Below are 63,263 nucleotides of genomic sequence, written 5' to 3'. Positions count from 1 at the left end.
TCCTCCGAGAGGTTTTTCCCAGGCGGTCCTGTCCTCAGGACCCTTCCTGGGGAGGGGTCCTTCCTGAGGGCCTTGGGCAGCAGAGGACTATGGCAAACTCACACCGTCCATTGTCACAGCTTCATCCCCTACTGCTCCAGCGATGTCTGGAGTGGGGCTTCGTCCAAGTCTGAGAAGAGTGAGTCCCTTGCTGTAACTTCTGTTCTCTGCCCCGAAGGACACGGCAGGGAGGACAGGGCCCCTGTTTTGTAACTCCTTCTAATCCTCTGACCATGTGTCCCGGGACGCCTGCCCCAAGCACCCACTGCCTGTTGTCCAGGCCTGGCTTGGCCCCTTCGGAGGTCCTCACTCCTGCGTGTCCCCTGGGGAGGGGCCCCATCCCTCACGCACCTGACAACCTCCCTTCAGTTCACCTCAGCCCCTGACCCTATCCCCCGGGAGGACCTCCAGACCCCCAGCTAGAATTCTTCCTCCTTCCAACCTGGAGCTGGAAGGCCTTGCTCCTGTCCAGGCCCCCCGTTGAAGCCACGGTCCTCCTCCTTGCAGACGAGTACGCCTTCATGGGTGCCCTCATCATCCAGGAGGTGGTCCGAGAGCTCTTGGGCAAAGGGCTGAGCGGGGCCAAGGTGCTGCTGCTGGCAGGGAGCAGGTGGGCCAGGCAGGGCGGGGGCCTGTGTGTGCAGGGGGGGTGGCGGGATTAGAGGGGTGGAGGGCGAGGAGGGGCCGCGCCTTGGGCTCCAGGGAGCTCACGCCTCTCCAGGCCTGGGAGGGCACCTAGGAGGGTCTGTGTTACTGGAGCGTCACAGGGGTTCCGCTCCACAGTGCTGTGTAGCTGGAAGCTGTCCGGAGGATGCTTCTGGACTCTGAGGTTGCTGGATGCCAGGGAAGCCTTGGATGACGGTGGCCTAGGTAGTTGGTTAGGGGCTAGCTGTGGGCCGGTGTACCTTCTCCAAGGCCTGGGGTCCCTGCAAGCAGGATCACGCCTGGTGGCTGCACCGCTGCAGGCATGCAGGGCCCCGAGGACATCGGTAGAATACCTGAGGGGGTCTGAGGCCACGTTTTGTCTTCGTTTTCAGATAAGGAAACCGAGTCAGAGACAGAGGAAGGGAGAGAGGAGGGGGAGGAAGTGGGTGACCTGCCACTTAGCTCAGTGTGGGGAGCTCTGCCAGCCCCTCCTGTGCCTCCGTGACCCCCAAAGGCCTGTGGGTCTTGCACACGAATGTGGAACACGGAGCATGTTGGCAGCTCAGGACGCGTCAGGATCCCGGCCCCTTCTCGGGCCTAGGCTGGGGCAGGGCGGGCTCCGGGGAGGCGAGCGCCCCACCGCGGCCACCCCGCCTCACGTACTGCCTCCTCCCCAGCGCGGGGGGCACGGGGGTGCTGCTGAACGTGGACCGCGTGGCCGAGCAGCTGGAGGAGCTGGGCTACCCGGCCATCCAGGTGCGGGGCCTGGCTGATTCGGGCTGGTTCCTGGACAACAAGCAGTACCGCCGAACCGACTGCGTCGACACCGTCACGTGCGCGCCCACGGAGGCCATACGCCGCGGCATCAGGTGCCAGACCCGGGGGTGCCTCCTGGGCTCGCCGGCTCAGGGGCGGAGGGCCTGGGGCGGGGCTGCGGGGGGGGGGGGGAGGGGCCGGGGCGGGGCGGGGGGGGGAGGGGCCGGGGCGGGGCGGGGGGGGGAGGGGCCGGGGCGGGGCGGGGCGGGGCGGGGCTGCCTGACCCCCAGCCCTGGCGCAGGTACTGGAACGGGGTGGTCCCGGAGCGCTGTCGGCACCAGTTCAAGGACGGCGAGGAGTGGAACTGCTTCTTTGGCTACAAAGTCTACCCGACCCTGCGCTGTGAGGGGCCGGCTGCGGGCGGGGCACGCGGGGCAGGGTGGGGAGCAGGGGGTGTGGGTCTAGGCTTCCTCCAGCCTGGAGTCTAGAGCTGGGTGCAGAGACCGCAGGCCACCCACGTGGGGGCGGGGGAACTGAGCCGTCCAGGTTTGCCTGGGACTTGCCTGGTCTCAGCACTGAAAGTGCACTCGCTCCCAGGCCGACCAGGACAGTGGGTCACCCTGTCCACAGTCACAGTTAGGAATGTGCTTGGCAGCTGAATCCTAGTGCCGCCCTCCGTGGGCCTCGGCCGTCCCTCCTCAGTCCCACACTTGAAGGGACACCACCACCAAGTTGTGGTCACAGTGCACACCCTGGGAGCCAGGCCAAGGTTGGTGGGGGAGGTAACAAGGTACTTCTTCAGACAAGCACACCGTGAGGGGGCCGGTAGCCAGCACTCCAAGGGCCTGTGAGCCTGCCGTGGAGCTGGCTGGACCTCAGCGGCCCTTAGCCCGGGGTGGAGGGCAGAGTGTCGAGGCAAGGCCCAGCTGAGCTGTGCCCCCCAGGCCCCGTGTTCGTGGTGCAGTGGCTGTTTGATGAGGCCCAGCTGACTGTGGACAACGTGCATCTCACGGGACAGCCGGTGCAGGAGGGCCAGTGGCTGTACATCCAGAACCTGGGCCGCGAGCTTCGCAACACGCTCAAGGATGTGCCGTGAGTGTCCTGCCCACCCCACCCCACCCCCGCCCCTCTAGGTAGGCGGTAAACCATTTGACGTAAAGATAGCGGCCTCACAGATGGCAAAACAGGAAGCGGCCTTGCGCGCAGGGGTATTGCCCAGCGCTGAACAGGAATGAGCTTCTGAACCCTGAAAAGACGTGGAGGAAACGTAAACGCACGTAGCCAAGAGAAGGAAGCCAGTCCGAGAAAGGCCACGTAGCGTGTGATTCCAACTCTGTGACATCCCAGAAAAGGCAGAAGTGCGGGGTCCGTAAAAAGCTCATTCGGCACCAAGGACGGAGTTGGGAAAAGGGGGAGGGGTGCACAGACACAGAGGATTCCTAGGACAGTGAGACTACTCGGTGTGAGACCGTAACATGGACACACGTCAGCATCCGTTTGTGCAAACCCTTACGACGTCCAGCACGAGAGTGCACCGTGACTCTGGACTCTGGCGATAGCTGTGTGTCACTGAAGGTTCCTCAGTTGTGACGGACACGCCATCTGGTGGGGGATGCTGATAATGGGGGAGGCTGTAGGTGTGGGGGCAGGGGGGGTGTGAGAAATCTCCATACCTTCCACTCAGTTTTAACGTGAACCTAGAGGGGCGCCTGGGTGGCTCAGTCGGTTAAGCGTCCAACTTCAGCTCAGGTCACGATCTCGCAGTCCATGAGTTCGAGCCCCGCGTCGGGCTCTGTGCTGACAGCTCCCAGCCTGGAGCCTGCTTCCGATTCTGTGTCTCCCTCTCTCTCTGGCCCTCCCCCGTTCATGCTCTGTCTCTCTCTGTCTCAGAAATAAATAAACGTTAAAAAAAAAATTTAATGTGAATCTAGAAATGAAGCCTATTAAACAAACAAACAGCAAAATATTCACCTGTCCGGGTCAGCATCCCACCATGGCCCAGGTGGCCGTGCCTGGAAGGGGTGGACTCTGTGCCGGGTTTGGAGGCAGAAAGAGACAAGGGTTTGTAGGGGAGCCCATGGGTTGGTGGGGACAAGGCCTGGTCCAGAGCAGTAGGTACAGGAAGGAGGTGGGAGCCAGAGAGAGGTGCCCAGGGGGGTGGGCTGGAGCGTCAGGACCTGTGGGCACCGGGGTGGGGAAGATGCTGGAGGTGCTCTCTGTGAGCTGACTGTCTGCTTCCCCAACAGGGCCAGCTTCGCCCCTGCCTGCCTCTCCCACGAGATCATCATCCGAAGGTCAGTGTCCCCATGCCCCGGATAGATCGCATCCCTGGCTCTCGCTCCAAACGTCCACAGCCCCACCCCCCCACCTGGCCGCCACCTGCCTTCTCTGGCTCTGTATGAAGGGCTTCTGTCTCGGGCTTCCGATGCCGCTTACACAACCAGCTGTGTGGCAAGAATTCAGAGTCAGCCCGCCTCCGGTGGTAGCAATGCCGAGCGAGCCCCACCTGGATTTCTGTCTGCAGCCACTGGACGGACGTCCAGGTGAAGGGGACCTCGCTGCCGCGGGCGCTGCACTGCTGGGACAGAAGCCTGCACGACAACCACAAGGCCGGCAAAGCCCCCCTGAAGGGCTGCCCCGTCCACCTGGTGGACAGCTGCCCCTGGCCCCACTGCAACCCCTCCTGCCCCACCATCCGGGACCAGTTCACGGGGCAGGAGATGAACGTGGCCCAGTTCCTCATGCACATGGGCTTTGACGTGCAGACCGTGGCGCAGCAGCAGGGCCTGGAGCCCAGTAAACTGCTGGGGATGCTGAGCAGCGGCAGCTAGGGGTCCCGCCCCGGGAGCTGGCACTGAGGGCCGGCCGCCGCCACGGGCTCCCCACCCCAGGGCCACCTGCCCGGCCTCTTCTGCCCCTGCTAGGACAGACAGGGCCCTGGCCATCCTCCCAGCAGCCTTCGCTGCCCCTCTACCACTGCCTTGGGGGGTGGGGGGACCCAGCCGGGGGAGACCGTGGACCTGCCCTCCAGCCCCAGCCCTGCCTCCCGCCCCGCCCTCGCTGGGGAGCCCGAGGCGCCGGGTTCCAGCCCGCTGGCCCAGCCCCAGCCTCAGCCTCTCCTGGCCTTTTGTATTATTTTATAAAATGACTTTTTTATTACTTTAATTTTTTAAAAAAGGAAAATAAGAAATATATGATTAATGATATTGTTTTGTAACATATTTTTTTTAAATAATGAAAAAAAAAAAGACAACAAAAGAGCCTCCCCCTGCAGGCGTGTTTATTTGAATGGGCACTTTGCCCGTTTCACACCCCCTCCCCCATCCCCAGGGCAGCAGGGATACTGGGGGCGGGGGCCATAGGGAGCGCTGACCTCCGACCCCCTGGTGGGGGGCACGGACCCCACCTCGTGTCCTGTTCGTCCACTCAGCAAATACCAGTCACGGGCACAGCACACGTGAGACTCCAACATGGCGATCACAGCTCCCATGTCTCTGTTTTCCCGTCTGGGGACGTTCACACGGCGCGCACCGAGGCCACTCAGAGTGCTTGGCGGGGCACCTGCCCCTTCGGCAACACACCACCCCCAGCAATCTCATTTCCAAACTGTCTCACCCCGGAAAAACACTCCTTATCCAGCTAAAGCGTTCTTAAAAGCTTGCACTGCTTTATTGGTTCTTATGAGGTCACCCGTGCACACGCCAAGATGCAGATTCCCCGGGCGGAACCCGCTGGGCCCAGCCCCCACCCTGCCTCCCAGAACACAGGGGTAGTCTTCCCGTGGGTCGTCCCGGGGACCCTGCACCCCAGCAAACGCACGCACGCACACCCTCTGTTGTGGCCTCTGTTTTCACCACGCATCGTGTCTGAGGCCCACAGAGCTGTGAGTGGTGTTCCTGTCGCCTGGGGCTGGACGACAGACATCACCTCCTGCGGGGGCGGGGGGAGGGGGTGCAAAGAGCCCGGAGGGCTTACTGAGGGGAGCTGGGCACTCCCTGCTTCGGGCACCCCAGCATACCTGCATGGTGACAACCCCCCCCCCCCCACCGCCCCAGCTGCCCTCATGTATTACAAGCCCCAAGTGACAGATGAAGGAATTGAGGCCCGGAGAGGCCACCCCTGTGACAGAGGGAGGGTCCCTGCTAGGCAGCATGGGCTCCACACCCACCACACACATGTCAGGAGCCCAGACCTGTTCCCAGGAGAATCTCAGAGGCCCGGCACCCTCTGGCCCAGCAAGGTCGGGGGCCGTGCCCCGGGGTCTGGCTAGCTCTGCCAACGCATCAGGGCCACCGTGGGGCGGAGAGGGATCGGGGCAGAACCCGAGGGCCTGTGTCATCTGCCGAGCAGCGCCGCGGCCCCTCCCAGCCCACCTTGGGCCCGCTCATCACCAATGTTGGCTTCCCCAGGTGGCGCTGAGCGGCCCACCTGGGGTCTCCAGAGACCGCGGCCCCATGGTCTTCTGTGGGAACCCATGCGGTCCCAAGGGCAAAGGAGACAGTGAGCTCAGGGATGAGGTGGGCAAGGGCTGTAGACGGAAGAAGGGGAATCCAGGGGGGACTGTTGGCTCGGGGAAGCGGCCCTTCCTCAGGCTCCCCGTGGATGGGGGGCTCCCGGTGGGAGAGGGGGCTGGGAGGGCCCAACAGGGGGGGCTTCACTGGAAGGGGCCACAGTCAAGCTGGGCAGGGGACTCGAGCGGCGCCGTCTAAACCCCAGTTTTTTGTGCAGAGAAGAGCGGGGGCGGCAACATCAGCACCATCGGACAGATATCCGAGGCGGGCTGGGGGGTGAGCAGGCAGCTCCCCGGATGCGCTGTGCACCTTTGAACGTCATACCTGTGGCTTATACCCGACGGGATTTCTGTCACCAAATGAACAAACCCTTCTCCACGCGTTCCCGACAAGGAAGAAGAGAGAGATGAGACCTACCACCGGCCTAGTGGCCTGTCCGGGCTGTGCTTCACTGCCGGACCAGTGACAACACGAGCCCAGGACACTCAAGGACCGTGGGGCTGCCAAACCTCAGTACTCAGCAAGTGACACGCAGCACCCTCCACACTGAGTTCTTGGCTTTTCTAGAAATGGTGCTGCTTTTTCTCTCCCATGGGAACAAAAATGCTCAGGACATACTTTAAAGACAGGGGGGTTGGGGGCTCCTGGCTGGCTCAGTCGATAGATCACACGACTGACTCTTGACGTCAGGGTTGTGAGTTCAAGCCCCGCATTGGGTGTGGAGCCTACCTAAAAAAAAAAAAAAAAAAGACCAGGGGCGCCTGGGGGGCTCATTCGGTTGAGCATCCAATTCTTGAATAACCTGTGGTCCATCCAAACGACAGACTATTACTCAGCACTAAAAAGCAATGTGCAACCGAGCCAGGAAAAGACCTAGAGGAACCTTAAATGCTGAGGAACCTTATCACCGAGTGAAAGAAGCTGGTCTGCAAAGGCTCCAGGCTGCGTGACTCCAAGTGCCAGGCACCCTGGGAAAAGGCAGAGCTGTGGGGACAGGACAAGGACCCAGGGCTGCCGGGGTGGGGGAGGGACGAGCAGGCGAAACGTCCCCGCACGAGGCTTCCGACAGCACCGTGGCGGGTGCGTGGGCAGGCTGTGCGCGAGGGGCGGGCACGCGGGCAAGCTCTGGACCTTCCCGGCAGTTTTGCTGCGATCCTGCAACTGCTCTAAGATGTAAAAAGTTGATTAAAAAAGTGCTCAGAACGTTCACTCCAAACCCATGGCCCAGCTTTCCGGTACGTGATGACCAGAGCATAAGCTTTGCTGCCCGGGACCTGAAGCCTGGAGCTTCAACTCCGCACTTCAAAAAAAGGCCAAAAGATCCGGGGCGCCTGGGTGGCTCAGCTGGTGAAGCGTCCGACTTCGGCTCAGGTCACGATCTCACAGTTCGTGGGTTCAAGTCCCATGTGGGGCTCTGAGCTTCAGACTCTCTGTCTCCCTCTCTCTGCCCCTCCCCCGCTCACGCTCTGTCTCTGTCTCTCTTTCACAAATAAATAGAAATGTGTAAAAAAAAAAAAAAAAAAGCCAAAATATCCGACAGCACGGGCAAGATGTGCACACGGATGCTCCCCGTGGCTGCCATCAGAGTGGCTGGGACCTCCAGAGCCTCCCTCCCAGCTGTCCTGCCCCCACCACCGGCCCTCGTGCCCAAATTCCAGCTACCAAGCCCCCGCGTCCCCTGAGCACACACAGCAGCCACCCCTGCCTTTCTGTCACGTGGACACGTGCCGGTGGCATCACTCAGCTCACAGCCTAGTTGTCCCCTCTTCAGAGGGGCCTTCACTGACCCCCCAAAAAAGGCTAAATTCACTGAACATTTAGTCGCTATTTCCGCACTACAAGAAGCTAGATTCTCAGTGGTTTTTTTTTTTTAAGTTTATTTATTTTTGAGAGATAGAGACAGAGCATGAGCAGGAAAGGGGCGGAGAGAGAGGGAGACACAGAGTGTGAAGCAGGTTCCAGGCTCTGAGCTGTCAGCACGGACCCTGACTCGGGGCTCAAACTCATGAACCACGAGATCATGACCTGAGCTGAAGTCAGATACTCAACCGACTGAGCCACCCAGGCGCCCTCTCGGTGTTTTTTTAATTGTGACAAGTGAGTGGAGGCTTGAGAACAGCAGACGTCACCACCGAGCAGCCTTGCACCAGGCAGTTGGGGAGTCTGTGTCTGGAATTTGGAACGTGTCCCATGTCAGGCTCCCAGGGGTCCCGGCTACCGTCCCAGCCACGAAGCAGCCGCCCAGCCTGGCCTCTGTTCCCCAGCGTGGCCACGCGGCCCGAGTCTCCCGCTGTGGGCAGCAGAGCCCGCCCGCAAAGCAAAGGGAGCCGATTTTGCTGTGATCTCTCCAGCTCTGTAGGCCCCTCCGGGCGGGGAGCGGTTAAGAACTGGCAAGGGGAGGCTTGCAGGGCCCAGGCACGGGGGCTGCCCCTGAGCAGACCCCCCACCCCGCTTCTTCTGCCTCTGCCTGTGCTTCAGGTCCGCCTGCACAGAGAACTCAGGGCCGGGCTCCACCCGCAGGGAGCTAGGGAAACGGGGGACTTAGTGGCCAGAAGGGGCTTCACCCAGGCTCCGACGCAGCGCCTGCAGCTCTGTCCGGGCCCCTGGCCGGGCCACACCGGCCACAGCTCTCTCCCGGGCAGGGCCACTGAGGCCCCCCGTGCTCCGCAGGGCCAGGGGGCCGCAGGGGCGGGGGGACGTGGGACAGCCATGGACGCTGGCCCTGGGATGCTGCCCTACTTGGACTCCATGGCCACTATCAGGCCATGTCCCAGCCTGCCGGGACACTCTCGCTGCTGCCATGCCTGTCCCTCTCCAGCATCTCTCGTTGCATTTTGGCCTGATTTCCAGGCATCTCCGTGCTGGCAGCTGGAAACCCCAGCGAGGTCTGTGCGGTGTCCGGTCTTCAGGAAGGGAGTCGACTTCTGCCGAAGCCCACAGCGGTGCCCCCTCACTCACCGCACCTGCCACAGGCTGCCTGGGAGGCTGCCTGCCGCCCGCACAGGTGTGCTGGCCGTCCCTGAGCGCCCAGGGCCGCCCCGCGGCGCTGGCCACGCCGAACCTGGTCTTCCCAAAATGCTCAGGGTTTCGCGTGCGACAAGCTGGACCCCTTCGGTTAGGGTGCGGGGGGTTGTGCCCCAGCCACCGGTTGAGCGGTTGAGGAACGCGGCTTGGTTCACTGTTACCACTTGCTGAGCCATGAACTTTGGCTAAAGCATGGTCCGCTTGTGGTAAATGAAACTGTTCCGAGCAGAGGATTTCCTTCCAGCTCCCTGGGGTCGCAGGGCGGTGGGAGCTGACCCATCTTCCCTGCACCCCCAAGCCGGAGGCCCATGTCCCCTTGCTCCCTGGTCCAGGGTCAGCAGACCACGTGGCAGACACCTGGGAGGGACGAAGCAGAACCCTTCCCAAGGGCGCACGCGGGGTCGCCTTCCTCCTGAGTGTCAGTGGACTGGAAGGTTTACCTTGCGAGGCCTTCCTCCCCCAGCCTGCAGCATCCAGACACCATCTCGGAGGACTCACGACCTGCAAACCAACACGAATGCTTTCTTTCATGATTATATTAACTCTTCCAGAAAAATCATAAACAGGCACATCAGGTCAGAGGACCGCTACGAGTCTACTTGTAAAGAGGGTGTGTGTTCACGGAGAACGCTGCCCACGAGAGACTCCAGAGGCTGCTGAGAGCCTGGGAGGACTGCGGGGGCCACGGAGACCCATGCTGGGGACACCACCCCAGCGACAGCCAGGCCTCCCGCTCTGGACCATTCTCTCGACAGGCACCCTGAGGCCACGCGCGTCTCCCTGTGGTTTTCCTGACAAGAGCATTTAGCAGAATCTATAACCGCGAGGAAACAGCCAATACACGTTGAAAGACAGTCTATAAAACCACTGGCCCGGGGGCGCCTGGGTGGCGCAGTCGGTTAAGCGTCCAACTCTTGATTTCGGCTCGGGTCGTGATCTCACGGTTCGTGGGTTTGAGCCCTGAGTCAGGCTCTGGGCTGACAGTGCGGAGCCTGCTTGGGATTCTCTCTCTCTCCCTCTGTCTCTGCCCCTCCCCAACTCACTCTCTATTTCTCTTTCATCAAAAAAAAAATTTTTTTGGGGGGCGCCTGGGTGGCGCAGTCGGTTAAGCGTCCGACTTCAGCCAGGTCACGATCTCGCGGTCCGGGAGTTCGAGCCCCGCGTCGGGCTCTGGGCTGATGATGGCTCAGAGCCTGGAGCCTGTTTCCGATTCTGTGTCTCCCTCTCTCTCTGCCCCTCCCCCGTTCATGCTCTGTCTCTCTCTGTCCCAAAAATAAATAAACGTTGAAAAAAAAAATTTAAAAAAAAATTTTTTTTGAACAATAAAAAGTACGTAAATAAAGAAATAATAAAATGTGGGGGTGGGGCGGGAAATGGACACTATTCCAGAATAACTGGGAGACACGAGAGACCACTGCAATGCATAATCCCCATCAGATCCTGGTGCAAATGTTTTAAAAGATTTTAAGTGTATTTTGGGATACGGGGGGAAAATGAAATAAGGACCGTGTGTGAAGTGATCATTCTTAAATCCCCTTGTGTTCAGGTCCTATGGGAGAATGGCCTTGTTCATAGGAGATGCCCATGGAAGTGTCTGGGGCAAATTGTCATATCTGCAGAATTAGTCAATATCATTAATTATTACTGGTGTGGGGAAAGAGAACAAATAGGGCAAAATATTAACAATTTTTGAATCTAGGTGTCTGAGTGTTCATTGTGTTGTCTTGCAATTCTTCCATAAATTTGAAATTTTTTTAGTGTTTTTATTTATTTTTGAGAGAGAGAGAGAGAGAGAGAGAGAGAGAGACAGAGCATGAGCGGAGGAGGGGCAGAGAGAGAGGGAGACACACAGTCCGAAGCAGGCTCCAGCCTGTGAGCTGTCTGCCCAGAACCTGATGCGGGGCTCGAACTTGTGAACCGCAAGATCGTGACCTGACCGGAAGTCGGACGCTCTACCAACTGAGCCACCCAGACGCCCCAAGTTTTTAATTTATTTTTGAGAGAGAGAGAGAGCATGGGAAGGGGGGGAGGGGGCAGAGAGAGAGGGAGGCACAGAATCTGAAGCAGCCTCCAGGCAACTAGCTGTCAGCATAGTCCGATGCGGGGCTCGAACCCACGAACCGCAAGATCGTGACCTGAGCGGAAGTCGGACGCTCAACTGACTGAGTCCCCCAGGCGCCCCAAATTTTATAATTTTCTAAATGAAAAGTCAAGAGAAGCAGGCACACATACAGGAGACGTTCATGGTCAGGCAACAGAATTACGGGCAATTTTTCCTTGTCTTTTCCTGTATTGACTGGGCCTGCAAGCTACTGCTTCTACAGTTGGAAAGTTGTGTTCCATCTTCAAAAGCATTTCACACATTATGAATACTTCTGCCCCAAAATGGGAGAGCCGAGTTTTCTCTAGTTTACAGGTTGAGGAAGGACAAGCGAGGAGGTCCGTGATGAACCCCCAAATATAACTAAAACTCTGCGCCAGGGTCAGCCCCAGCACCTCCAGGAGATCAGGCTGAGTAGGAGCCCAGGGACACTCTCAGCAGGGTCTGCCCTGACACCACCTCAGCTCTGAGCCAAGCCTCCCTCCAGGGGGACGCGGGGGGGGGGGGGGGGGGCAGCCCGCGGAGCCCCCGCCCCCAACCCCCCTCCCCCGCCCCTCCTCCTCTGCGTTGCGGTCCCGCCTCCCGCCTCCCGGAGATCCTCCCCAGCAGGTGGTCCGGGAGGCTTCCAAGCCCACCTCCGCTCTGGGCTCTGCCCTCCTCCCTCCCCTCCTCCCTCCCCTCCCCCGCGGGCCCTGGAGCCAGCTGACCGACAGACAGACGCAGGTGCTCCGGAGGCGGGGCAGCGCCAGCAGCCAAGGAGTTAACGGACGGTGCTAGCGGGGGCTTGGCGGGGACGCAGGGGTCAGATGACCCTCTGGGATGGGGACGGGCGCGCCCGGGCTGCTATTCCGGGGCTCAAATCGTGACCACCTATTTATAGTGCTGGGGGGGGGGGCGGGGGGGAGCCTTGGCCCGCCCCACACGGGCAGCAGCGAGGCTGTCCTGCGGCAATGTCAAGGCGGCCGCGGCGGCGGCGGCAGCGGCGGCGTCACGGCTGCTGCAGGCTGCCGGCACCTGTCACGGCTGCCGGAGGAGACAGAGGGGCCGCAGCCCCGCAGGGACCCCAGCGCCAGCGGGCACTGTGCGAGGCGAGGACGACGTGGCCGGCCAGATGGGCAGCACCATGGAGCCCCCCGGGGGCGGGTACCTGCACCTCGGCGCTGTGACGTCCCCCGTGGGCACGGCCCGTGTACTGCAGCTGGCCTTTGGCTGCACCACCTTCAGCTTGGTGGCCCACCGGGGCGGCTTCGCGGGCGTCCAGGGCACCTTCTGCGTGGCCGCTTGGGGCTTCTGCTTTGCCCTCTCGGGCCTCGTGGTGGCCTGTGAGTTCACCCGGCTCCACAGCTGCCTGCACCTCTCCTGGGGCAACTTCACGGCGGCCTTCGCCATGCTGGCCACGCTGCTGTCGGCCACGGCCGCCGTCATCTACCCGCTGTACTTCACCCGGCTGGAGTGCCCGCCCGAGCCCGCGGGCTGCGCCGCCCGGGACTTCCGCCTGGCAGCCAGCGTCTTCGCCGGGCTCCTCTTCCTGGCCTACGCCGCGGAGGTAGCCCTGACCCGGGCCCGGCCGGGCCAGGTGGCCAGCTACATGGCCACGGTGTCAGGGCTCCTCAAGATCGTCCAGGCCTTCGTGGCCTGCATCATCTTTGGGGCACTGGTCTACGACAGCCGCTACGGGCGCTACGTGGCCACCCAGTGGTGCGTGGCCGTCTACAGCCTGTGCTTCCTGGCCACGGTGGCCGTGGTGGTCCTGAGCGTGACGGGCCACACGGGGGGCCTGGGCTGCCCCTTCGACCGTCTGGTGGTGGTCTACACCTTCCTGGCCGTGCTCCTCTACCTCAGTGCCGCGGTCATCTGGCCCGTCTTCTGTTTCGACCCCAAGTACGGTGAGCCCGGACGGCCCCCTGACTGCCCCAGAGGCGGCTGCTTCTGGGACAGCCAGCTGGTGGTGGCCACCTTCACCTACGTCAACCTGCTCCTCTACGTCGCCGACCTCGCCTACTCCCAGAGGATCCGCTTCGTGCCCCCCCTGTAGCCCTGTGGGCAGCAGTCCACCCACCTGTGCTCCCCAGGGACTCCCGGCACCTCGGGGGGGTGGCCCGGGTGAACCCAGACCCCCAAGGAGCAGGCTGGAGGGAGGCAGGCAGGACAGGTGCTCCTGGACCTCGGGCAGTGCTCCGCAGCTAGGCTTGGGGAGGAGGAGGGAGGGAAGACAGACGGGCTGGCAGCCCTGAGCAGGACATAGGCGAGGATCCTCCCCGAGATAGCTCCCAGCCCTCTCTGTCTCTTTCTATCTCCATCTCTCTCCCTGTCTCCCTCTCTCCATTTCCTGGCTTTCCCTGGCTCAGTGCTACCCACTGTAACACAAGAAGCCTTTGAAGTAGGCGCTGTGGTGACCCACTTTAGAGATGGGGACACTGAGGCTAGGATTTTGGAGGCAGCCTCACGTGCACGTCAGCGTCTGGAGATCACACTCAGGCTGTGTGACCTAAGCAGAGTTGGAAAGGGGACAATTCCTGCAGGTCTGGGAAGGGGATGGAAAGGAGCCCAGGAGAGGGTCAGAGCTGGACCAGCAGAGGGACAAGGGGACCTGGCTCCTGTAGACTTGAGGGAAGGGTCCCCAGAGCCCTGGAAGGAGGCTGTCTCAGCAGGGCCCTGCTGGGGAGTCAGTGTGCGCCAGCTCAAAGAGAAGGAGCCAGGACTTGGGGCCCCACCTTGCCCACCTCCACGCGGTCATAACAAGGACAAGGGCCACGGTGTGGTCACACAAGGCAGCCTCAGAGGCACCACAATGAGCACAGAATGCTGGGGGGCGGGGGGCGGGGAGGTGGGTCCCCACCCAGGGAGGGAGTGCCCGCCGGGCGCTCACCATCAGCCCCGGGAATCAGTTTCTGCAGAGCTTGCGGGGGGGGGGGGGGTTGGGGGAGCCCAGGGAGGCTAGTCTGGAACCGCTGGGGGAGGGCCCAGCCCCGCGGCCACAGCGCCTGGGCCCCAGGTCCCTCCCTGGTACTCCCAGGCCCATGACCTCCACTCAAGTATCCGTTCACCTGGCCGCTGACCACCAGAGCCCATCGGGACTGTCACCCTCCACGCTCTAGCCAGCTTCTCCTGCTCAAGAGCCCAGACGGGGCCACCCCAGAGTACAGCAGCCCCTTGGCCCAGCGAGGGGTCTAGGGCCTCGAGCAGGAAATAAACGCCAATGTTGACCCGCATCCTGGCTCTGGTTAGCAGTCTCTGCCCAGGGGACAATGGCCAAGGGCACCTCCTGGGCCATCCCTCCAACGTGAGTCGGAAGAAGGGCTGAAACTAGGCTTGACTAAGGGAGGACGTGGCCGGGGGACAGCCTCTTGGGGAAGAAGCAGGCAGTGTCCTCCTCCTCGGTGGGCAGTGGGAGGGGTGAGGGTGCCGCCAAGATCGTCTCCCCCCTCCTCCCGGTGGGGCTCCGGGTCACACCGCCCACACCGCTGCCGGGGGCTGCCAGGGGCACAGCCTTGGGCAGAGGGGCGGCTGTGCCGGGGCAGCCGAGCCCGAGCAGCTTCTAGGCGGGCTTCCCAGGGTTCCCTTGCGCTGGCGCCGGCACAGTGTGAGACAGACGGCTGACAGGACAGGGGCCCTTCACCTGGAGGGGCGGGTGTTAGGGCTCAATGGAGATCCTCAAAGGGGCCAGGAGCCTCTGTGTCCTGGAGTGTCCTGACGGCCCCCACGGGCTGAGGGAGAGTGAGGGAGAGTGGGGGCTAGATGGTACCCTCTAGGGCACATCTCCAGGCGACAAAGGAACATGGGGGCCACGTCCCGCCTGGACACCGACCAGTCTTCCCTCCTCTTCTAGCCACACTTCAGAAATGGGCATCTGTCGCCAACTCCCCAATTGCCTCAGTGCCCAGGGCCTTGTGCCCCCAGGGCGCCACCCACCCTCAATTGCAAAGGTCCCGAGAGGGAGACAGAGGCGGGGAGGGATCCAGGACTCAGCATAATCATGGCGAGTCCCCCAGGAGGAGCCTTGGGATGTTCTCCCAAGAGTCCCCCCCGGGGCAACAGGACTTTCTCAGGTTGGAGGAGGGAGTTATTTGTTTTTATCACTTGAAAAACAGTACTTTCCAAAGGAGGGGGTTCTGTCCTTTGATTATACAGTCAGGCAAAACTCAGCAGGACTGCTGGGTTTTCTGTGTATGGGTTTGAGTCTGGGCCACCCCCAGACAGTCCACGGGGGACAAGAGGAGTGGGCTCAAGGGGCAGATGTCGGTGGGCGGGAGTCAGGGGCACGTGGGTCCTGAGGTAGGGGTTCCGGGGGGTCAGAGGTGTGGTGGGCATGGAGCCTGGGGGCGCCGACTGGGGAAGGGCTCCTTACGACGGCCCCTCCCTCAGAGGGTGAGGGCTAAATGCCCAGATGCAGGCGTGCGGAGGAGGCCAGGAAGTCCACCTCGCACACACGGTCAGCACACAGTGGTCTGGTGGCGTTATCGTCAGTCATCGCTCTGTCAACAAGAGCTCACAGCCCTGCTTCCGAGGCACGACATCGGGTGATGCTGAAATCAGGTTTTAGAGCAATCTGTCACCATTGAAGATACAGAACTGAAAAAATAGAGCAGCTCACCCTTCCCCGGGGCTGGGGGCAAGGACGGATTGTCAATGATTATAACTTCTTTTATTCGTTCGTTTTTTTAGAGGGAGAGAAAGCTGGGGAGGGGGGCAGAGACAGAGAGAGGGAGAGAGAGAATCTTAGGCAGGCTCCATGCTCAGTGGGGAACCTGATGTGGGGCTCAATCCCTAGGATCATGACCTGAGCTGAAATCAAGAGTCGGACGCTCACCCGACTGAGCCACCCAGACGCCCCAACGACGATGACTTCTTACTTTGCCCTTAACTCTACTGCTAAGACCCTGGACTATCCTGAAACCCAAATGCAAACTCAACTCGGATGAGTTCTGAGCGAGTCCTCAGGGGAAAAATGACTCGTTCTTCCAAATGCAGGGCCAAAGATGTCAGGATTTCAGGTGACCAGATGTCAGGAGACATGGGGGTGCTCCATGGGAGCTGGGCGAACACTATGGGGTCTCATCTTCTATTTACTGGTTTATCACCACCCACCCGAAGCACCTGTTTGGAGCGGTTTACGTGGTAACTGGTCTATGGCTTCTGTCACCCCAGAGCCCTAGAGAAGACTCCCAGAGAAAACCCCAGTTGGGAAGAAGAGGGTCTGGATGTCAAAGGGGATTGAACTAGACCTCCCAGGTGCCCCTTAATTTTAAGAGCCCAAAAAGGCTTAGGCTATCCTTTCCAGTTTCCAAGCCTCTTGGTACATAGAGAAATTTTTACCCTTTTTTTTTTTTTTAAGTTTATTTATTTTGAGAGAGAGAGAGAATGAGCAGGGGAGGGGCAAAGAGAGGGGGCACAGTGGATCAGAAGCGGGCTCTGGGTTGCCAGCAGAGAGCCTGATACCGGCCTCGAACCCACAAACCACGAGACCATGACCTGAGCCATAGTCAGACGCTTAACCAAGCGCCCCTACAATAAAAATATTTTAAAGCGACAAAATACACTATCAAAATTGTATGCTTTAAATGTTTCCATCTTGCAAATTGTTTTCAACTCTCCCACAGAACAAAACACAAAAACAAAAAACAAAAACCAGGACAAAAAAAATCCCTAAGCAAACAAGCAAAACTGTCACACGGTTGGGCGTCTCCAAACAGGATGATCCAGTAGCAGCGATCAGCCGCCGCGCCACTAGGACACCAGCCTGGCGTGCCCGAGCTCGCGTGGTCCACCCAGGCCCCGCGTGCAGAGCTTCCGGCCGGGCGGTCCCGGCGCCCCAGGCCCCACGCGCAATCGGGGGCGCGCAGACCCGGCGCGCAGGGACCTCGCGGGGTGGGCGGGGGCGGGGCGCGAGGCAAGCGGCTGATGCAACCGCCCCTCGGCGCCTCCCGCGCCCCTCGATTGGCCGGCGTCTGGCGGCCGCGCTGCCGATTGGCTGCAGCTGCGGAGGCGGGGCCGGCGGGGCCCGGGTGCCGCGTGGCGGGCGCGGTTCTGGGGAGCCGGGAGACCTGTGCGGGGTAACCGGGTGAGCGCGCGCTGGGCTGGGGTCCTGCGGGGGCGGCGGTGCAGGGAGGGGCTGCGCATCCGCACACCGGCTCGAGGAAGGGGAGGGGTAGCTCGGACGTGGGGAGCTTCCGGGCCCGATCCGTCGCCCCCCGCCCCTCTCCGACCCCTTCCGGAGGTCGGCGCGCCCCTCCCTGTCTCCTTGGTCCGAGACCCGCGGGAGCAGGTCGGAAACGGCACGGTGGGCAGGGAGACTGGAGCAGTTACCACGTCGGGGCTGCCGGGCAGCAGAGGGGAAAGTTGGACCAGCTGGGATGGAGGGGTGGGGAGGGGAATGGGCGCAGGGCCAGCGGCCCAGTGGCCAAGGCTGGCACTGCACACCTAACTTCTTCTTGCTCTGGATCCTGCCCCATCTCGCTCCGCAGCTGCCCCTGCGTATCCGGTGCCAGCTGCGAGGGCTGTGGGCGGGGCCTGCGTCCAGCATGAGCGTGGGCTTTATCGGGGCGGGCCAGCTGGCCTTCGCCTTGGCCAAGGGCTTCACAGCAGCAGGTAGGCTCCTCAGCCCGGAGGGCCCCTTGTGCAGGGGGCGGGTGAAGGCAGGGGTTTGAGTCCTGTGGGAAGTGGCAGCCTTGGGGTGTCCGGGGTGGCTCAGGGATTGCTGTTTTGCCCTGAGCGGTGGGATTTCCACTTTCCTTCCTGGGAATGTGAGGGAGGGAGGCCGGGCCAGGCCTTGAGGAAGGACCTCTGTTCCCCGCAGGCATCCTGGCTGCCCACAAGATAATGGCCAGCTCCCCAGACATGGACCTGGCCACAGTTTCTGCCCTCAGGGTAGGTGCAGGGTGGAGGGGGTCAGGGAGGCAGTCGCTGAAGGGGCTAGTCAGTGCGTCTGGGGAGAGTGTGTGATAGCCTTGACCCTAAGGGCCAGGGGTGGAGGTCCCCGCGGGAGACACCATGCCACCACCACCCCCCCCGCCCCCCTCCCCCACTCATGAGAGAAGAGCCTTGGGGGGAGCATGTCACGGACCCTGCCTCCTGGCCTGCGGATAGCCCCTCTTGCTTAGCTCTTGGGACCCAGGTGTCGCTGGTGGGGAGGGCGTGCTGGTCTGGAAAGGGGTTCGCCAAGGGGCCTCCACAGGGACTGCGGGGGCCAGAGGGTGGGGGCCAGGTCAGACACATCTGGGGACTGAATACGTTGGCTCCAGATCCAAGGGTGGGGTGGGCTCCAGGCTCGAGACTTCCCACCCGGACGCCTGGGGGATGGCAGCCCGAGGCAGGGTGGGTCAGGGCTGTGGCAGGGATGCGGCACCCTTCTTCTGTTTGCACAGGGGACCTGTTCCGGGGCCGAGTGCTTCTTGCACTTTGGGGCGGGAAGGGCAGCTGGGGGCCGGCAGAGCTCCACGCCCTGAGCCCTCGACCCTGGCCGTCTACATTCTCAGCAGCGTCTGTGCTGTTCTCTACGTGGGGCTTGGGGAGGACACGGGGGGGGGGGGGCAGGCTGAGCCCACGTCTGCACTCCCCGCAGAAGATGGGCGTGAACCTGACGTCCCACAACAAGGAGACCGTGAGGCACAGTGACGTGCTCTTCCTGGCCGTGAAGCCGCACATCATCCCCTTCATCCTGGACGAGATTGGCGCTGACGTTGAAGATCGGCACATCGTGGTGTCGTGCGCGGCTGGTGTCACCATCAGCTCCATCGAGAAGGTGGGCCTGTGGGTCCAGGCCGGTGAGATCTGCAGAGCGGGTGGAGGCGGATGCTGCCCGGTGGTCAGGAGCTCTGGCTGTGAAACGGGCGCACTGGCCCGGCCCCCGGGGAGAGTGGGGACACGCTACTTGCGTGAGCGCGTTCACACGTGTGCCCGGCACACCCTGCTGGGTGGGATGGACCCACAGCCGGTTTCTCCTCCAGAAGCTGACGGCGTTCCGGCCAGCCCCTAAAGTCATCCGCTGCATGACCAATACACCTGTCGTGGTGCGGGAGGGGGCCACCGTGTACGCCACGGGCACCCACGCCCAGGTGGAAGACGGCAGGCTCCTGGAGCAGCTCATGAGTAGTGTGGGCTTCTGCACCGAGGTGGAGGAGGACCTAATCGATGCTGTCACGGGGCTCAGTGGCAGCGGCCCAGCCTATGTGAGGCCTGGGGATGGGTGGCAACTGGTGGCGGTGGGCAGTGCGGGGACCTCGGGGGACATCCTCCCTACTCCTCCCTGCTCGGTTGCCGTGGGCAGAGCTGCTGGACCCACTGTTGCCTGGAGGAGAAGGAGGAAAGGGCTAGGGCGGAGGTTCAGGCGCCTTCTCCCTGCAGGCGTTCACAGCCCTGGAGGCCCTGGCCGACGGCGGCGTGAAGATGGGGCTTCCGCGGCGCCTGGCCATCCGCCTCGGGGCCCAGGCTCTGCTGGTCAGTGTTTTCCTTGACGCTTTGTGGGGGCCACTCCTTGCCAGGCCCGATGCTGTCGCCCCCAGGCGGGTGGGTGGAGAGTGGACGTGCGGGGGGGCCGGGGGCAGGGGTGCCCCCCGCGGCAGCCAGCTGTCTCTCTGGCTGCAGGGAGCCTCCAAGATGCTCCTGGACTCGGAAAAGCACCCTGGCCAGCTCAAGGACAACGTCTGCTCTCCCGGTGGGGCCACCATCCATGCCCTGCACGTGCTGGAGAGCGGGGGTTTCCGTTCGCTCCTCATCAATGCCGTGGAGGCCTCCTGCACCCGCACACGGTGGGCCCCCGCCGCCGCCGCCTACTCGGGGCTGCGCGCCCCGGCACAGGAGCCCCCGCACGCTGTGCTCAGCCATCGCTCAGCGGATGCTTATCGAGGCCTGGCGGCGGTGCCCCTCACCATCCGTTGTCCTGTGAGGACGGGCTGCCCTCGGCACCTGCACTCCGCTCCCCACAGTCTCCCCACTGCGGCCCTCAGACCGGGGGGCGGGGGGGATCGCGTCCAAGCCGGGGAGGCAGGCCTGGGGGAACCGGGGGGGATCCCTGGGGGTCTGACAACACCTTCCTCCCGAGCTCCTCCTCCTGGGGAGATTAAGCAAGTTAGACGGCAGGACGGGCCCAGGATGTGCCTCTGTGCGCTGGCACCGGCTCGGTGAGACCAGGAAGGAAATCAGAGAGGAGGGCGGCAGGGTTAGTATCTTGGCTTGGAGCCATTGTCCCTAGTCTGGATCTGCCGGATGGACAGGCATCCCTCTCACATCCCTGCCGGCCACGGCCGAAACCCAGAACTTCTCCAGGCGCCACAACACAACGGCAGAGCTGGGATGCAGCCCCCCCCCCCGTCCCAGCCTTCAGGGGATACAGATGAGGCACACGTCCCACACTTGGGGCACGATGGGCTGGGGTCTGGGTGCTGTTAGTGGATCCGGTGACCCTGAGCTGATCTGAAGGAGGGGTGAGGGAGGCAGATGGCCATCTGGCGGAGGGGTGGCTGGTGGAGGGAACCGTGGGTGCGAAGGCCGCGAGGTGGGTGTGACTGTCCAGCAGAGCCGGGGAGGCAGGCGTTCGTCTTCCCCGGGGGACGGTCGGGCTCAGGCGGGAGACAGAGCCTCGGACCTAACCCTCCCCACTGCCTCCTCAGGGAGCTGCAGTCCATGGCTGACCAGGAGAAGGTCTCACCGGCCTCCATCAAGAAGACCATCTTGGACAAGGTGAAGCTGGAGTCTGCTCCAGGGTCCTCGCTGGCCCCTTCCGGCCACTCCAAGCTGCCGCCCCACAGCCTGGCCCCGGCAGGCAAGAGGAACTGAGGTGCCGGACAAGCCCGCGCTGCTCTCCCCTCCTCTTCCCTCCTGGGCCTGGAACCCTGAGGCTGTGTGTTCTTAGCCCCAGGCCTCAGTGTGTCACCGCAGGGGCCTGCCACCCACGACTCTGGTCAGCTCGGGGGTCAGCTGGGGTTGTAACCCGGGATGGGGCACATCACTTCCCAGTGGGAATCTCCAGTCACTGAGGGCTTCCTCCCCAGAACAGAGCTGGATTCTCCAACCTCAGCCTACCTTTCCTTTGCCCCCACACCGGGTCAGGATCACTTCCTCTGGAGCTCGGGAGGCCTGAGCTAACTCCCCATGGTCAGCTGGCTTGGGGCCTGGCCCCTCGCTGAGTACAAAGGTCAAGTCCCCCTCCCCCGCCCCGCACCCCCGACTCCCGTGAAGGCCCAGCCAAGGAGAGAGCTTCGTCCCACTCCTGCCCCTTCCCGACCTCCACTTGGGGGGATGCCTCGTCCTCCGTGTGAGAAGGACCAGAGGGTTCAGTCCAGGGAGCGGGACCACTGCCCCTTATCTCCGTTTGGCATTTGAGAAAAGGGCTCTTCGATAGTCCCGACCGTTAAGGCCCCTGTCTCCCGTTCCTGACCCAACTTACAAGCCTGTCACTTCTCTCCTGACCTTCTAGGTTAAATACATTGGTTTCCAAGTCAGTACCTTGATTCTACCTCTGTCACCATGTGTGGAGGGAAGGCCCCAGCTGCCCTAGAGGGTCCTTGTTGGGTGTAGTCTTAGAGGCCATCAGCAGCCCACAGGTCCTGGAGCCCTATTTTTGCATGGCCTTCTGGCTCGGGCAGGGGGTGGGGGGGCTGGGTCTCCCAGTCAGCAGTGGTGGAGGGAGCTTCTGGGGAAGAGTGTACTGCTTTGGGCCCCCATCGCGAGGGTTGTGGCCAGAGGCCGGCACCGAAGGCTGGGCTTGGCGGGCCCTGCTCTGGGAGGGGCGCCGGCCTCCGCACCCTCCACATCTCCCAGCGTAGCAGGGGGCACATGTCTCAACCCACGCTGGCAGGGGCAGGTGAGGAAGGAGCCCCCTGCGGAGGTATGTCGGGCTCTCCAGAGAAACAGGACTAGTAGATGTATATACATCTGGGCCTGGAATGCCTGCGGGTCCCTCCTAAGGTGTGAGCCCCATCATAGGCCCTGTGTGTGCAGGGGCGGGCAGTGAGCGCCCAGAATCACCCCTTCCCTGACAGCACCTTGGCACCCTCCCCCGGGGAAAAAGATGTTCTCAGAAGAGATGGTGCCACAGGCCTGCCCAGGACCAAAGCTGGTCCCCAGCTAATCCCTTCAAGTCAAGGCCAGTCTCGCTGGGCGTCTGCTGTGTGTTAGACACCGGCCAATACGACGAGGGGCAGCGCTGCCCCCCACCCCCCGCCCCGTGCTGTGGGCCTGAGGAAAGTGAGCTGGTGAGTCTGAAGAGGGGAAGAGGCACATCACGGCCTAGGAGGAGGCACAGGGGTCCAGACGAGCTTTGCAGGGAGGCTTTACTCTGACCCACGAAGAATGTGCTGGGTTCCAGCAGGCAGGACTCGTGAGCCTTCCATCTGTGGTTCTCCATCAAGCCAAAGTTCCACAGGTGGGGAAGCAGGAAGGGCAAATGAGCCTGAGGGAGGGGAGTGGCCTGGGCGGGAAGGCTGCGGAGGCGGGTGAGGCCCCCCGAGGGTCCTGTGGGGACACGTGTCTAGGGAAGCCGTTGTAAGCGGGAGCACACTGTGGAGGGGAGCGGGGACGTGTTGTACATGCGTCAGAGCAGGTCAGGGAGACGGACGGGCTTCAAGGGCCAGGGGCCCACAAGTGCCAGGTGGGAAGCATTGCGGTCCTGCGATGAGTCCAAGCAGGAGCCTTGACAGGGGTCTCAGTGGCTGAAGGTCAGTCTGGCGTACCTTCCTGGCCCCCGTCACTGCTAGCTCTGACACCCACCACGCCCTGGGCCTCCCCACATGGGGCAGAGGCTGGAATGAATTTACTGTCCTTTGCCCAATGGGCCAGGTGAGCCCTGGTGGCAGAGCCACCTCCCTCTGCTTGACCCAGCTTCTGCCTCAGTTTCCTAACTGCAACTCCGTCCTGGGCTCCTGCCTGCCCGGATGGGGCCTTTGCCCCACTCCTCTCTGCCCTTCCTTTCCTGTACCAGGCTGACTCCTGTCCAACTAGGCTCAGGCTCCAGAACAAACAGGTCAGCAGCCCTTGGCCAGGCAGAGAAGGGAGACGTCCATCCTAGAAGGGCCCTGGTGAGGGCCCATCTCCCTACCTGGACACCAGTGGCAGCAGGGCCGGTCAGTCTGGGTTTGGACACCAGCCACATCCCATATGCCCGGGGCCTCCTCCAAGTGTCAGGTTGGGGCCTGCTGAACTCCAGAAGAAGCCAGTGAGGTCTAAGATCTGCCCACGGAGGGTTCAACCTGGAGGGGGGCTGTGGGGCTGGAGGACATGGGGTGTGGGGTGGGGGGGTGGTGGTGCCAGCATTCAGCTGCTGCAGGAAGCAATGTACTGAGGCCCAGAGAGGGCCAGGCCAGGCCAGACCAGAGAGCCAGGTCTAAGCGTCTGCCCCCTAGCGGCAGATCTGGAAGCTGGTCAAGGTGGTGCCGCGTGGACCAGCAGGGACGCTGAAGCCTGGGCCTGTTCCTTTGCAGTATCACTCCCCGGCAAGGCTGTAGTGCTATTCCCGGGGGACAGATGTCCTGCACCGTGGGTGGCAGTCAGCCAGACTTCTGACAGGTGGGAGCAAGCACGCACTCTCTTGGGGCCTTTAGCTGGACCCTAGTACAGGTGCTGGGGGCTTGGCTATCTTGATCGTTTCAACAGGGCACCTCCTCTCCCTCGGTGGCCTCTCCCAGACATGCAAACAAACCCCCTATCGGTTATTCTGCAGGTGGTCAGGACACTTTTCCACATACTCCCCCATATTCCTCAAGAGTCTGGGAGGGGGGCAGCAAAGAGTCTGGGTTGTCTCCCGGAGCATTGACCTCCCAGGGCCGTAGAGCTGACCCCCATCCCATGGCCAGAGGGCTGACCTCAGGGCCCAGGGCCATCTCTGTGGGAAGCATCCCTGACATCCACACTGTCACCGGCCTCCAGATGAGTTGGGCCCCGATTCGCTTCCCGACCTCTCTGATGGCCCTGGGTGGGTGCATCCCCATGCCTGCTTGTCCCTCTTCCAAGACAGAAGAGGTGGCTGGGTGTGTTCCCAGTGGGGAGGAGGAGGAGGGGACTCCTTGCTCACTTGGTGAGAAGGAGCAGAACGCGAATGACTGATAAATCAGCCTCTCCGTCACCTCCCACGTGTCAATGGCAGCCAGACTCCCTCCCATGAGGACTGGGGAGTCAGGGGTGTGGGAAGACGAGTGGGGATTAGCCAGCGAGCTTCCACCCATGGTGACCCCCAGCCCCAGGCCAATCACCGGTGTTTCCTGATGGCATCGTGGTTCTGGCGTGAGCTGGGTGGCACCAAGTCAACCCCGTGTGGCCTGCCAGGGCCCTGCTGCATGGACTGGCTCTTAAGGTCCAACAGTAGCTCAGACCCCACATCCCTGCCAAGTGGGACCAGGAGAACGGCGCTGACATCCGGTGGTGAGGAGGCTGGAGGAGCTGGAGCCCACAGGACTGCATTCTTATCCTCAGGGGCAAGCCTTTGTTGTTCTGTGGATTGAGTTGGCTTTAAGTCACACCCCTGGGGCACCTGGCTCGCTCAGTCAGTACAGCCTGCAATCTTGGGGGTGTGAGTTCGAGCTCCACGATGGGTGTAAAGATTAAAAATATAATCTCAAGGCCCTGCAGTATGTGAGATTCCAGTGGAGCCCAGTACAATGTCACGCCCTGCCCTTAAAGAGCAGCTTGGATTAAGACAACCACGCCCAAACCTGCAACGCTGGTGACAAGGCACTGTGGGATTCAGAGAGGTTACTGGAGGCAGGCAGGGGGTGCTGTGGTGCCCTTCTGCCCCCAGCTTTGGGGGCCTCCTCGAGTGGCCTTCGTCAGTGGCACTGAGTTCCCGTGAAGCCCTGGCCACCTGTCCCTCACGCCTCCCTCTGCCAGCTGAGTCCCACTGGCCCGCCTGGCGGGGTGAGTCACCCTTCCTGACTCTACACACGAGAAAGGAAATCCAGAACTTGGAAGTGGAAATGGGATGGATCCCTCCAATTTCCCCTCTTGCCCTGGGCTGCCTCGTTCTCTGGGAATTTTGAACAGCAGCGAGAAGTCCTTAGAGAAAAGGCAGGCGCAGCCACGGACTCCTGTGAGCTGAGCTCCAGGCAGATGTGGATGGAACGGGAAAGGAGCAGTTGGTGCACCAACTACTCCACACTTGTTTACGGGGCACCCACTCCTGGGCTGCCTGACTGCCCGGCGCTCGGTGTGGGGTCTCGGGCGTTGGGTGAAGCCAGACCACCCTCCCCGCAGGATCCTGGAGGCGGCCTTGAACACGCCTCAGTTTGCCTCCTGGACAAGACTGTCGGGTCCTCCGTGAACCAGGCCGCGGCTACCTGGCAGGGCGGAGGTCGGCTCGCAATTAGGCGAGGTCATGCCTACAAGGGCCCGCCAGGCAGCCTGGGAAGCCCCGCGAGGACCCTCCTGGCGATGCCCCGGGACCGCAGGTCCGCACGGGTCCCCCGGGCCAGGAAGGCGGCGGGACAGTCCCACGAGGCTCCCCGCTCGAAGGCCGGAGCCTGGCCCGCGGAGGTGCGCGCGCCCGGGGCCAGTCCCGCGAGACCCCGCCGGGGCAGGACGGCGGCGGCATCGCCGGGGCGACAGCTCCGGGCGCGCAGGCGCAGTGCAGGCGCGTCCCGCCGCGGCGGCCGCCGCCGCCGCTGCCGCCGCCGCCGCCGCCGCCGCCGCCGCTCCTTCCCCTTTAAGCCCCGGCCGGCCGCGTCGCCGCTTCATGAATGGAGCCCACGTGACCAAACATCATGTGACGTCTGTGGAGCGGCGGCGGCGGCGGCGGCGGCGGCGGATCCCGAGCCTGATCCGGCCCGGCCTTCCCAGCGCGCTCGGCCCGGCCCGCGCAGGCGGCGAGCCCCCACCCCGGGCCCGGAGCCCCCGCGCGGCCTCGGAGCGCCCCCCGCCCCGCCCGCCCCGGCCTCGGCCCGCCCGGGCCCGCAGTGTGGTGGGTGAGTGCGGCGGCGGGCCGGGCGGGGGGCTCCGGGCCCGGGGTGGGGGCGGGCGGGGCCGCGGCTCCTCCTGGAGGGCCGGGGGCGGCGCGGGCCGCGCGCTCCCGGCTTCGGGTTTGCCCCGCGCCCTGCTGGCGGCCCGTGCCTCGATTTCCCCGCGGCTCAGAAGCAGCTCCCGGCCCTCGCGCCGGGGCTGCTGGGGGTGGGCCGCGGGGGCCGGAGGAGGGCGGGGCGGGGCGTACGCGGGGCTCGCTCGGCGGAGCCCGGGGCGTCCCGGTGGGAGGGGCGGCCGCGGTGGCGGGAGGAAAGGGTGGGGTCGAGCGGGGCGCCTAGGGCTCCGCGGAAGAGCCTCTGGGCCCCGGTTCTCGCTGCTGATTCATCAGGTGTCTGTGTCCGCCCGCCCGGGCGCGGGGGTCCTCGGCGGGCCGGGGCGGGTGGGGGGTAGGGGGCGGCACGTGGCGGGGCCGGGAAGACCCTGCCCGCGGCGGCTTCGCTCCGTCACACGCGTTGCCAGAGCCCAGAGGGAGACTTGCTGAGTCATCAGCATGAGGTCACTCGATGCTCGTTCTGATGTCTGGGGGGGATTTGAGCAAGGGGCCTGGGGTCTAAGGGGCCGGGAGATAGGCGCAGGAGGGAAACTGGGGAAGGGCCCAGGCCCAGGGACTGGGGCACCGGTTCAAGTTCGGGCTGGCAGGCGAGTTGAGGGAGGAGCGGGTGAGGAGACGGTGGAGGGGCCTCGGGGGAGGTTTTCTTCCCCCGGCAGAACGTGAAGCCCCTGGCCTGCCCGTCCCCTCCCCTCCCAGGCATTCTCTTCTCAGGCAGCTGGTCCCTGACCAGCGTCTGGGACAGTTCCCCAAACTGGGAAATAGTTCTCTGAGTGAGAGGAGGGGAGGAGCTTAGGGGGGCCGTGCTTGCCAGGCTGGGAAGCAGGCTTTCCCTGTGACTGGTCTGGTTGGCTAGGCTGGGCAGCCCCTGGGCGGGGAAGAAAGAGAGGAATACACCCTGGCCAGAGAGGGAGTCAGTGGGAGAAAGAGGGGTGCCTTTACTCAAGTCCTGGAGGGCAGTGGACAGGGCAGGGACAAGCAGGTGCAGCTGTACCAGGAAACTGCCAATGAGAGGAAGCGGCAGGACTTTGACATCTGGGGAGTGAGGTGTCTGGTGAGCAGGCCCTGCCCCTTTGCACAGCCTGGCTTTGGGGTTTGGGTCAAAGCTGCAGGTGGTGGTGGCTTTGAGGGTGCCCAGCCTTTGGGGCACAGCAGGCGGGCTGGTGTGGAAGGCATGGAGTGGAAGAATGCGGTTCCCAGTCACCCCAAAATTGTCCTACTTGAGATTGGGGCTCAGTGTCGAGCAGGTGTTAGTAAAGATTGTGGCCCTGATGGATGTTGGGCCTCTTGGCGGGGGGGGGGGGGGGGGGGGGGGACAGCCTGAGGGTGGTGTGGCCTGGGCCACCTTTCCTAAATGTATGGGTGCTTCCTGGCCTCCAGGGCGGGGGGTGTTTTGTCTAGATCAGAGCTGAACCTAGGGGTTCATGGCTAGGTCAGGCCGCCTTGTGGTTTGTTTTCAGGGACACCCCCTGCCCCCAACACACACACACACACACACACACACACACACACACACACACATATACACACACACACAGAGGCAGCTTTGTGTAACACTTCAGCTCATCTTTTGGCTGGAATTTCTTCCTACCTTAGGAAAATGCAGATTCCTGAAGGGGTATTTCTGTAAGTCTTGTCATTATTTATGCTTAGGTGGAAATGAAGTTTGAAACTTTTTTCAGAATCGCTTTCAGTGGCTGAGAGATTTTGGAGAAGGTGGTTCTGAAGGGCAGGGCGGGAGTAAGGCTAGGCTAGGTTGGGGCCACGCCTGTTGGGGACATTTGGACACTAGAGTTTGCAGGCCACCAAAAGGAGCAGGGGCGGGCTGTCTTGCCTCCTGCCGAGTGTCCACATCCTAGAGTTCGGGCCCGGGTAAAGGGGACGGAACTCTCGGAACCTGTTTTCCCATCCCAACCGGCTCTCAGCCTGGGTGGGTGGCGCAGGGTACCTTGGTGGTTTCAGACCCTGGGGACTGCCCGGGCCCTCTCCCCAGGGTGGCCCGGCCTCTGGGGGAGTTGAGTTGGGAAGGATGACCAGGCCCCAGCTCTGGACCGGCCCTTGATGGGGAGGAGAGGAAGCTTCTCCTCAGTCCCGTCTCTGGGATACTCCCCGTCTGGCTTCTGGAGGTGGCCTGAGCTATCCCTAGCCATCTATGTCCAAAGGCTGTCTCTGTCACATCTGTGTGTGTCCCCCGGTGGACAGAGGCCGGGCCAGGGGGCTGAGGCCCCGGCTTTGCAGAGGCCTGCCCCTCCCCCACAGCACGCACACGCACACGCACCTTTGACTGGGAGGCGAGCGGCTGTGCTTGTGCTGAGTTCAGGCCTTCTGCGGAGGGCGAAATCTGTCGAGGAGGCACATTTCAGCTCCCAGCCGCCACGCTCGGCACTTTTCTGTGTGATCTCTTCAGGAAGTCACCGTCGTGCTCAGCATTTGGAGGGGAGGGAGCACGGCGAGCGGGAGAAGCTGGTGGCAGGCCTTTTCCTTCAGGCTGACAGTGGTTGGACCCAGGGCGGTGTCCTTGCACCCTGATTCAGACTCAAGACTGGGGGCGCCCCTCTGGCTCTGCCATGAGGGCTCGGCTTCCAGGGTGGGGTGGGGGCCCTGAGGCTCTTCTGACCTCCAGTTCCTATCTTTCCATCCTCTGCTCTGAACATCCCGTGAGACGCCAGCCTCAGGGCCTGAGAGCCCGGATGCCCTGGCTGTGATGAGGCACCACCTGGGGCAAGGCTGGGTGAGGCGGGGGCTCCACCCTGGAGCCAACTGCACCTCCACCCCCCTCCCAGCCCATGCTTTATCTCCCCGGTGGGGTAGGAGACCTCTCCTGCGGCAGGGAAACTGCAGTCTGGCTTAGCCCTCCAGCCACGTCTGACGTCTTTTTCTGCGTCTAACCTGGAGAGCAGGGGGCTAGGGGTGGGTGGGGGGGGGGTTGGCTGAGCCAGAATTGCCAGGATTAGGTGCACAGAAATGTCCTTGGCAGGGCTTCAGGAAGCAGAAAGTGAGGGCAGAGTGTGGGAGGGGCAGCTGAGTGGGTGCCGGGCGGGGGCTTCGGTCCAGCCCCCCAGCCCTCTTGTTTTTGTCCCCTGCACTGTGGGCAGTGACCTCAGGTGGGGGGGCTGGAAGGGGCTGAGCAGGCCCCTGCGTGGCTAACCGGGCACTCTTATGAAACAGCGAGGATGGGGTGGGGCAGGGGCGCAAGATGCTGCAATCTGAGGCCACAGGAAGGTTGCTTCATCGGCAGCGGAGGTGGGCTGTGTGCGGCCCGCGCTGGAGTGCCTGCCACCTGGAGGGGTGGGGGGGCTCCCACCAGTGCTGGAAAGAGTTGAGCTGTTCAGAGTGAAAAGTCTGTGGGAGATTCAGGGCTCTCCTGCATTTTCCTCTTGGCCTGAGTCCCCACTGGCTCCTAAGCCTTCGTGGGGGCAGGGCCAGCTGAGGGGAGGTGGCTGCAGCAGGTAGGACCCTGGAGCACACGTGTGCGTGTGCGGGGTCGCCGGCCCCAGCCCTACCTGCCGTTGGCCAGGCTGGCCTTCCTGGCCCAGCGGTGCTCTGCTCAGGCTCCGGGTCCCCTGGGGCTGTGTTGGCTGGCTGGCAGCCTTGGGGAGTGCCAGGCCAGGCCGGTGAGGGAGCGGGAGCGGGAGCAATGTGCTGAGTCAGCGTGACTGGGCAGGAACAGCCGTGCTCTGGGGCGCACACTGGGGTTATTTTTAAAGCTCCCGGCTTCCTTCTAGGCTGGCCCCTCCTGCATCCTCTCAACTCTTCCCAAGCCCCTTTTCCTGGTCTCTGCCTTTCTAACAGCGCCTCGGTTCCCCTTTCCCGCCTCAGACCTGCTGGGTTCTCTAGGGACAAGGGGGACGGGGAACAGCCTAGCCAAAGGGTGGCGGGTGGTCCTCGGGGTATTGGGGACGGTCAGCTGAGAGGCGAGGCTGGGGGGGGGGGGGCGGGCGGCTGGGCCTCTCCCCCAGGCTCTGTATGGACTGGGGAGGGAAAGCGGGGTGTTCTCCAGGGTCCTGACCTCTGCTCCCTGTTTCGCAGAGTGCCTGCGTGCTGTGCCCCCGGGTTATGACGACCCCCAATAAAGGAAACAAGGCCTTGAAGGTGAGCAGCGGGGTGGATGGAGTCCTGAGGCAGGGGTGCCTCCAGGGTGGGCGGTCCCCCGCTCAGCCTTGACCCCGTGCACTGCCCTGCCCCCAGGTGAAGCGGGAGCCAGGTGAGAATGGCACCAGCCTGACTGATGAGGAGCTGGTGACCATGTCGGTGCGGGAGCTGAACCAGCACCTGCGGGGCCTGTCCAAGGAGGAGATCATCCAGCTGAAGCAGCGCCGGCGCACGCTCAAGAACCGCGGCTACGCCGCCAGCTGCCGCGTGAAGCGGGTGACCCAGAAGGAGGAGCTGGAGAAGCAGAAGGCGGAGCTGCAGCAGGAGGTGGAGAAGCTGGCCTCGGAGAACGCCAGCATGAAGCTGGAGCTCGACGCGCTGCGCTCCAAGTACGAGGCCCTGCAGAACTTCGCCAGGACGGTGGCCCGCAGTCCCGTGGCACCGGCCCGGGGCCCCCTCGCGGCCGGCTTGGGGCCCCTCGTCCCTGGCAAGGTGGCTGCCACCAGCGTCATCACGATAGTAAAGTCCAAGACGGACGCCCGATCGTAGGGACGCGCGCTTGCCCGGGCGGGTCTGCAAGGGGCCATTAGGCGCATGGCGAGTTTGGCAGCCCTGTCCCCTTCTTCCTCCTCTCCTCCTCTTCCTCTCCTGCCTCCTCCCTTCCCTGCAAAGCACAACCTGCACCCCGGGGCGCCGGGCTGAGCCCCTTTGATCTCGTCGTTGTCATCGTGTGTCTTGTACGTTGGGATTGGTCAGTTCGGCGGTGACGTGGGGTTGCCTCGGCCCCCTTTGTACCAAGGCCGTGCAGGCTGGGAGTCCAGAGTTGGCCCTGTGGCAACAGAGAAAGATCGGATGAGCTCTCTGGGGCTCGCGGTTCTGAGTAGGGAGGGCTGCTGTCCGCTCCTGGGTGGCCCACAGGCCCCGACAGCTGCTGCCTGGCAGGGGGCTGTGATTCACTCTCAGCGCGGCCAGCAGGCATAGATGGGCTCTGCTCCTAAGAGTAGGGTGTCCTTGGGGGCCCTGGATGGGCCTGGATGGGCGGGCCACCAGCCTGGGCGCTACGGCCGCTGGGAGGGACGGGGCGTTATATGGCTTTGGGCCAGGGCCCACGGCGCTCAAGCCTGACGCATTGCACTGAACAAGACCAAATCACTGGTTGTGAACATTCGTGAAGGGTGTGTCCAGTGTCCTGCGACGGGTCCCGTGTCACTGTTTACATGACCTATCTGTGTGGTTACGTGGCCCTTTATTTAAAAGAGAGGAGTTCCTTTTACGAAGTTATTAAATTATATGTTTAAAAGCTAAAGAAAAAAAAGAGCTGCAGAGTATTTATAAAACTGTCTTTTTAAAAAAAAAAACAAGCAAGAACATTTGACCATATATATGGAAAAGGGAAGAAAGTATAATAGAAACTTTGCTAGTTTAAAAAAAGAAAAAAAAAACAAACAAAAAAAATCCCTTTCTTGTAAACTTATGGACAAGTCTTTGTGGCTGTTGGAGTTTAGTTTTTATATACACAGAGTTATCAGACGTTATTTATAAAACTTAGTTTTAAAAAAGACAAAAAAAAAAAAAAAAAGAAAAGCCAAGCTGTGGGCGACCACAAGGCGCATCCTGGCGCCCTCTTTGCTATCTCTCTTGCAATTGTACCGAAAGTGACTTACTCCTTTGCCCTTCCTGCTTCCGTCTCTTGCCGGTGCCGTGGTGTCGTCCGTGCCTGGTGAGGTCTTGTGCAGCGTCACGTGCTGGTGCTTCTGGTGACCTTTGACCTGTGGGTGTCACTTCTTGTGTCTGTTATTCCTGTGTTTGTTTTTTGGATTTGGTTGTGTGTTTGCTTCTGCCAGCTTGCCGGCCCGGACTGGGGCGCTGGGCGACTCCCGCTCCGGCAGAACGCGGGAATCTCCCCAGCAGCCCAGCCCCCCCCCCGCCTCTGCCTCGGTGCCTGACCCGGGACCCCAGAGGAGCAGATTGGGGGCTCTGCCGCTCCCACCCCTGCACAGCCTTGGCTTCGCATGTCTGTCCTAGGCTTGGGCTGATCCAATGGCCGGGTAGGTAAAACTGGGGGCCATCCCACACGGCGCCCCTTGCCTCCATGCCCACCGCCTCTGGCCAGGGGTGGCAGATTTGCAGGGACCAAGGAGTCACTAGGGTACCCCCGGGTGTCTTCCTTCTGGCCTCTGGTCAACGTGCTTGGGCTCTGGCCTCCGACCCCAGCTTTGTTCCTGTGGGCTGCACGGGGGCCTCATCGGGACCCGTGGAGCCCACGTGGGGGTCGCGAGGCCTGCTGCCCACGTGTCCTGGCAGTGCTGCTGTGCTGTGAAGTGGAGCTTCCCAGGCAAAACCAGGTGGTTTGAGGACTCAACCTGGAGCGGCCCCTTCACCCTGCCCATGAGCCTGGGGGCGGGGCGGGGGGGGGGTGTCTCCGCCGGTGCCAGACAAGGGCTCCAGTGCCCAGGGCCGGGTCCTATCTCTCACCTCACCCTGACTGGGCTCTGGGCCTTCTTTCGCCTCTGGGATCTGTGTCTTCCAGGGATGCGCTGCTCAGCTCAAGGGGTGCTCCTCTGCGGGGCTGAGCCTACCTTCCCGTGGCCCCTCGGCAGAGGCAGCCAGTCTTCCAGACTGGGCTTGGGAAGCTCCTCGGAGGCCTCCTGCGGTGCCTGCCCTCAAGAGGCTACTGCCCCATCTCTGGCCACATGGGCCTTGGCTCCTCTGGGGGCCCCGAACCCCTGTAAAGCACAGAAGTGTGGGCTGGCGAAAAGAAACACTGTGCGGCCTCGCAGGGTGTGACCTCGTGGGCTGCAGGGAGGATTTTCATCCCAGAGTCTGACCCCAGTGTGCCCGTGGGGTAGGAGCAGGGGCACGCTGTCAATTTCTGTCATGTTAATGGGCTTGGCCCTAGAGGCTGAGTCATTCCCGGTTGTACCCGGGTCAGCCTGCGATGGAGATTTTGACTGTTGGCTCTCAATACTTAGTGGCTTCCTGCCCCTCCTTGCTGTCTGGCTTTGTCTACCTAGGGTCTAGATGAAAGTTGTTGACGTTGGTTGTAGCAGCAGTGAGCTGGAATCGCGTCATAAGAATCACTGAAGAGGGGTCACGTCCATGTTCTCCATATCCGCTTACGGTCCCGACACTTTCGTCCTTGCTGGGAGGTAGTTGTCCATCTGCAGGCTGGAGACGTGGAGAGGAGAGAAGGGAGGTGGGTTTGGAAGTCCAGAGGCGGGTTGGAGGGTGGACACAGACGGAAGAGAAATTGCAGGTCCTTGGTTTAGGTATTGGAAGAAGCTTCTGGAATTACTGAGGCCATGCTTCCCTTCGGAGTTTTTGGATTTGGAGCAGCTGTTCCTCGGGTCTGGGAGTACATCCTGTTCCCATCAAGCCAGCCCCACGGGGCCGCTCTGCACGCTGCCCTCTCCCCCTTCCCCTTGGTTTCTTGACAGTAGAGCCTGTGTCCACATGTGACTGGTTGGTGTCTTTCTGATTCTTGTCAATTCAGTTTTCCTACTGTGAGGGTGTTGTGTTCTTTTTATCCTCGACTTTTCTGACACAGCGAATCGAGGGCTTTGGCTGAGGCCAAATCTCCCAAACTGGTCCGCTAAGTAAACCATGACATGTACCTTCCTTCCCATCGGACCTGAGCCCTACTCCCCCCTCATCCCGACACAGACACTCAGATTTCAGAGGAGAACCCTGTGGGAACAGGTCAGCTCCTGCCCTGAGTGTGGCCCCAGGGAGACTTCCCTATGGCCCTGGCTGCTGTTCTGGGCGGCACCGCTGTTTGTAAAGGTGGGAAGACACGGCTGCTCGGCCGTGTGGTGTGCTGGTTTCTGCCGGATACCAGGTCTCCCCGGAGGCTTTTCTGCCCTTGGTCCAGGCTTCAGGTCTGTGTGCACAACCCTGCCCGTCAGCAACAGCTTCTATGGTCAGTTCCTGGGCCCACAGCTCTGATCAGCTGTAGCCTGCTTTCGGATGGCTGGTCAAGCCCCCTCCTGTCCCTGTGGCCTCCCTTTCAGAGGTGGCCAGTTGGCTAAAGCTCCCATCCACAGCTGGGAAGCCCAAGCCACAGCCTGCAGCACCGTTTCCGCTCTGGGATCTTGTAAGTTACTTTTTTAGGCTGTGGTTTGGTGAAAGGAACCAACACAGTAACGATTTTTTTTTTCCCCAGAAGCCACTGAATAATTCTTTTTGGCGCGTTTTTGCCTTCCTGTTGGCTGTCTAGTTTTGGAGCAGGTGGGGAGAGTGGAGGACACACAGAGGCAGGGGTGTGCCCTGGAGACTGATGGCCTGTCCTGCTTCTGGCCTGTGTGTGTTGCGCGTGGGCTGTACCTTTGGGCCGGTCACGCACATTTCCACCCCACGCTGGAACAGCAGCCTTGGTACGTGGGTGTCTGGTGAGCTGGAGTGTTAGAAGAGTGTGCCCCTGATGGACTGCGAGGGGGCGGCCCCACCAGCACCCTCGTGTCCCAGCCCCTTCCTTCTCCCCATCCCCTCAATTTGCTACTCCCTGAAGCCTTTAACCAAACGGGAGTGGGTACAGAAAGCCTTCTCCTGGCATCTTAGGGCAACAGGACAAGGGCTGCCCAGTGCGTCCAGCTCTGGTGCTCTCCTGGCGCTGAGAGGCTGGGTCCAAGCGGAGTTGATCAGACCCTGCCTGTCCTGCCTAGGGCTGAAACCAGGGGGAGGTGGTGGTACCCTGGGACCTGCCGGGGCAGGCAGGGGTTGTGGAAGATCCAGGTGAGGAGGGGCCTCCCTGGGGCGGGCTGTGGCCTCAGCGCTCACCCCGCCCTGTGCAGTATTTATTGCTAAATTATTGTCCAGGGGGGGCGGCACTGGGCCGGACCCCGGGTATTTATTGCTGTACATAGTGTATGTTTGTGATATATAAGGTTTTCTTTATTTTGTATATGATCAATAAACACCTTTTAAAGAGACCGTCAGGTGCTTCCTTTGCGCGCCGCGCGGGCGGGGCCGGAAGGGCGGGGCGGACCCTGCGCGCATGCGCCGGTGCACGGCCTGCCGGGAGGCGGAAGCGGAAGCGCAGGTCTCCCGGGAGCGATGGCAGCCGGGGGTCCCAGCCGCTCGGAGCGCAAGGCGGCGGAGCGGGTCCGGAGGCTGCGGGAGGAGCAGCAGCGGGAGCGCCTCCGTCAGGTACGCCGCCGCCCGCCCCGCGCCGCGCCCCCGCCCCGCGCCGCCCTCACCGCCTGCCCCGCGCCCGCAGGTGTCGCGCATCCTGAGGAAGGCGGCAGCGGAGCGCAGCGCCGAGGAGGGCCGGCTCCTGGCCGAGAGCGAGGACCTGGTGACCGAGCTGCAGGGCCGGAGCAGGCGGCGCGAGGGCCTGAAGCGGCGGCAGGAGGAGGCGAGTCCCGGGGCTCGGTCGGCGCGGGGCTCGGTCGGCGCGGGGCTCGGTCGGCGGGCCGCCGGGGCCGGACCTGTAGCCGGGCGGGGGCGGGGGCGGGGCTTACGGCCGGCCTCGGCGTCTCGGCAGGTGTGCGACGACCCGGAGGAGCTGCGGAGGAAAGTGCGGGAGCTGGCCGGCGCCGTCCGGAACGCCAAGTACCTGGTCGTCTACACGGGCGCCGGCATCAGCACGGTACGGCGGCGAGGCGTGGGCGGCCGCGCCCCGGCGTCGGCTCCCAGGTCCGGGAGAAACCCGGAGCGCCGGGGGCGGGTGTGGGGCGCCCCCTTCTGGGTGACTGACCCCGGGACCGCGGAGAGCACAGTCGAGAAGCTCGAAAGCACTCAAACTTCGTTGAGGGCATAAATACGAGTAAACACTTGCAGTGTTTGTGATACCCCGTTCGAGGCAAGAAGGGAAGAGGGGTGAAACAGGACATAATACTTTAGTGCCTGCAGGCCCCTCCTCGTTTCAAGTCCGAGAGGTTAACTCACTGTTCCAAGGGTATGTGGGTAGAGCGAAGCCCCAGACCGTCTCCTGATTCCGCGTTCGTTGTTATTTTCTGAATGTTGAAGGAAAGTACGTAGAACGCGAGGTAGTTAGAATTAGAGTACACCGGGTAAAGAAGAGAAAGGCGTTGGGTTTGGGGACATTTTATTGAGAAGCTATCTCGGGCCATTGAACACGGCTAGCTTTGAGAGTGTTACCTGTCCACCTAATGGGTGCCTGTCGAGTGTGACCCATGTGTGGGCCCGGCAGAGGTGAACACTGAGGGTTTCTGGCCTCGGGGAGGCTGCAGGTGATGAGGGGATGGCAGTAGCTGGCCGGGCCGGGTTGCCAGAGCAGACATGCAGACACGCCCTCCGCGGTCTCAGAGAGCTGGGACATCCATCCAGCTTGCTTTCTGTGCGAGGCGGCATTGAGGCCGGGCCTTGAAGGTTGAGTAAGGTTTTACAGGAGAGGGCCAAGGGAAGATCCAGCGAGATCGTGTAAGGGGCGCTGACCGTCCTAACTTGCAGACCCTGGTGGTCGGGTCTCCGTCCTCCAGTCATTCCTGTCGTCTCTGAAAGTCCTGCTCTTTAGTTTGCTCTGAGCATCACTGTTTGAGGTTTCTCTTTTCAGTGTGATTCAGAACCACACTGCTTGGGGTGGGCATTTTTCTGAGCCTAAGCTGCAGGGAGGAGACAGGGCTCCCCAGAAGGGATGTCACTCACAGCCTAGGGAATGTAAGACTCCTTGCTCCGAGCACACCTTCTGTTTTCTCTCGTGGTGGTTTCGTTTCTCTGCATTGAGAAGTAGGGACATTCAGGGTGTTTAGCTCGTCTGGAGAGATTGGCTCTCTTTGTCAAGGGAGGTCAGGAAACACCGTATCGGGTGTCAGAACTGGGACAGACCAGCTCTCCTACCTAGGGTGCCACCATTTGCTAAGTGTTTCCTGAGCACTGGCTGGGCCCCAGGGACACACAGATCAGCCTGACCCGTCCTCTCCCTTGGTTTGGAGGACAGATGGGGCTGCAGAGCCCAGTTTGTGCTCGTGCTGGAGAGGCTCCCGGAGGAGGCAGGACTCCTTGGAAGCCGGAGGGAGGAGCTAGACCGGGTTGGGGCAGGGGTCCGGGCAGAGGGAAGGAGCCACTCCATCTGGGTTCAGGCAGGTTGGACTAGGAAATGCTGAGCCTGTGGAATGAACGGAGGCCAGGGCACAGACGGGTCTGGAACACGTCAAGAGAAAAACGTTGAGTTTTCGTTTGGGGGAATTTTGCCAGTTCCCGTGGTGATGCATTTTCACTGGCCTCGTCCTTCTGAACACGCAGGCAGCCTCTATCCCAGATTACCGGGGCCCTAATGGAGTGTGGACGCTGCTTCAGAAAGGGAGAAGCGTTAGGTAAGCGGCCTGGTGCAGCCTTCCCAGCCAGTTGAGCAGAGGCAGCTTGGGCCTGGCCTCACAGCTCCCCACGCCTTTGCTTCCCTTCCACCTGGCAGTGCTGCTGACCTGAGTGAGGCCGAGCCAACCCTCACCCACATGAGCATCGCCCGCTTACACGAGCAAAAGCTGGTAAGAGCCCGGTGCGGCTAGCTAGTGTACTTGCCGGGTCCCTGGCACAGGACCTGGGGGGCCACCTTTGTGCCCACATGGCAACTGCATCATACCTCTGTCCCAGGGACCCCTGGGATAAGTGCCCACAGAGTGTTTTAGACTCCGGCGCTGCTTTATCAAGAGAAGGGTAGTCTCTCGCGGGAATCGTAGGGCCGGCCTCAGGCCGAGAGCCGCTGGTGGCTTTTCCCCCCTGTGTTTCTCTCACATTGTCCCCACAGACCTCAGAAGCCACCTAGGTACAGGGGAGGCCCGTGGGAACTCTAAAGACCCTCTGCCGAGCACTTTCAACCAAGTAGGGAAGGGTCAGTCCTCCTGGTCCTTCAGTGACCTGAAACATAATGACCCAAGAGAGTGTCACTTCGGGCCCCGGCCCCTTCCCTGCCGAGAGCAAACAGCTGCACTCCCAGCTCGCTAAGTGCTTCCGGGTTGGTCGGGGGCAGCTTGGGTTCCCCCCCACCCCCACCCCCCACCCCCCTAGACCAGCTGCTGGGACCGGCCTGCCGCTCCGGTTTTGCCTGTGAGGCTCCACACGGGGTCGGGTCGGAGCTGCCCTGGTCTGGGGACTCTGGGCAGGGTCAAGGACTGCTTTCACTACTGAGCACAGCCCCTCTCAGGCCACCTGCTGACTTGCCCTTACTTGCCCCGCAGGTGCAGCACGTGGTGTCTCAGAACTGTGACGGGCTCCACCTGCGGAGCGGGCTGCCGCGGACGGCCATCTCGGAGCTCCACGGGAACATGTACATTGAAGTGAGCGGTCCCTCTGGGATTCGCGGGCCTGTGCGGGCCAGCGGCTCCTGCTCACGGCGCCCTCTCCTCCTCAGGTCTGTACAGCCTGCACACCCAACAGGGAATACGTGAGGGTGTTTGATGTGACTGAGCGCACCGCCCTGCACCGGCACCAGACGGGCCGGGCCTGCCACAAGTGTGGGGCCCAGCTCCGGGACACCATTGTGCACTTTGGGGAGCGGGGCACGCTGGGGCAGCCTCTGAACTGGGAGGCAGCCACTGAGGCTGCCAGCAAGGCAGACACGATCCTGTGTTTAGGTTCCAGCTTAAAGGTACGTGAACAGCGCCGCGGACGGGACTGGACCGGAGGGGAGGGGAGAACTGCCAGTCCCTGGCCAGTTCAGTGTTAGAAGCTAGCTTCCTGTAGCTTCGTTCGCTGTTGTGCATGTGGTCTTTCTGTCCGTCTGTCCGTTCCTGCAGGTTCTAAAGAAGTATCCACGCCTCTGGTGCATGACCAAGCCCCCCAGCAGGCGGCCCAAGCTCTACATTGTAAACTTGCAGGTAACTTGAGCACCCAGAGACACCTCCTTAGACCTGGGCCTTAGAACAGGAGAACCAGAGAGTTCCTGGACGTTCGTGTCCTGGGTCAGAGATATGGCAAGAAAGGGCCATTGGGAAGAAGTGAGGTATCCTCACTCGCCTTCCCCTGTCCCCAGTGGACCCCGAAGGATGACTGGGCTGCCCTGAAGCTTCATGGGAAGTGTGATGACGTCATGCAGCTCCTCATGGACGAGCTGGGCCTGGAGATCCCCCCCTACAGCAGGTGAGGGGGGCACGGGTGCATCCCCCCCCTTCCCTGCCCTGTGTGGATGGACCGCGTCTGTCTTTTCTCGTGAACTGAGTGTAGAGAATGCTCTGAGTTGTCGCAGATGGTGTCTGAGGCGTGATCCCAGCTTGGTGGCCTCTGCCAGCAAGGGGGAGTGGCAGAGGCATCAGCTGAGGCCCCCTGGCTGGTGTGACTCCCCATGGGGAGAGAGAATGTGCCAGTGTGTGCCTGGAGAGCCCCCCTCCTACCTCCGACAGCCTGGACGCGAAGGTGCCTTGAAGGGACGTGGTCTCGGCATCTCCAAACAGGATCTCGGTGCACTCGGTTCGGGGAGCTGGCGTACTTTGGGGAAGCTTAAACTGTACCTTAATACAGAATTTGTGATAATTTAGACGTGGTGTATGTATTGAGTAAAAAGTTTACACTTTCTTTCTCTGTGAATTTTCAGGGTCTTATAGGGGAAATCAATAACTTCTTTTAATCAAAGGGTTCAAGAATTAAGGATCCCTTCACCTTCTGGGCCTGGCAATTCTTGTATGTTATGTTTGTGCTGTTCTGTAATGTGGGCCTATTGTGTACTGTATTTTTTTTTTTTTTTACATTAACTTAGCTCATTTTCTTTATCAGTGCTTATCTGTATCTTAAGTTTATGATATGTGGTTCTACATCTCCGTCAGACACATGATCTCTTCACGGTGTAGTCTGTAGGCCGCGCCTCCCTAGTCAGCTGGCCTTTCCCGCCCCCACCCCCACCCCCCCCATCAGGTCTGGCAGTCTGGGAAGAGGGAGAGGGTCTGGCCCACCCACCCCTGACCATACAATTGAAAGGTGGGACCCACAGTTGCTAGTGACCAACCTTGGGCGCGCACAGCCTGCTCGATCACCAGCAAGGACACTGAGTTCTGGGGGCCGAGCTGGTCTGAATCACTCAGGAACCTTAGCCGTCCGGCGGCTGCTCTGTAGCTTGGGTGTGATGGAACTGCCGCTAGGCAGAGCCTGGCCACAGTTCAGACCCCAGGGGAGGGCAGCAGGGTGACCGCAGTCAGCTTTCCCGCCCTGGGGCAGGTTGTGACTGAGGGGCTCCCAGGCATGTCTGACCCAGCTTTCCCTTTTCGGTAGGTGGCAGGACCCGATCTTCACCCTGGCGACCCCGCTGCGTGCGGGTGAAGAAGGCACCCACAGTCGGAAGTCGCTGTGCAGGAGCCGCGAGGAGCCCCCGCCCGGAGAGCGAGCCGCGCCACTTAGCTCCGCCCCGGTGCTGGGAGGCTGGTTTGGCAGGGGCTGCACTAAACGCACAAAAAGGAAGAAAGTAACGTAACCCGGTGCTTGACGGGAACAGTTGGCACTTTGCAGAGGACGGAACGCCTGTTCGTGGGGGGGCCCGGCCAGGACTGCCCCGGGGTCCAGCGAGAATCCTCTGGCCGGAAGCCCCCTTGCACCGCTGTGGGCGTCTCCGGGAGGACGCCTCGCCTGTGCAGCCTCTGCATAAAGCGGCGGCGGCCGTGCCGTTCTTTGGGGACAGAGCTCGGGTCGTTGCACAGCTGGCCGGCCGAGAGGAAGCGCGGCTGCCTTACCTCATTCACCAGGCTAGTCTCAGGGGCCTCAACCCTCTTTCTACTACTTCGTACTGAAACCTGTTAACTTTATAGGAACCTCTTTCCATGTGGGGTTTGCGGCAGAGGGGTGGTTTTGGGCCTCGGCTCTCAGCAGCCCTTTTTATTGTTATTAAACATCTCAGCACTGTCCCTCGAGTGTCCTGTGACTGTCCGGCTGGCGCGTGGTGGGGGGCGGGCGCCCCGCGGGGCTCGTGGGGCTGGGGGACGGGCCAGGACGGGGCGGGGACGCTGGGCCCCACGTGGCCCTGCCCCGCCTCTTCGGCCAGGTGCGCTTACGCTATTGGCCGCGCGGGGGAGACGGACTTTCCGGAGGCCGCCGGGCGGGGCGGGGGCAGGGCTCGGCGGTGGCGGCTCACGCCATTGGCCACGCGCCGAGGGGCGGGGCTCGGTTCCGGGGCGGCCCCTAGCTCACGCCATTGGCCGCGCGCTGTGGGCGGCGGGCGGGGCGCCGGGGGGGCGGGACGGTGCTCGCCATTGGCCGCGCGCGGCGGGTGAGGCCCGCGTGACGCCGCGTGCGCCGGGTGGGGCGGGGCCGGCGGGCGGCGGCCGCTGGGAGTCGGGGAACCGGCCGGGCCGCGCCGCCGCTGCGGGGCCATGATCCGGAACGGGCACGGGGCGACCCGGGGCGCCGAGCCGCCGGGGCCGGGGGGCAGGCGCGCCGTGCGAGTGTGGTGCGACGGCTGGTGAGCGCGGGCGGCCGGGGCGGGGGCGGCTGGGCTGGGGCCGCCGCCCGGAGACGTGCCTGTGGCCCGGCCTGCTCCCAGTGTCCGGGGCGGCCGTGGATCGCGAGGGGCGGGCAGCGAGTCGGGGCCGACCCGCGCCCGCCCCGCCGCGGACGGCTGTGGGCCACAGCCCCCCGGCGCTGCCGCTCCCGCCGCTAAGCCGCCCGCCCGAATCTTGGCCGGTGGCAGCGCGGGGCGAGGGTGTCCGGTCCCCGCGACAGGAATCACGTTGGTGTTGTGAGGTGCGCCCCCTCGGAAGGAGCCGTGTGCTGCCCAGCTCGCCTATCGCTAGATCGGAGAGATTCCCCTGGGTTGTCTGGGCAGGGATCAGGGCAGGACTTGCTGGTGTCCCAGACCCCCAGTGAGGCCCCCAGGTCCCCGGGGCCATCCCAGGAGGGTTACAGTGCCCCCTCCCTTCTCTCTTCTGGCCAGCCAGACAGCTGGACTTGTTTCAAGATAAGTTTGGGGCTGTCAACAGGTAAGAGGAAGACTGACCTCTACTGAGGGCTTGCCACCTAGAGTGCTTTCTCCCACCTTTACTTAATGGGATCCGAGAGAGGGCAGTCCCCATCCCTGCTAGCTTACAGCTTCCAAGGAGAGCAAGAGGGGCTGCCGTGACTTTGCAGCTGCACCACGGTCACCCGGGTCAGGGGCAGAGGGAGCGTGGCTTCTGTTGGTGGACTCTGACCTTGGCCCTGGCCGGGCCGGGCCCCTACCCCAGCAGGCCCCCCATGGCCACACGGGCCACAGTAGCTAGGACACACCCTGCACCCCTGGCCCAGCCCGTGCAGTGAGCTTAAGGACCAGTCGTGCCTCTGGATTTGGACTTTTCTTCCCTCACCCCAGGGCCGGAGCCATGTGACCCCACAGGCTTCTGTGCCGGGACTGGTGCACTGTGGCGGGAGTAGCAGGTGGCATGGAGTGGAAGAGGGTCACCTGGAGAAGCGGGGGCAGTGTCACCTACTCAGGAGACAACATGAAGCTAGAAGAAAACAAAGCTCCTGTGGGGCTCACTTGGGGCCCCCAGAGAAACGTGCGGGTTCCCCTCGGCCCACGCGGGGAGCCCGTGAGTCTTCAGCTGAGAAGTTACTCTTAACCAGGCCTAGATCAAAGGATAAGAGCTCTACAACCAGAGGCCAGGGAGGTGGTGGTTGGCCCCAGAGAGCAGAGGCTCGCTGAGTTTCCGGAGGCCAGGGGGGAACAAGCAGGATTTCCGAAGCTAGCAGTTGCCTTTGCTCACTTTTGGACTTTGTTTTGTGTTGGCCCCAAGACTGTCCACCTGCCTCAGAGTGGAACAGAGTCCAGCCCACTCCTAAGTTACTGTCAGTTTAAAGCTTAAAGGGACTGCCTGCCACAGTTGGCGTTTGGATAGCGGAGGGGCTGAGAGCAAAGGGCAGAGCTCCGTGGTAGGTCTGGGGCGCACAGTATGTGCCGTGTGCTCGCCGGCCCTGGGGACCAGCGGGCCTTGTCCCTGGGCACAGTCCGGCCCCTGTCATGCTTGCCCAATGTGGCCCAGGGTGCGGTGGTGTGGAGAGCCGGGTACCCGCCTCCCCCTGAAAGCCCAGGCCCAGCCCAGACCCTGGGGAGCAGCTCCCAGTGGCGGCTTGTCAGAGGCTGCACCCCCCACACCTCCGCTTCCAGCTGCTCACTGCGTGTCCTCAGCACAGGGACTCAGCACCCTGTCCTTTTCACAGCTACGACATGGTGCATTACGGCCACTCTAACCAGCTGCGCCAGGCACGGGCCATGGGCGACTACCTCATCGTGGGTGTGCACACCGATGGTAAGCTGGGGCCGCCGCCTTTCACTAACTCTGCAGGGCCCTGCAAGGGGTGAGACCAGACCCAAGGCCGTCTTTCGGAAGATCACAGCTCAGCATGCTCACCCCGACTCCAGACCCAGGCTTAGCACCCCCAGGGCTTTCCCGCTGTGCCTCGCACGTTGAGCAGTGCAGCCAACGGACCAAGCCTCCGGCTCTGCCGCCCACTCCACACACACATCCGCATCGACCTGCTTCCCAGGGCCTTCGAGGACTGAGCACCCACTTGTCAAAGGGAGCGCTTGACTACCTGGAACCCGATGAAGGGACCGTGTAGTTGTCCAGCAAACACATCGTGAGCACCTGCGCTGGCCCGTAGAGGACAGAGCGGTGTCCGCTTGGGTGTGTTCCTGCCCTGTGGGCCGAGGGCGCAGTGACAGAGACAGCTGCCCGCGACGGAGCTCACGCGTGGTCAGAGACTGCTCGGTGCCGGGCGGGGGCTCCTGTGGCCCAGCCCCCCCAGAGCTCACGGGTCTCATCCTTGTCCTTTCTCCGGCTCTAGAGGAGATTTCCAAGCACAAGGGGCCCCCGGTGTTCACTCAGGAGGAGAGATACAAGATGGTACGGGCCATCAAGTGGGTGGACGAGGTGGTGCCAGCCGCTCCCTACGTGACCACGCTGGAGACGCTGGACAAGTACAGCTGTGACTTCTGTGTCCACGGCGGTGAGCGGGCGGGGCTGGGGCTCTGGGGCCTCCGCACACCTGGGGCAGCAGCACCGAGCCCTCGGGGGATCTGGGAAAGCCCTGGCTCCTTCCCCACCGGCGAGTCCCTGCGTGCCAGGCGGGCCTGGGAGGAGGGTTGGGGGTCCTAAAAGCCTGCGTGGCTCTGGGTTGAGGATCCTCGTGCCCGCGCGCGTGTCGCCCCTTAGATGACATCACACTGACGGTAGACGGCAGGGACACCTACGAGGAAGTGAAGCAGGCTGGGAGGTACAGGTGAGCCGCAGCAAGGGTCCCGCCTTCTCGAGGAGTGGGGCTCGAAGCTTCCCCCGGGCTCCGGCTGCCCGCGAGGAAATTGGCCGTGGCCCGCGTCTAGCGGGCAGGGCCGCAGCGTGGGGGGCTGGCGTGTCGTAGGCCTACGGCGCCCCACGCGGCGGCTACAGTAGGCGCACGGGGCCGTGACCGGGGAGCGGGTTCTGTCGCCGGTGACTAACTCAGAAGGCCGGCGCGGCCCGGCACGCCCTTGGCAGAGAACGCGCCGCAGGGCGAGACCTGAGAGTCCGGGGTGCGGCAGGGGCCGGAGCTGCCGCCTCCCCGAGGCTGGCCTGCCCACCCAGCGCCTCACGCTTGGGGTTTAGCAACGTTTTTCCTCTATTCTGTCATTTCCTTCAGTTGATAAAAGCACAGCGGCCTTCCCGCTCTCTGGTCTGCACGCGGCACGGCGGGGGGCTGGGGTGAGCCGGAGGTGGGGCCTCTCGACCGTGTCCAGGACGCGAGCCCTGACCCCACCTCTGTCCCCAGAGAGTGCAGGCGCACCCAGGGCGTGTCCACCACAGACCTCGTCGGCCGTATGTTGCTGGTGACCAAGGCGCATCACAGCTGTGAGGTGAGTCTGTGGGGGACCTGGGTGGCATCCTCGACGTCCCGGGGCTGAGGACACCGCTGGGAGCGAGGGAGCACCCAGCCTGCCGTGTCCTGACCCCTGTGTGGGCTCCAGGACAGTGAGTCTTAGGGGTCCTGGGGTTGGTCGTGTCTAGAGGGCGAGGCCCCTCAACATCCCGCATCCTTCCGTTCAGGAGATGTCCTCCGAGTACCGGGAATACGCAGACAGCTTTGGCAAGGTGAGCACTGACGTCCCCCCGCCGGGCCGCCCCTGGGGAAAGGCCGGCCAGGCTGCCCCTCACCCAGCCCCCTGCCTTCTGCGCCCTGGCTGGGCACTGACCACCGGGCCTGGCAAACTGGCCGGTCACAGCGGCCCCTGTCTGGTGGCCTCTAACTGGACGGCCTGGTCCTCTCTCTCTCCCTTTGTAACCCCCTCACCTGACACCCGGGAAGGAAGGAGACGCTTTCCTCCGAAGGCTCCTCCCAGGTGACCAGAAGGTGGCCTCAGGGTGCTGGATCCCCACAGGGGCCGCGTCCACCGGCGGGCCAGTTGTCAGGCCGTGGCGGTGTTGGCCGCAGTGCCTGCCGTGGCCATGGGGTGGAGCCGTGTCCTGCTGGTCACAGGGAGCTTACCCAGCCTGGCCCTGGAATGGACTGGGCATGGCCCGCCGGGCCCCCACCGTCCGGCACACAGACGGTCGAGCGAGCTGACAGGCTGCGGCTGGGGCTCGGGTTCTGGTCCACGGTCCCTGCTGCCTGCTCCCAGAACAGCCGGGCAGGCAGGTGTGGGCAGCCCCAGGCTCAGAGGAGGGGCTCGGGGGTGGGGACAGGTGAAGGACGTGCCTGCGAGGCGTGTCACCTACCAGACCCCTCTCGGCTCACAGTGCCCGGGGGGACGGAACCCCTGGACGGGGGTGTCACAGTTCCTGCAGACGTCCCAGAAGATCATCCAGTTTGCTTCTGGGAAAGAACCCCAGCCAGGGGAGACGGTCATCTACGTGGCTGGCGCCTTTGACCTGTTCCGTATCCTCTGGGACCTAGTGGGAGGGTCGCCCCCGTCCTGGGCCTTCTCTTTGCATAGCCACGTCTGTACCACCGGGCCACGGGACCCAGAGGGGCCTCACTGACTCCACGGGCCCCCAGACTGGGGTGGAGTGTGAGGGAGCTGGCCGGGGCCCCCGGTTCTGTTACCTGCTCCTTAACTTTGGCATGGACATCGGCCACGTGGACTTCCTGGAGAAGGTGCACGGCCTGGCAGAGAGGCCCTACGTCATCGCCGGCCTGCACTTTGACCAGGTCTCGCTCCCTGGACAGCGGATAGGGTGTGGGGGCCCGCGGGGGTTCCTGGGGTGGAGGTTGGGTCGGGGGGCCCACAGGAGGTGAGGCCTTGGATGCTGGTGGAGGCGGAGGACACAAACCGGGGCCTCTTCTGGGGACCGGGGCGGCCCCACCCACGAGGGACCGTTGGGGGATCACGGCCCTCACCCGCCCTGGGTTGCCTGCTCACCCGACCTCGCTCTGGCCCTAGGAGGTCAACCACTACAAGGGGAAGAACTACCCCATCATGAACCTGCACGAGCGGACCCTCAGCGTGCTGGCCTGCCGGGTACGTGCCGAGGTGGGCGGGTGGCCTGGGTGGTGTCTCCTTCCCAGCCTCATGGTCCCAGGGCATCCAGGAGGCTTGGGCTTCCGGCCGGCCAGCCCCACCATGCTGCCGCCCCAGGCCCTGCTTCCTTAGCGGCGAGAGCCCTCTCCCGGCACCCTCTGGCCGGGCAGGCTCCTAGCTAACCACCTGTGCTCCGTGTCTGCGTAGTACGTGTCGGAAGTGGTGATCGGGGCCCCATATTCGGTCACGGCGGAGCTCCTGGACCACTTTAAGGTGAGGCTGCTGGCGGGCCAGGTCACAGGGGAGGCCAGGCTGAGAACACGGCTGCAGCCTCTCCCTAGGAGGGCCCTGAGTGCCGGCGGCGGGGGGGACGGGGGGTGGGGTGGGGGCGGGCTCCCTGATCCCTGCTCCCTCCCCAGGTGGACCTGGTGTGTCACGGGAAGACGGAGATCGTGCCCGACAAGGACGGCTCAGACCCTTACCAGGTGGGTTGTGCTGGGACCCAGGCTGGGTGAGGACTGCCAGTCCAGTGGCACCCCGCTATGACGAGGCAGGTTGCTAACAGGCAGGACTGACGGCACCCGTTCTGGTCTTCCTGAGGGCCCCCTGGGCCCCGGGCAGCTGGGCAGTGTCCTCAGGTTCCAGAGGAGGGCCCTCATCTTCTCCCCTCCCCGCTGGCCCCCAGGAGCCCAAGAGAAGGGGCATCTTCTGTCAGATCGACAGCGGGAACGACCTTACCACGGACCTCATCGTCCAGCGCATCATCAAGAACAGGTGAGAGGGGTCCTGGCAGGGCCTGGGGGGCGGGGGGGGCGCAGAGAGCCACGAGGCCCAGGCCCGGGCACACGGCTCACCCTGGCCTGGCCCCCAGGCTAGAGTACGAGGCCCGGAACCAGAAGAAGGAGGCCAAGGAGTTGGCTTTCCTGGAGGCCAGGCGTCGGCAGGAGGTGCATCCCGAGAGGGAGAGTGACTGTGACTTCTGACCAGAGGAAGGTCACCGGAGCGCCCGGGTGCCGGCCCTCCCCCTGCTCTGCTCCCCGCGCCTTGAGGGCTTGGCTCCCGCGGTTTTAACAAAGCCTCCAGTGTTCCCTCTGACTGGCCCCGTCTCGGAAGGGCCAGAGTGGAGGACGCTGCCTCCCACCCCTCCGGCCAGGTGCCCTTCCCGCTGAGCCGCACAGAGAGGGCCTGCAGCACGGTGGGGCGGCCCAGCGAACAGGGTGAGCAGAGGGCACCTGCGGCTGGAGGGGCGCTGCCCTGTGGGCCGGTGGAGGCCCAGCTCAGCTCTCCCTGCCCCCGGAGCTCCGCAGACCCAGGACGGCCCTGCTGCCCAGCTCGAGGCGGTGCCCGTTCAGCCCTTTGGATCATTGAAGCCAGCTTCAGGGGAGCAGAGAGCCAAGGGGGGCACCCCCTTTCCGTCTCAGGGTGCAGACCATGCCGTCTCCTGCGTGGATACCTGTTGACCCGTGGCACGTCCTTGGTGCGCCGGGCCTGGCTGTTGGGTACTGTGCCCCCCGCTTCCCTGGCCGGCCTCGCTGCTCCCCCACAGACTGTTCTTGATTTTGTACCTGACTGGCTGGCGCACAACCCAATAAACCTGGTGGGAGGTACTCTGTGTTGGGCTCTTGGCCCCGCTCCCCCGCCCCACCATCCACGTACTGAGGGTGCAGCAGGCAATGTAGCAGCGAGGAACCTCCCCCCCCCCCCCCCAGTCTAGGACCCCAAGATGCTTCAGGCTGAATCCTGTGAAGGGAGGTCCAGATCAGCCTCCCTGGGGCGGGGGACAGGAATCCACCGGGACTCCCGGCAAGTGTGGGGGAGGCCGCTGCAGACCTGGCCGCACCCTCCTCGAGGGTGGGGACCACGTGCTTCGCTGTGGGTCAGAGGAGAGGTGAACGCAGGGCTCCCAGGCCTCAGGAGGGGCCGCCTGGGCCGCGCGCAGCTCTGGTGCCGGGGCCTCTGAGCAGCCCAGACCAGCCCCGAGATGCTGCGCCGCTGGTGGCCTCCCCCCTGCTGCCTGGCCTGTTTGCTCGTTCCTTCAACCCAAGGACCCACTGCCCTGTGCTCAGTACTTTGAGGTGTTTGGGGAACCACCCAGGAGCCGCCCCTCCAGCAAGGGACAGCTTTGTCCTCGAGAAAGCCAGGAAGCAAGGCAGAGCCAGAGTGGGCATCCCTGAGGCAGGAGGGTCCCCCCGCCCCGTCCCCCCTGGGATAGGGCGGTCACAGAGGAATTCTCTGACCAGGACACTGGAACTGGCTTAGACGACTCAGGCAGCACCTCCCAGGGGAACCCCGGAGCTATGTGGACAAAGGCAGGGAGGTAAAGGGGCTGGAGAGGCAGGACGCAGAGACCACCTCCGGGGGTGGGAGCAGGGCATGGGGCTAGGCTTCCAGTGCCCCCAGGAGGGCGGTGTGGATTTGGGGATGGTGCCTCTGTGCAGGCTATCTCACGACAGCCTGGTGGCCCAGAGCCGGGTGGGGGCCGGGAGCATCTGGAGACAGGCCAGGTCTGCAGGTCGCGCGGCGGCTACACAAGCCTACCCGCCCGCCCCTCTACCCCCACTCAGAGTCCGGCTGCGCTTCTCATTTATTCATTTAGCCGTTTACTGCGGGCACGGAGGGGGCACTGGGGGCACCGGCCAGGGCCAGATGAGGTCCAGGTCTCCGCGGTGGTCGGGGCTTAGGCGCTGCGACAGTCAGCAGCGCGGAGCGACAGGAACACGTCCGCCCGGCACTGGAAGGTGGCCCGGCCGTCGGGGAGCCTCTGGCAGCTCTGCAGATTCGGGGTCACGTCCTTGACACACACGGTCTGGGGGCGGGAAGAGGCTGAGGGAGCGACCGACGCCCCCGCCGCCCGCGCCCCGCCCCCGACCCCCACGCCCCCCGCCGCCCGCGCCCCCTCCGGCGGCAACACTCACGAGGCTCCGCGGGCTGCGTCGCGGCTCCGCGAAGGCGCCGGCCCGGCCCCGGGGTCCCGCGCCCACGGGGGGCGCGGAGCGGCGCGCGTACGGGGACCTGCGGAAGCCGGACAGCAGTCCCGCAGCGCGGCCCACCGAGTAGTAGCTGGGCCCCGCCGCCTGCTTGTACCACGCGAGGCCGGGCGGCGCCAGCAGCAGGCACAGCGCCAGGGCGGCGGCCACCAGCGGCGCGGACCGGGCCATGGGGACGCGGGGCGGCGGCGGGCGGCGGGGCTCGGAGCTCCAGCCGCGGCCGCCTTATATCTGTGGCCGGCGGGGCGCGGGGGCGGGCGCGGAGCACCTGGCGGGCCCCGCCTCGCGGAGCGAGCAGCCGTGCTGGGCAGCGCCTCCGCGCCTGCCGGGGATCGGGGCCCCATCCTCCCCCACCCCTGCCCGCTCCCTCTGCCCACGGTCCTGCCTGGGTAGAGCCTCAGCCGGAGCAGGGGCAAGCGGGACCGCACTGAATCTCCAACCAGCCGGAGGGCGCGCGGCCCTAAGGGTTCTACCCCTTGGAGGTCCTCAGTGCTCAAGGCTGGGGAGAGAGCCACCGTGCCCTAGGGACACTTTATCCTGCCCTAAAGAGGCACTGATCCCAGGGCCAGGGCTCCCTGAGGGGATCAAAGCCTGGGTGGGCCTGGGTGCCCCACACCCACCGGGGAAGGTTCTAACAAGGCTAACTAACAAGGCTAACTAACTAACAAGGCTGCTACTACTGAGGTCCTTTAGGAAGAGGTGGGTGGCAAGGCCAGGCCTGACCTCGGGGAAACCAGACCCAGGGACAGCTGACCAGAATCCGCAGGCCCTTCCCACCCAGCTCTGCCCCAGCCGTGGGTGGCCTCAGGAGCCTCAGGCCTCTCGGTGAACCCCAGTGTTCAACAGGAGATGAATCAGACCCAGTCCCCGCCTCAAGCCACAGACAGACGGGAAAACAGCCGCCCCGCCGCCGCCGGAGGGCAAGCAGAGTGGCTCACTGGAGGGAGAGAGTTTGCAAAGGCAGGTGGGATGAGCGGGTGCCTCCCGGAGGAGGGAGAGCAGCCCGAGGTTAGGGAGTCCTGAGCAGAGACACATGGCTGGATGTGAGCAGGGCCTGGTGGGCAGCTACGTGTTCAGCCTGAGGCCCAGCGGGCCCAGGGAGGACCAGGCTGGAGCCCACTGCAGAAAAGTCCCAAGTGGCAGGTAAGTGGGAACAGCCTGGAGGAGGGGCTGTGACCTTGGGCAAGTTGGCAAGCCCTCGGAGGCGGCGAGGTTGGGAAACCTGGGAGGCTGCACTCAGGGCCCGGCGCTCCAGCGTACAGACACGTCCCCGTGCCTCGTGTGCACTTCCTGTCACAGGAGAAAATTCCCCAGGCAGGGGAGGTGGGCTGGGGGCAAGCCAGGGCGAGGTCAGGAGACTGCCCAGGAGGGCCCTCCGCGGTGCCGCAGACCACCCCTCCTCCTGACTCCCCGGATACGAATCCAGACACTTTGTAGACACGAAGCCCCCTGCCCGGACCCCAGCGGCCAGATGTAACTTTGTTTGCAGGGGCTGTGGGGTGCACCCAAGAGGCTGAGCCCAGGCATCCCTCCCACTCAGTCCCTAAACATCCCGGTCACGTGTCCTCCCCAGGACAGATATCAGCATGGAGGTCCTGGCAGCTAGGTTTCTGGACAAGAGGCATGTGACCTTCAGCTTGGGTGGTGGTCCCCAGGGCCTCTTCTTTTCCTCTGGGTACAACATCCAGATGGGAAGTAGGGTGTCACACAGGTGACCAGGAGGCCAGCCCCTCTGTGTGAACCACCAGTCTTCTGTCCTGGGAGCTGAGAACAAGTAGTGTCACAAGTGCTCAGCAACTAGCCACCCATTAGGCAGATAGACACCCACGAGGCACAGAGCAGGGACCCCAGTGGGGGGTGGAGAGGGTCCACTGAGAATAGACTGGAAGGAGCCAGTGCCAAGTGACTCCCTGCAGCTCCCAGAGACATGCAGCCTACAGCAGGCTCTGTCCAGAAGCGGTCAAGACTCCCAGGGCTGGGACACAGTCCCCAGGGCCCCCCACCTCCCTCCCCAGCAGCTGTGGATTAACAGAGGTGTCCAAAGGAGCTTCCCAAAGGCTGTCCTTCCTCAAATAGAGGATCTCAGACACCCAGGGACACAGATGCCCTTGACATGACCCACACTGGGTAGGTCACAGCCCCGACGAGCTGGCCTCCAACTGGATCACCAGCACCTACTCAGGTACAGCGTTTCAGGAGGGACCGCGGGCAGCTGTGCAGTCAGAGGCCCACAAACTAGTCTGTGGGGTGGCTGGCAGCTTCGAGCAGGTGAGGGGCCAGATGACAGGCCACAGGCCTCCACTCCACCGTTCTTTCGTCCCCCCTGCTGGCACACAACGCGCACCCCAGGGCCTTTGCACCACCAGGCCTTTCAAGACCCCAGTCACTCTTGCCCCAGGCTCTCCTGACTGATCCTGCACTCCTTCTCCTCCCGGGGTGGTGACTCAGGGCCTGGGTGGCATCATCCAGATGTTTATTCATGAGTTTTCCTATCAAGGCATGCCCAGCGGGGCTGCAGCAGCGCCGAGCAAACAGGAGGCCTCCAGCAAGGCTCAGGCAATTCAATGAGTTTTATTTATTGGATAAAAGCGCCAACGCGTGATGAAAAACAAACGCAGCTCCAGTCCTCGTGTCAACCCTGTCACAGCCCAGAGGGGCCGCGTCACTCCTTGAACTTCCATTCCTGGCGGCACATGGGGCAGTGCTGCTGCACCTGCTGTGCGTTGAGCCACTTGAGGATGCAGTGCATGTGGAAGCAGTGGGAGCACTGGCCCCACACCAGGGGACAGTCGTCGCCCGGCACCTTGCCTGTGGGAGGGACAAGAGGACCGTGCACGTCACATGGGGCGGGGGGGCGGCTAGGGATGTCAGGCAGCCGTGGCAGTCCCAGGGGAGGGGGGGGGGGGTGTCTGTGTCCCGAGCCTGTCACACGCTGGGTTTCAGGAAAGCCCGAAATCAGGAGCGTTAACGCGCCTCTGCGGTGTGCCCCCCAACAAAGGTCAGCAGTGACCCCCGCGGGAATCACCCTCCCCTCCCCTGCGGGGGCTCAGTTCCAGGGAGCGCTCTGGCCTAGCCCGCAGACCATCTACAGACGCACCACAGTTCTGCCACGTAACCTGCCACAGGAGATCACAGCAGGAACGCATCTAGGTTACCCGTCCCCCCAGCCCCCAGCCCCCAGAGCCACCCATCTGAAGAGTGAGCTGTTTCTCCCGATCAAGAGAAGAGCTGGGGCCTTGGGACTGGGACAGAGGTTCCTCTCCCAGGCGGCAGTGACCCGGTGCAGGAAGAGGGGGTGGGGGGGACCCTGTGGCGTTTACCGCCCTGCCTGTCAGCAGCTGGGAGTGAGCACAGTGCTGCCACCCACCCCTTTTTCATTTCTGGTCCAAAAGGGCCCCGCCTCCAAGGCCAGGCGCGAGCCGCTGGCTTTCGCCGGGACAAGCCACCTCCACCTACCTTCACTGAGAGGACGTCCACACTGCCCCAAATCAGGACAAAAACGGGTCCCTCTGATTTCCCAGAATCAAGAAAATCCCATCACACGGCTGGTGCCAACAGAGGAGGACGACCTCCGCAGGCCCGGGTCGAGGTCCCCCCCAGGCCTTGAGAGCTGTGGCCTCTTATCCCCACCCCTCCTGGGGTGGCCGTCCCCCCACCTCACTGCCCTGGGGGTCCTCTACGCGTACCGAATGCTGTGTCCACGTGTCACTGGGGCACAAACGCAGGGGACCAGACGGACACACTGGGGCCAGGACACACAAGACATCCTGTCGTGGCAACAGCTGTTTCCACGCGTAGCCTAAACGCAAGTCTGGGGGCTCTCTGAGCACAGACCCTGCCTTTCGACTCCTGTGTCCACGGCCCTTCCTCCCGCCACCAAACAGAGGTGCTCGACCCTGCAAAATCACAGCGCTCCCACCGGGCTCTGTTCCCGCTGACCTGGGGCTGGGGGCCCGGCGGTGCTCTGTGGCCTGCCTGTCACCCCCCCTGGCGGACAGGAGGCCAGGGCACACGGTGTATCAGGGCGGCGGCCACTTGCGGAGCAGTAGCCCAGCCAGGCAGCTGGTGTGGGTGCCAGCCCAGGAACCTTCCAGATCTACTGTCAGCGTCAGCTCCCCTGTCCCTGCGCAGCCCCCGCCCCACAGTGGCGCACGCACCCCACCAAGTCAGAAAAGAGCCACCACTATGCCTTTTTCACCTGTCTGGGGCAAAAACTCCTTTTTCTAACAAAAAAGGAGTTCACTCCTTTTTCTAACAAAAAAGGAGTTCACTCCTTTTCTGAAATTTTTATGACAAAACCAGAAAATCATATCCTTAGCAAGTATGGAATTATTGAACTTGCTCTGCCCCCCCAGGCATGGGAGGGATGGGTGCTGGGGGGTGAGCAGGACCCTGTGCCAGGAGCCCATGTGGTATGACACCTGATGGAAACTACATGCCACCCCACCCCCACCCCTGAGGCCTTCCCAAGCCCAGCAGAAGTCAGCTTGGAATCACCCCTATGAAATTAGAGTCGCTTTGGAAAAGAGGGTCCCAGACAGTGGGCAGGAGCTAGCTCCCCGGGGGGGGGGGGGGGGAGAGAACGGGCCACGCCGTCCACGTGAGGCAGGGCGAGGGCAGGAGCCGCTTCCAGAACTCCGTACTGTCCCCACAGGCAGGCAGCCTGCTTCAGGCTCTGACGGGCACCTGAGCACAAGGTCGGTGACTCACCCAAGGGCTGGCTGGTGTCCTTTGTAATGAAAAGCCCCCGCAAGGAGACCTTTACTCCCAAAGCCCTCAGGGACAGGGAGCAGATCTTAAGACAGCCTCAGTCACCCTGGGTTCTCCACAAGAGCTCAATTTTAGCGAGAGAAACCCCGCCTCACTTAATCTGTACAAAGAGCACCATAGGCTTGTCGAACACTCTGCACGTTACAACCGGCTCTCACACTTAACCTCGAGTCTGAACACCAGACTCTGGATCCCCCACTCTGGGGCGCCTGGGGGGCTCAGTCATCTGGGCTGCTTGGGTCACGGTCTCAGGATTTGTGGGTTCTACCCCCCCCGTCGGGCTCTGCGCTGCCTGCTTAGGATTCTGTCCCTGTCTGCCCCTCCCTTGCTCGTGTGTGCTCTCGCTCTCGATCTCAAAATAAATACACTTTAAATCCCCTACTCTCTGCAGCAACAGACCCGCTTCCACAAAACCTGAGCACCCCCTTAAACGCAGAGATGCCCGACTACAGGCCCAGTGGAACCTGCCCTGTGTGGGCTGTGTGGGAGTGCCACCTGTCAGACACAGGCTCACTCTACCACACCCAGTCGAGGGCAACGTTCCAGACTTTTCTTTTCAGAAGGTAACAGTCTGTTGCTTAGGAGGAAGCTGCAAACGCGTGCCCTTCCAGGCTCCCGTAGCCCTCTAAGAATGATTGAAATAAGGGCACCTGGGTGGCTCAGGTGGCTAGGTGTCTGACTTCAGCTCAGGTGGTCATCTTGCGGTTCGTGACTTCGAGCCCCCCGTCAGGCTCTGTGCTGACAGCTCAGAGCCTGGAGCCTGCTTCCCGCTTCCCATTCTGTGTCTCCCTCTCTCTCTGCCCCTTCCCTGCTTACACTCTGTCTCTCTCTCTCTCAAAAATAAATAAACGTTAGGGGCGCCTGGGTGGCGCAGTCGGTTAAGCGTCCGACTTCAGCTCAGGTCACGATCTCGCGGTCCGGGAGTTCGAGCCCCGCGTCAGGCTCTGGGCTGATGGCTCAGAGCCTGGAGCCTGCTTCCGATTCTGTGTCTCCCTCTCTCTCTGCCCCTCCCCCGTTCATTCTGTGTCTCTCTCTGTCTCAAATATAAATAAACGTTAGGGGCGCCTGGGTGGCGCAGTCGGTTAAGCGTCCAACTTCAGCCAGGTCACGATCTCGCGGTCCGTGAGTTCGAGCCCCGCGTCGGGCTCTGGGCTGACGGCTTGGAGCCTGGAGCCTGTTTCCGATTCTGCGTCTCCCTCTTTCTCTGCCCCTCCCCCATTCATGCTCTGTCTCTCTGTGTCCCAAAATAAAATAAACGTTGAAAAAAAAAAATTAAAAAAAAACTGAGTTGTTGGGGCGCCTGGGTGGTGCAGTCGGTTAAGCGCCCGACTTCAGCCAGGTCACGATCTCGCGGTCCGGGAGTTCGAGCCCCGCGTCGGGCTCTGGGCTGACGGCTCGGAGCCTGGAGCCTGGAGCCTGTTTCCGATTCTGTGTCTCCCTCTCTCTCTGCCCCTCCCCCGTTCATGCTCTGTCTCTCTCTGTCCCAAAAATAAATAAACGTTGAAAAAAAAAATTTAAAAATAAATAAATAAATAAATAAACAAACAAACATTAGAAAAAATCAATAAAAAAAACACCACAAAGAAGAAATCTGATAAAACCTGGCAGTGGACACGGTGTGAAAAACATGACTCTGCTGAAGGGTCAGCTGCCTCGGAAAGGTTAAGAGAAGGGGGGAACAGGGGCTTGTTGCAGATTCAACAGCCAAGGCAGAGCAAAGCAAGCAAGCACTCACCGATCCTGCTCACACCATCAAGGACAGAGACGACGACAGACAGCAGGAAAAATCTGAGCAAGGACTAAGCACAGGGGTAACGCTAAGGACTTACCACCACGTCTGATGCGACAGCACTGCCGGTAAAAAACCCAAGTCACAGCTAGAGACTCTGCAGGAGTCCAGTGAAACATCCTATTTACCTGTTACCATAACACACTTGAAAACCCTGAGGCAAACATGGAAACTTTCCTCAGGCATCATCATCCTACATCCCGGGTGCATCCTGGATGCGGGGAAGGGGTATCCTTATGATATTCCACTTTTTGTTCGCTTGAGAATCTTTAAAAACTTTTAACATGTCTTTGTACTCCGTGCATTTTTGTTTTTTTAAACATTATTTTTTTTTAACGTTTTTTGTTTATTTTTGAGACAGGGAGAGACAGAGCATGAACGGGGGAGGGTCAGAGAGAGGGAGACACAGAATGTGAAACAGGCTCCAGGCTCTGAGCTATCAGCACAGAGCCCGACGCGGGGCTCGAACCCACGGACCGCGAGATCATGACCCGAGCCGAAGTCGGACGCTTAACCGACGTCGGACGCTTAACCGACTGAGCCACCCAGGCGCCCCTTAAACATTATTTAAGTAGGGGAGCCTGGGTGGCTCAGTCGGTTAAGCGTCTGACTTCAGCTCAGGTTGTGATCTCCTGGTTCATGAGTTGGACCTCTGAGTCGGCCCTCATCGGGCTCTCTGGCTCTCTGCTGTCAGTGCGGAGCCTGCTGGGAATCCTCTGCCCCCCTCTCTCCCTGCCCCTCCCCTGCTTGCTCGTGCACATGCGCACACATGCACATGCTCTCTCCCTCTCAAAAATAAGTATTTTTAAAGTTTACTTATTTTGAGAAAGAGAATACGTGAGCAGGTGAGGGGCAGAGAGAGAGAGAGAGAGAGAGAGAGAGACAGAGAGAGAGAGACAGAGAGAGAGAGAGAGAAAGAGAGAGAGAGAGAGAGAGGGAGAGAGAGAGAGAGAGAGAGAGAGAATCCCAAGCAGGCTCCAAGCTGAGAATTCGGAGCCCAACTTGGGACTCCAATTCATGAACCGTGAGGTCACGACCTGAGCCCAAATCAAGAGTCAGACTCTTAATTGACCGAGCCACCCAGGCGCCCCCTTGCCCCACGTATTTCATAGCTGAGTTTGATCACAATAAAAGGCTACGACCCTTTTTCTTACAAAACTTTTGATGGGGTCTCTATACAAACGTGTGACCAAACCACTTGGCTTTCCTCTGCCGACTTTTCTTCTTGAGGACAGGGGCCCCAAAACCCAGGCACTTTGTGCAGTTTTTTTCCGGGGAGACGCCAAGACCAGGCCAGCAGGCAAAGCTCAAGAGGGAGGGAACACAGGGGACACTCACAGTCCGGGCAGCAGCCATTAAAGGCCATCCGACAGATGCCACAGTTCTCGTCGTTGGCCACCCAGAGCCAAGTGGCCACGCCATTCCAGCACTTAATCTTCACCTTCATGGCGGTGGAGCCTGCGAGCAAAGGAAAGAGATCGGCTGGCTACATTCAGCTACAGCATCTAGGCCCCCAGGGATCAAGAGGGTCAGGAACCGATGCCCAGGCTGAGAAATCCAGAGGGGTGGGTGAGCACAAGTCTGCCTACAAGGTGGCAGGGGCAGGACCGGGACCTCCTTGGGCGGACCAAGCGCCCCAAGAGCTAGGCTCCCTACATTTTCAGAGCATCCGCAGTCTACCCTGCGTCCACCAAAGGGTGCATGGGCGTTCAACGATATTTGCAAAAACGTGCCATACAGTGCTTTTCAAAGGCATAAGACTAACTTGGGGTTAACAAATGAAGACCCAGACCCGGCTAACGAGGAAGTCATGCCAAGGAACAACCACTCAGCCCGCGGTCCCGGTCGCGGGCTCGGTCGCCAGCTAGGCAAGCTGCGTGCCGCCTCCTCCCCCGCCGCCGCCGCCGCCGCCGCCACCAAAAGGGGACCTGGTTGCTGGGTAGGGGGATGCGGGCCGGGACCCGGGGCTCAGGCTCGGTGAGAAGGTGGGGCGCGGAGAAGGACGCAGAGGCGAACGCGGGAGACGCTGGGGCGCGGGGAGAGGGGAACGCGCGGGAAAAGGGTGAGGGCGCAGAGAAGGAGGAACGCGGGTTGAGAGCGCGGGGAAGGAATGGGGGTCGAGCGCGGAGACAGGGCGCAGGGAAGCGGTAGGAGCAGGTAGAAGGTGTGAGGCGCGGCGAAGGGGTGCGGGGCAGGAGTGCGGGGGCGGGGAGAGGGCGCGCGGAAGAGGCGGGAGCGCGGGGAGAGGGTGTGGGCGGGGTGAAAGGTGCGGGTTCAAGGCTCGGAGTGGGGAGGGGCGGGGGAGGGGCGGCGCGCCAGGCCCGCCCCAACGGCCGCGCTCCGCCCCGCGCTGTCGCACCTCCGCCGGCCTAACCGCGCGCTGCCCCGCCCGCCTTCTGTCGGCAGCGCCCGCGCGGGAAGGTATAAAAACGACCGCGGCCACTGCCCGGCACCTCACAGCTGCGCCCGCCGAACTCGCGCCTCGGCGCGCACGCGCCGCCCCGCCCCCGCAGCCCGCCCGCAGCCAATCCCCGGCCTCTCCGAGGACTCGGCACCGGAAGACACCGCGCGGCCCCGGAAGTGACGCCCCGGCGTGCTGACGCGCGGGCTCGAGCCAAGGCCGATTCCGCGCCCGCCATGGCCGACAAAATGGACATGTCTCTGGACGACATCATTAAGCTGAACCGGAGCCAGCGAGGCGGCCGCGGCGGAGGCCGGGGCCGCGGCAGGGCCGGCTCCCAGGGCGGCCGCGGCGGCGGGGCGCAGGCCGCCGCGCGAGTGAACCGAGGCGGCGGGCCCATCCGGAACCGGCCGGCCATCGCTCGAGGCGCGGCGGGCGGCGGCGGCAGGAACCGGCCGGCGCCCTACAGCAGGGTGAGTGCGGAGGCGGCGGGCCTCGGTGGGGAGCGGGCCGGCGGGGCGGGGCGGCGCGCGGCGGGGAGGGCCGCAGGCCGCGCCGGGCCGGTGGGCGCGGGCGCCGACCCGGCGGGGAGGCCGCGCGCCGGCCGGGCCCGGGAGGCGGAGACCCTCCCGGCCTTTGTCTCGGCCGGGCGCCGGGCCTCGTGGCGGCGGGGCCGAGGGGGCGTTGGGCGCGGCCGCGCCGGCGGCGGGAAGTTAGTTGGAGGGAACCCGAGGAGCTGCGGGGCCCGGGGCTCCCGGGGGCTCGGCTGCGGCCTGACGCGGCGTGGGCGGGAAGGGCAGGGCCGCGCGGGTCCGTGTGCGTTTCCCTCCGGGCCCCGAGTGTCGTGCCCGGCCTGTGAGGACGAAGGAGAGTCCCAGAGAGCCGCTCACGGGTCCGGGTCCGTTCTTGTGTTTTCTTTCCCCTTCAGCCGAAACAACTTCCCGACAAGTGGCAACACGACCTTTTCGACAGCGGTTTCGGGGGCGGCGCAGGCGTCGAGACGGGTGGGAAACTGCTGGTGTCAAATCTGGATTTTGGAGTATCGGACGCCGATATTCAGGTAAGGCCCGGGAGCTTCTTGGCGCGCAGTTGACCCCTCACGGGCTCGGTCCCGTTCGGGACGTGGTCTTGAATCTCCTGCACCGTAGACCAGTGAGCCCTCCCCGGCCCCCCGTGAGGAGCTGCGGGGACGCAGAGCAGAGGTCACGCTAGCCGCCAGCCCCGCAAGTAGGCCAGTGTGTTGGAAGCCAGGCCCCCAGCCCGGCGCGAGGAGCTGGCGCCCTTCTAAGACGTTCTGTCAGTGAGGATCCCCTGCCGGAGCTCCCAGCCGGGCCGGAGAGGCGGCTCTCCCGTGTGTCTCGCGTTAGGGACCCAGCCGGGATGTTTCTTTGGTTTCTTTTGCGTTTGTTTTAGCTGTTTGTTGGGAGGAGAAGACCTGTTTTCGTGGAAGCAGGTAGACAAGACAGACACAGGATGGTGCCGGGCAGCTTTCCTGCCCCGTTTGCCTCGAGCTGCAAGCTCCGCGTCTGGCGGAACTTGCCTCCGGCTCCCCCCCCCACCCCGTCTTTGTAGCGACATGGTTTCAAACCCATCCTTGTCTGAAGCTGTGTTTTCTTTCGTTTGCTTTCTTTTTCCTTTTTTTCTTTTTGATTGAATTCCAAAGGCGCATAAACTTATTTTCTGGTTAAGTAAAGCTACCTGGAGGATCGGTCCCAGAGATGGCTGGGTCAGGGTGCCGGGCCTTCCTGGGTTCAGTTTCCCAGAGCCCCGCTGTTTGTTTGACTACCATGGGAGGACAGAGCAAGGCCGGTGAGCACTCACGGTGTCTCAACACTTTTTTTAAGGTGGTTTCTGGCCTCCACTGGAAACCGCTTTTGGTGAACTCCACTTCCCGCTGTGTGCCTGCGGCCGGAGTAGCCCCACACTCTGGGTTCCCTCTCCAACTCCCAGCCTGCCTGAGGTCAGGGCAGTTTCCATGGCAGCGCTTGACTTCAGCCTTTGCGGCAGGCTTGAGTAGGAGGAGAGGGAAAGGTGAGCCAGAAATCTGCCCTGGGGGAGGGGCTGGGTCAGGGCTCCCGCATCAACGGGCCCTGTGAGCCGGTCCACATGACGGATAGCGTCCCTTGCTCTGTGATCTTGGCCTTTGCTGTGTCTTGGTACAGTCCTTGGGTGTGTTGGAAATTTTCCTCTGTTGGAGAAGATAGCGACTTAATCTCGTGCCCTTCACTGGTGGGCTTTGCGGTCCTTTACCTGCCTCCTGGTACCGGTGTCAGGTCCCCACGCTGGCAGGAGCCCTCAGGCCCAGCTGCTCCCGGAAGTTGCTGTCCCGTCCGCCCCTCCCTTCCCCCCCAGTTTGCACTGCCCTGCCCCCATACGTGTCTGCCTCCCAGGGAAAGACCCCCCCCCCCCCCGCCCCCGCCCCCCAGAAGTTCACACTCCCAGGGACGGCCCTGGGCCCCCAGGAAGGGGAGCCGCTTTGCTAACAGCTGCACTTTTCCGGCCCCCAGGAGCTCTTCGCTGAGTTCGGAACTCTGAAGAAGGCGGCCGTACACTACGATCGCTCAGGGCGCAGTTTAGGAACAGCCGACGTGCACTTTGAACGGAAGGCAGATGCCCTGAAAGCGATGAAGCAGTACAACGGCGTCCCCCTGGATGGTGCGTCCGAGGTTGGACCCAGAATGGTAGAGGGGCCGCATCTAGTTGTGGAGTCTGGGGCTGGCAGCTGTCCGTGCAGGAATGTGGCTTACCCCCGTGGCTGAGGACACTTTGCATTCGCCCCTTTGTCTCTCTCTTCCATTCTGCCACCTCTCATGCTGCCCCACACATCCGGACCAACCTCTTGTGAACCCCCATCCAGCAAGCTACATCCCTCCCCTCCTTCAGCTCCTTCCGGAAGATTCACTTCTGTGAAGCCTTCTCAGAGCCGCCATAGTACACCTCTGAGTGCGGGGCTGTAGTCGTAAAGACAAAGGTACCGGTCCTTCTTCCGTCAGGTCACCCACACCTTTCCACCCACGAGCACCCCGGACACCTGAGCAGACACCCACCTGACCTGGACTCGGAAGGAGCGAGGAGGTCCTGGCGGGCTTGACATCGGCACCGCCCCGCCCTCCGGCCGGTGTCACTCGGCCGCTCCCCTTGCGGGCAGCACTTGAGACACACAGCCCCTTTCCAGCGCTTGCATGGAGACCGGGGTGCGGTGCCCCCGCGGGTGCACCTCAGAGCCCTCTAACTGGAGCGCGCCCTCTTGTGTGCTTTGCCACAGGCCGCCCCATGAACATTCAGCTCGTCACGTCACAGATTGACACACAGCGGAGACCCGCACAGAGGTGAGTTGGGGGCCTGTGGCACGTGGCCGCTCGTCCCGCGGGCCTGTGCAGGTCACGGGAGTGAGGTCCGTTTTCCTTGCCAGCGTAAACAGAGGCGGGATGACCAGAAACCGCGGTTCCGGAGGCTTCGGGGGCGGTGGCGGCACCCGGAGAGGCGCTCGCGGAGGAAGCCGGGGCAGGGGCAGAGGCACCGGCAGGAGTTCGAAGCAGCAGCTCTCCGCCGAGGAGTTGGACGCCCAGCTGGACGCTTATAACGCCAGAGTAAGGCCCGGGGCCCGGGGGGCGGGGCCACAGACTGCCTGGGGGCGGGCGGGGGGGGGGGGGGCTCGTTGGAGTGAGAAGTTTTTGTGTGTTTCAGATGGACACCAGTTAAACAGACCGGCAGATCCTCGAGCGGAGCAGGACCCGGACGTCCCCTCCGTGCTCCCTGGCGGGAGGGGGGTGGAGGACCGGGGCTGTGCAGCCAATGACGGATTTGTTTCTTTTATGTTTTAAAATAGGATTTAAAAACTCATGTAAAGGTTTTTTGTTCTTTTTTTCTTTTTTTTCTTTTTTTTTTTTTTTTTTTTTCTTTTTTTTCTTTTTTTTTTTTTTAAATTCTGAAACAGACCTGTTTTGTACCGAGTTATTTTTGGGATAAATTTTACCGGTTGCTGTTGTGGAGAAGGTGGCGTTTTCACCTTTGCCATAATAAAATAGAAACGTGTGTAGGACTGGAACCGTTTGATTTGTCCCGCTGTCGGAGTCCTTGCTTGGGCTGGAACTTTGGTGTCGCGACCGGATGAGAGTGTGTGGGGAACAGTCCCACGGACACCTGGAGCCCTGGCACGGCCGCCGGAGTCCGTGCTCCAGGCGGGTGCTGGGCGGGAGGACCTGGGAGCAGCCGCCTCTGCCACCTGCACCGGACGTCAGGGGCGGACCGCGGGCCCCACGCTGTTGCCAGACTTCACGTGCCCCGGCTGGGCCGTTCCCTTCCTTCTGGTGCTCTGGTTCTCAGAAGCCTGGGTTCGGCAGCGACGGCAGCATGATCCCTTCGTGGCCTTCTCTGTCCTTTATGTTAAGGGACGAGCCAGAAAGCGTTCTCGTAAGAGGACCGGGATGTGCCTGGCGAGGTAGCCTGGGGAGCTGTGGCAGAGTCCGGTTTGACGTGCAGGGAACTGGAGGGACTGGAGGAACAGGTGCCCCGTTTGGACCCCCCTCTGGGACAGATCGGAGCAAGCCGGTGACGTCACTGGTCTCTACTCCCTATACCTTGCGGCTCGGAAGAGGCCCGCCCGGGTCCCAGTGGGAGGCAGGGCATGGAGACCTGTCTGGAGTCTTCAGGATTTTCCGCCTTCCTCTCTGGCGCCTGTGGATGACCCGGTTCTACCCCAAAGCCAGTGCGACCCGAGGGCCCCGGCTCTGCGGCCTGCGGGCACGGACCCAGGTGCTGTGGGCAGGGAGGACGAGGTGCGGCCGTGGAGAAGAGCCGTGGGGAGCACA

The 63,263-nt window shown here is 62.6% G+C and overlaps 9 protein-coding genes across 18 annotated transcripts in view; 7 read left to right on the top strand and 2 right to left on the bottom strand.

Annotated features, from left to right (window-relative positions):
• Positions 1 to 4,631, top strand: part of NOTUM (notum, palmitoleoyl-protein carboxylesterase) — a 7,169-nt gene extending 2,538 nt beyond the window's left edge. The window contains exons 5-11 of the mRNA XM_043585406.1: positions 120 to 178; positions 547 to 649; positions 1,362 to 1,553; positions 1,742 to 1,842; positions 2,385 to 2,532; positions 3,687 to 3,734; positions 3,965 to 4,631. Coding sequence (XP_043441341.1) covers positions 120 to 178; positions 547 to 649; positions 1,362 to 1,553; positions 1,742 to 1,842; positions 2,385 to 2,532; positions 3,687 to 3,734; positions 3,965 to 4,271 — 958 coding nt within the window. The 3' untranslated portion in view covers positions 4,272 to 4,631. The remainder of the gene's footprint in view (positions 1 to 119; positions 179 to 546; positions 650 to 1,361; positions 1,554 to 1,741; positions 1,843 to 2,384; positions 2,533 to 3,686; positions 3,735 to 3,964) is intronic.
• Positions 4,632 to 11,958: 7,327 nt separating this feature from the next.
• Positions 11,959 to 14,288, top strand: MYADML2 (myeloid associated differentiation marker like 2). Its single transcript, XM_043585405.1, has one exon. It carries the CDS (start codon positions 12,188 to 12,190, stop codon positions 13,109 to 13,111), a length of 924 nt encoding a protein of 307 aa, XP_043441340.1. The 5' UTR covers positions 11,959 to 12,187; the 3' UTR covers positions 13,112 to 14,288.
• Positions 14,289 to 17,049: 2,761 nt separating this feature from the next.
• On the top strand, positions 17,050 to 21,515 carry PYCR1 (pyrroline-5-carboxylate reductase 1). 3 transcript variants are annotated; one of them, XM_043585402.1, is made up of 8 exons: positions 17,051 to 17,137; positions 17,541 to 17,664; positions 17,873 to 17,943; positions 18,638 to 18,817; positions 19,023 to 19,244; positions 19,420 to 19,512; positions 19,660 to 19,823; positions 20,685 to 21,515. In XM_043585402.1, exons 2-8 carry the CDS (start codon positions 17,598 to 17,600, stop codon positions 20,848 to 20,850), a joined length of 963 nt encoding a protein of 320 aa, XP_043441337.1. In that variant the 5' UTR covers positions 17,051 to 17,137; positions 17,541 to 17,597; the 3' UTR covers positions 20,851 to 21,515. The 3 variants fall into 3 exon arrangements, with proteins under 3 accessions (XP_043441336.1, XP_043441337.1, XP_043441338.1); XM_043585401.1 differs by having other exon boundaries at positions 17,050 to 17,137; positions 19,023 to 19,512; XM_043585403.1 differs by lacking the exons at positions 17,051 to 17,137; positions 17,873 to 17,943 and having other exon boundaries at positions 17,553 to 17,664.
• A 4,254-nt stretch (positions 21,516 to 25,769) lies between these two features.
• On the top strand, positions 25,770 to 35,089 carry MAFG (MAF bZIP transcription factor G). Of its 2 annotated transcripts, none has more exons than XM_043585400.1 (3): positions 25,770 to 25,964; positions 30,098 to 30,160; positions 30,257 to 35,089. In XM_043585400.1, exons 2-3 carry the CDS (start codon positions 30,125 to 30,127, stop codon positions 30,707 to 30,709), a joined length of 489 nt encoding a protein of 162 aa, XP_043441335.1. In that variant the 5' UTR covers positions 25,770 to 25,964; positions 30,098 to 30,124; the 3' UTR covers positions 30,710 to 35,089. The 2 variants fall into 2 exon arrangements, with proteins under 2 accessions (XP_043441335.1, XP_043441334.1); XM_043585399.1 differs by lacking the exon at positions 25,770 to 25,964 and adding an exon at positions 26,612 to 27,122.
• A 59-nt stretch (positions 35,090 to 35,148) lies between these two features.
• Positions 35,149 to 40,944, top strand: SIRT7 (sirtuin 7). 2 transcript variants are annotated; one of them, XR_006297990.1, is made up of 11 exons: positions 35,149 to 35,305; positions 35,376 to 35,513; positions 35,643 to 35,747; positions 37,364 to 37,434; positions 37,533 to 37,605; positions 38,296 to 38,394; positions 38,469 to 38,705; positions 38,854 to 38,934; positions 39,090 to 39,196; positions 39,648 to 39,733; positions 40,319 to 40,500. XR_006297990.1 is itself a non-coding variant. In XM_043585398.1 (10 exons), the coding sequence occupies exons 1-10, from the start codon at positions 35,213 to 35,215 to the stop codon at positions 40,515 to 40,517; spliced, it is 1,203 nt and encodes a 400-aa protein (XP_043441333.1). In that variant the 5' UTR covers positions 35,151 to 35,212; the 3' UTR covers positions 40,518 to 40,944. The 2 variants fall into 2 exon arrangements, 1 of the variants encoding a protein (XP_043441333.1); XM_043585398.1 differs by lacking the exon at positions 39,648 to 39,733 and having other exon boundaries at positions 35,151 to 35,305; positions 40,319 to 40,944.
• A 422-nt stretch (positions 40,945 to 41,366) lies between these two features.
• PCYT2 (phosphate cytidylyltransferase 2, ethanolamine) lies at positions 41,367 to 48,112 on the top strand. 4 transcript variants are annotated; one of them, XM_043585388.1, is made up of 13 exons: positions 41,367 to 41,498; positions 43,232 to 43,320; positions 43,859 to 44,020; positions 44,227 to 44,293; positions 44,819 to 44,903; positions 45,094 to 45,138; positions 45,784 to 45,922; positions 46,113 to 46,195; positions 46,428 to 46,505; positions 46,713 to 46,778; positions 46,925 to 46,990; positions 47,191 to 47,279; positions 47,377 to 48,112. In XM_043585388.1, exons 1-13 carry the CDS (start codon positions 41,410 to 41,412, stop codon positions 47,486 to 47,488), a joined length of 1,170 nt encoding a protein of 389 aa, XP_043441323.1. In that variant the 5' UTR covers positions 41,367 to 41,409; the 3' UTR covers positions 47,489 to 48,112. The 4 variants fall into 4 exon arrangements, with proteins under 4 accessions (XP_043441323.1, XP_043441324.1, XP_043441326.1 ...); XM_043585389.1 differs by lacking the exon at positions 41,367 to 41,498 and adding an exon at positions 41,615 to 41,779; XM_043585391.1 differs by lacking the exons at positions 41,367 to 41,498; positions 43,232 to 43,320 and adding an exon at positions 43,327 to 43,698.
• Positions 48,113 to 49,077: 965 nt separating this feature from the next.
• On the bottom strand, positions 49,078 to 49,726 carry NPB (neuropeptide B). Its single transcript, XM_043585394.1, has 2 exons — positions 49,421 to 49,726; positions 49,078 to 49,311 (listed from the first exon to the last, which is right to left on the bottom strand). Exons 1-2 carry the CDS (start codon positions 49,661 to 49,663, stop codon positions 49,183 to 49,185), a joined length of 372 nt encoding a protein of 123 aa, XP_043441329.1. The 5' UTR covers positions 49,664 to 49,726; the 3' UTR covers positions 49,078 to 49,182.
• A 2,318-nt stretch (positions 49,727 to 52,044) lies between these two features.
• On the bottom strand, positions 52,045 to 58,549 carry ANAPC11 (anaphase promoting complex subunit 11). 3 transcript variants are annotated; one of them, XM_043585395.1, is made up of 3 exons: positions 58,411 to 58,549; positions 57,390 to 57,509; positions 52,045 to 52,300 (listed from the first exon to the last, which is right to left on the bottom strand). In XM_043585395.1, exons 2-3 carry the CDS (start codon positions 57,496 to 57,498, stop codon positions 52,155 to 52,157), a joined length of 255 nt encoding a protein of 84 aa, XP_043441330.1. In that variant the 5' UTR covers positions 57,499 to 57,509; positions 58,411 to 58,549; the 3' UTR covers positions 52,045 to 52,154. The 3 variants fall into 3 exon arrangements, with proteins under 3 accessions (XP_043441330.1, XP_043441332.1, XP_043441331.1); XM_043585397.1 differs by lacking the exon at positions 58,411 to 58,549 and adding an exon at positions 57,844 to 58,311; XM_043585396.1 differs by lacking the exon at positions 58,411 to 58,549 and adding an exon at positions 57,817 to 58,310.
• Positions 58,550 to 58,627: 78 nt separating this feature from the next.
• On the top strand, positions 58,628 to 62,500 carry ALYREF (Aly/REF export factor). The gene is made up of 6 exons (XM_043585393.1): positions 58,628 to 58,925; positions 59,381 to 59,512; positions 60,960 to 61,107; positions 61,718 to 61,781; positions 61,865 to 62,042; positions 62,140 to 62,500. The coding sequence occupies exons 1-6, from the start codon at positions 58,689 to 58,691 to the stop codon at positions 62,152 to 62,154; spliced, it is 774 nt and encodes a 257-aa protein (XP_043441328.1). The 5' UTR covers positions 58,628 to 58,688; the 3' UTR covers positions 62,155 to 62,500.
• The last annotated feature ends 763 nt before the right edge of the window (positions 62,501 to 63,263 follow it).

The sequence above is a fragment of the Prionailurus bengalensis genome, chromosome E1 (genome assembly GCF_016509475.1).
Source record: "Prionailurus bengalensis isolate Pbe53 chromosome E1, Fcat_Pben_1.1_paternal_pri, whole genome shotgun sequence".
NCBI classification, from domain to species: domain Eukaryota; kingdom Metazoa; phylum Chordata; class Mammalia; order Carnivora; family Felidae; genus Prionailurus; species Prionailurus bengalensis.
Note: the sequence above shows the minus strand (reverse complement) of the source record. Positions and strands in the feature narration are given on the sequence as shown.

Bases quoted from the DNA above. Each gene is read 5' to 3' on its own strand.
- NPB (XM_043585394.1), bottom strand. From the start codon at position 49,663: ATGGCCCGGTCCGCGCCGCTGGTGGCCGCCGCCCTGGCGCTGTGCCTG. The intron at 49,312-49,420 runs GTGAGTGTTGCC...TCCCGCCCCCAG, and splicing joins GACGCAGCCCGCGGAGCCTC to ACCGTGTGTGTCAAGGACGT.
- ANAPC11 (XM_043585395.1), bottom strand. From the start codon at position 57,498: ATGAAGGTGAAGATTAAGTGCTGGAATGGCGTGGCCACTTGGCTCTGG. The intron at 52,301-57,389 runs GTGAGTGTCCCC...TCCCTCCCACAG, and splicing joins TAATGGCTGCTGCCCGGACT to GCAAGGTGCCGGGCGACGAC.
- SIRT7 (XM_043585398.1), top strand. From the start codon at position 35,213: ATGGCAGCCGGGGGTCCCAGCCGCTCGGAGCGCAAGGCGGCGGAGCGG. The intron at 35,306-35,375 runs GTACGCCGCCGC...CCGCGCCCGCAG, and splicing joins AGCGGGAGCGCCTCCGTCAG to GTGTCGCGCATCCTGAGGAA. The intron at 38,395-38,468 runs GTGAGCGGTCCC...TCTCCTCCTCAG, and splicing joins ACGGGAACATGTACATTGAA to GTCTGTACAGCCTGCACACC.
- PYCR1 (XM_043585401.1), top strand. From the start codon at position 17,598: ATGAGCGTGGGCTTTATCGGGGCGGGCCAGCTGGCCTTCGCCTTGGCC. The intron at 17,665-17,872 runs GTAGGCTCCTCA...TGTTCCCCGCAG, and splicing joins CAAGGGCTTCACAGCAGCAG to GCATCCTGGCTGCCCACAAG. The intron at 19,513-19,659 runs GTCAGTGTTTTC...CTCTGGCTGCAG, and splicing joins TCGGGGCCCAGGCTCTGCTG to GGAGCCTCCAAGATGCTCCT.
- MAFG (XM_043585400.1), top strand. From the start codon at position 30,125: ATGACGACCCCCAATAAAGGAAACAAGGCCTTGAAG. The intron at 30,161-30,256 runs GTGAGCAGCGGG...CCCTGCCCCCAG, and splicing joins AAGGAAACAAGGCCTTGAAG to GTGAAGCGGGAGCCAGGTGA.
- MYADML2 (XM_043585405.1), top strand. From the start codon at position 12,188: ATGGGCAGCACCATGGAGCCCCCCGGGGGCGGGTACCTGCACCTCGGC.
- ALYREF (XM_043585393.1), top strand. From the start codon at position 58,689: ATGGCCGACAAAATGGACATGTCTCTGGACGACATCATTAAGCTGAAC. The intron at 58,926-59,380 runs GTGAGTGCGGAG...TTTCCCCTTCAG, and splicing joins GGCCGGCGCCCTACAGCAGG to CCGAAACAACTTCCCGACAA. The intron at 61,108-61,717 runs GTGCGTCCGAGG...GCTTTGCCACAG, and splicing joins CAACGGCGTCCCCCTGGATG to GCCGCCCCATGAACATTCAG.
- PCYT2 (XM_043585388.1), top strand. From the start codon at position 41,410: ATGATCCGGAACGGGCACGGGGCGACCCGGGGCGCCGAGCCGCCGGGG. The intron at 44,021-44,226 runs GTGAGCGGGCGG...GTCGCCCCTTAG, and splicing joins TGACTTCTGTGTCCACGGCG to ATGACATCACACTGACGGTA. The intron at 46,196-46,427 runs GTCTCGCTCCCT...CTCTGGCCCTAG, and splicing joins CCGGCCTGCACTTTGACCAG to GAGGTCAACCACTACAAGGG.